This window comes from Lotus japonicus, chromosome 1, assembly GCF_012489685.1.
Source record: "Lotus japonicus ecotype B-129 chromosome 1, LjGifu_v1.2".
Classification (NCBI taxonomy): domain Eukaryota; kingdom Viridiplantae; phylum Streptophyta; class Magnoliopsida; order Fabales; family Fabaceae; genus Lotus; species Lotus japonicus.
In genome coordinates, this window is record NC_080041.1 from 127,703,604 (window position 1) to 127,757,903 (window position 54,300).

Sequence of the window (54,300 nt, forward strand, 5' to 3'; positions counted from 1 at the left end):
CATCGAACCAACACACCCCGTCACCAGCTTCGAAGCAAGATTTGAATAAATCTTTCCACCAAATAGAATTACGAGGCCGATAATCAAACCTCCACATCCTTTCCCTATTACCATATCTTGCCCAAATGACTTTAATTTGTTGCACAAATCATTGCTACCTGATAGCAATTTCCACCGCCACTTGCCTAATAGAGCCAAATTAAATAACTCCCAATCCTTCACGCCAAGACTTCCCGCTTCCTTAGGTTTGCAAACAAGTTCCCACTTTACCCAGGAAACCTCGTTCACCCCTTCTGATCCACCCCAAAGAAAGGTGCGAAATATCTTCCTAGTCTCCCTAACAACACCCTTAGGAATTCGGAAGAATGAGAGGAAGAACAAAGGTAGTGCACTGAGAACGTTATTGATCAGACATAACCGCCCTCCAAATGAAAGAGTTTTCTGCTTCCAACCCGTGAGTTTCCTCCTCATCTTGCGAAGCACTCGTTGCCATAAATTAGCGCGCCTCGGATTACCGCCAATTAGTATACCAAGATAAATTAGAGGAAGAGAGGAATTTCTACAGTTAAGAATAGAGGCAAACATCCTGGTATCATGAATCGGCACACATAATCCCACACATCCACTATTTGAGAAGTTCAACTTTAGACCAGACGCCAATTCAAAACATCTTAGAATGCATTTCAAGGTCAGAACTGTCTGCATATTGGCCTCCCCCATAAGAATTGTATCATCGGCAAATTGGAGCACCGCCACCTCCACCTCCACCTCCACCTCCACTCATTTGATGCTCCTAATTTGCAACCAACAAGTTTTCCCAACTCCAAAGCTCTGCGTACAAGCCCCGTAAGCCCTTCTGCCACAATCAAGAAAAGGAAAGGTGCAAGTGGATCACCTGGCCTGATACCGCGCTCCATGTTGAATTCCTCACTAGGGCTTCCATTCACCAACACAGATACAGAAGTGAAAGAAAGACAACAAGAGATCCAACTAATCCATTTACCACAGAAGTTCATCCTCCTCATCATATACATCAGGAAACCCCAATCCACATTGTCATATGCCTTCTCAAAATCAAGTTTTAATAAGAAAGATGGCTTCTTCTCTAATAATGCTGCATGGATAATCTTATTTGCCACTACCACTCCATCCAGCATGCTCCGACCCCCCTAAGAAAGCTGACTGTTTCTCATCAATAAGCCTAGGCGAGATAATATTTTGGAAACAATCTTGTAAAGGCACCCAACAAGATAGATAAGCCGAAACTCATTGAGCCCTTGAGGAGAGTCCACCTTGGGGATTAGAACAATGAAAAATGCTTTGCTTCCTCTCGGCCAAAAACCATTGGCCCAAAAGTCTTCCACAACTTTGTGAATATCCGCCTTCAAGGTTTCCCTTAAAGCTTTGATAAATTTAAAGTTGAAATCGTCTGGGCCAGGGCTTTTGTTGCTTTCACAATCCCACACTGCCGCTCGAATCTCATCCATATCAATCCGCTCGCAGAGGGCAAGATTATCATCCTCTGAAAGCATACTGAAAGACACTCCGTCGAGCAACGGTCGCCTCCCACCATGTTGAATCCGAAACTTCTCCTCAAAGAAATTCTTTACTTGAGATTTAACACAATTCACATCCTCCACCCAACTTCCATCCATAAGCAAGCCCACAAGAGAATCAGATTTCCTCTTCCAATTAATTAAGGAGTGGAAGTATTTAGAGTTCATGTCCCCTTCTTTGACTCATCATACTCGTGATTTTTGATAAAGGATAGATTCATTCAGCTTGGATACCCGCCAGAATTCCACCATAGCATTATGTCTTTCTGATCGCTCCTCATTATTTAGCCCCTCAATTTCAGCTTTCACATCTAGCTCATTCAACTTCAGAATAATCCTTTTTCTCGAAGCGTTCACATCACCAAACACATTTGAATTCCATCTTCTTAGTGCTGCTTTTAACAATTTGAGCTTCTCTTTAAGAATAAAAGCTCCCCATCCACTCACCCGTTGTTGTGCCCAGAACTCCTCCACAAACGTCCCGAAAGAAGGACATTAAAACCAACAATTTAGCACCCGGACTGGTTTAGGCCCCCATTTCTGGGTCACATTCCTAAGGAGGAGGGGACAATGATCAGATACATCCCTTAGCAATACAGATTGAGTACAATTTTGCCAATTCACAGCCCAATCATGAGATATCAAGAACCTATCAAGCCTACTCATCGAAAGATCATTTGGTCTAAACTAGGTGAATTTCCTCCCCATAAGAGGTATATCTAGCAGCTCCATATTGAATTTGGTTAAACTCTCCAATCTCTACATTCCCTTGGCCACTCAACTCCGCCACACATCTCCTTTCCTCCACCGCTCGTACCACATTGAAATCACCAGCTAGGCACCAGAGAGTTACTGTCGAATTAGCCCTCCACTCCAAGCTTTCAGTCCACATCCTACGTTTCCCTAACATATTACAGGGAGAATAAATATTAATAATAATGCAGGGTCTTATTTCATCCCCCAAAACCCACATAACCCAATGAAGCTCCTATCCACAATGCATTCTTGGAGTCTAAAGACCCCTTTGCGCCATGTACATAGCAGTCCACCCGCTCTATTGATGGATGGAGATGCCTTCCACTCAAAATTCCTGTCACCCAAAAGAGCGCCACAAATTATTTTATCAATAGATAGTAATTTTGTCTCTTGCAACAGTAGCATTTCCACTGCTCCTTTACTGCGATTTCTCTCACCGCTCTCCATTTGACCCTACCGGCCAACCCCCTCACATTGAAACTGAGAATCTTAATGGATCGCCTTCCCCAATCCCATTGTGGTCCCTCTTCTCCATTTCTATCAGTTTTTCCACCATTTCATCATGGTTACCCATAAAGTCAACACCAATTTCTTTCCCCAAAGACCAAAATTTTCTGGCTTCCAATTCCACATTTTGTAACCAGAATCGTCTATTGCAATTTGCTATACCAGTATCAGAGAGGGAATCACTCATGGTGAGCAAGAAGTGACGTACCTCTCGCCCGGAAGCAACAATGGACCTTGCCACAGAGGAGCTTGGCGAGTTCGTCTTCTCCATCCAGTTCTGCGGACGCAACATCACGTTTCTGCCTTCTGGAATATCAGTAGAAACTCACTGGTCCTCTTGGTGCATCATTCATTCTGAAATCTCATCTAAATGCTCCTCAATTTCGTTCAAATCCATTGGAATATGTGTTGTCCTCTCTTTGTTTTTGAAGTTAGCAACGTGGGTATTAGAGTTCTTGCAAGAGATAAGGATTTGCCCATTGTCTGAAGCACATGGGTGAGCATGAATTCAGTTTTATTTGGCTGCTCATGAATCTTAAGTTGATGATACTTTTACATGTTCTTTAATTGTGGGCATGTGCATGCCACTCTTTACTTGAGTTCTTGAAAAAGAGTGTTCCGCTATAACACCCTAACATATTTCTTGAGTGCTGAGTGTCTCAAAGTTTATTTCTAACATGCTTGCACACACTTAGCTCTGTTTTGAAATGCATATTGGTTGTTGCTTAATGCTTGAGTTCTTGGTAGGAAATTCTTTGAAGCCTAAGATTTTTGGTAAATTACACTTTTTCCCCTAGTTGCCCAAGTTGAGCATTTAAATTGAATAAATTTTCTTGGTCCTCAAACTATGGTGAATTGTGTAGATGGTGAGTGACCCATGGTTTTGTTTGAGCAGGTAAAATTATAAAAGGACTTCCTTCCTAACAAAGAAAAAAAAAGAAAAAAAAAAGCTAGCTGAATTGTCAAAAGAAAGGCAAGTTCCTTGACAATTAAAAAAAGAAAAAGAAAAGAAAGTTGAAAAGAAGGAAGGAGTCTCAAAGTCTTAACATTCTGCTAAGGTTTTATTGAATAAAGAAAAGTCACTCACCCAAAAATGATTTTGAGAGCCCTTGTGCTACCTTTTTCTTAGCTTCCCCACCTTTACCCTAGCCAAAGTTACAACCTTTTTGAAGTCTCTCAGATTCTTGCTACTTTGCAACTAACTTTGAATTGATTGATTACCATGGCTGAAGTTTTGTACTTGTATGTTAAAGCACCCAAAAGGTGAGATGAGTGCTTAATATGTGAGGAATTTGGTGAACTCTTGTTTAGTGATTTCTTCTCACTTGTGCTAACCTTTCACTTTGTGTTTTGTACATTGACCTTGTTTCTTTCTAAGTGAAGTATCTATGTGGTTAGAAGCTTGAGCAGCTGAAGAAAAGGTGATTAGTTTTGTGCTTTAGGACAAGCTCCCTTAAGTTTTATGCTTGAGGACAAGCTGTCGTTGAGTGTAGTGGTATGATGATATAAATTTATATGATACTTCTACCTTTATTTTCTTATCTTTTTCTTAGTTTTTATTAACTTTTAGTTAATTAATTAGAGTCTTTAGTTGCATTTAGGACTTTTATTATTTTAGAGTCATCATTTGCATATTAGTCCTTTTTGAGTGTTTTATTGCATTTTAATCCATAGTAATTGAGTCTTTTTGCATTTAAGTCATTGGTCTAGATTTTTAGAGGAATTAGGGGCATTGTTGGTAAGAATCTTGTAACTTATAATATGAACTTTCATGGCATTATATGCATTAGTTTAAGAGGTTTTAGGTTACAAAGAATGGCTTCATATGCGTTCAATGTGCAGCCCTAAGTTAAGGTACTTTAAGGGTGATTATCTTGTCAAGGGAATCCTATTTATGAAGAATAACAAAGGATTGATGAAGTATAAAGGCTAGGAGATTTCAGAAGTGAGCAATGAAGACCAAAAAAGAGCTATTGGAGAGGAGTTACAAAGCTCATGAAGGCCCTTAAGTGCATTAATGACTAGAACTTGAGCTGATGGAAGTTGAGAGTTGTGTATTGCGTGGCATGTGTCTCATAGCACATATATTTTCTTGAAGATCCGACTGGTCAGATTGGAGATCTATGTGTTGTGAATAATATATCACAATTTTAGCTCAATCTGACGGTTAACGAAGCCACACATGTCATTTTACGAAAAGAGGTCGGAGCTGTCAGTGTATGCACGCATGTGCGGCATCAGGCTGCACGAATATGCGTGCAAGGTCAGAAACGTGGCATTTTGAGGAGAAGGCACACATATTTCTCTTCCGTTTTGATAAGTTCTTCAACCTTCTCCATATTCCCCCCTTTTCTCTATACATAGTTGCATGTGAGGGCATAGAAAAAATTAAGAACTTTGCATCATTTTCTGGTAGGGTGATCCGCTATTAGGCTAGTGACAGACGATGGTCATCTTCCTTACCATTGTTTCATAGCTTGGATGGTTTGAGACATTTAACTTTGAGCCATCATTGTGATGATTGTGATAAGGCGTTGAGAGCCACTTTTTAAATTGGTGTAGAGGTCCTTTTGTTGCTAACAATGGTTTATAATTACTTTTCTCTCATTTAGGGAGAGCTTGTCTATGAGTCCCAAGTGCTCTTTTGCAGCATCACCGAATAATTCCTATGCAGTAGAAGAAGACCCTATTTATTGTGTTTTTATTTAATTAAGTATAAAATTTGGAAACTAAAAATTAAGGGATTGGTTTAAATTGACTTTTGACTTGGACAAGTTCTTCATCATCGTTTATGAGATTAGACAATATTTTTAGGTTAATCCTCAAATTAGCCCATGTCTTTTTCTCGCTGTCTGAACTAAGTCTCTCCCCATAATTTTTTAGCAAAAGCCCATCTTCTTTGTAAATCGCGGGAGCTCGGGCTCCGGCGAGTAATGAAATGGCACGGTGACTGGGTCAAGTATGCTGACATGGATTTTTTGAAATATAAATAAATAACACATCAGAAATTTAAATTAAATTAACAAAATTAAATTAAAGGGTGAGAGATGAGTTTTGGCGAGGACTTGCTCCAAACGATTTACAAAGAAGATGAGTTTTTGCTAAAACTTTTTCGAGAGAGACTTAGTTCAGACAGCAAAATAAAGACAGAGACGAATTTGAGAATTAACTCATATTTTTAACAGAACAACCGGACACTTAACTAATTTTCATCCAACCTATTGAACCAACTATAATAATCTGGTTTTCAAAACAATACTATCTTCTCACTCTCTCCAACCAAATAGATTAGAATTATTTACAGCGAGAGAAAAATGACGTGAAAATTAAATAAAATAATTCATTACTAACATTAATCCCACCCACTAATATTTGTTTTAAACACTAAAAAGCAGTGGCGAACCCATTGCAAACCATAACCTAGTAATCCTATCTATAAGAATGAATGAATTGTGAAATAGGTTTTTGAAAATGTTAGGCCTGTTTAGTTTGAGAAAATATTTTCTATTTTCATTCTTAGTTTTCATTTTCTAAAAACAAATTTTATTTTTAAGGGCCTGTTTAGTTTGAGAAAATATTTTCTATTTTCATTCTTAGTTTTCATTTTCTGAAAACAAATTTTATTTTTAAATTTTCAAAATATAGAAAATGTGTTTGTTTTGAATTTCTATTTTCAAAAACTAAAAATGTAAATACATGTTTATTCTGACAATTCTAAAAAAGAATACATAATCTATATATCTGTTATTTTTTTGAAAGGAATCTAATTATTGACATCATTGGTATAATGTATATTATTTAAACAAATTATTAGATTCATTTTAATTTTTTTTTTTACATACGACGGTAATTTTAACATTTTTTATTGTTATAATCATGTGAATTATATTCAAATGATAACTGGTGCAATTCTTTTTGAAAGGATAATTGGTTTTTTTTTTTTGAAAGGTTGAAAGGATAATTGGTGGAGTTTGAGAAGTTGAATTATATGGATCTGGGTTGAAAACAAAATGGAAGATCTATTTGTCTAATGTAATTTTACAGTAACGGATGGACACAAAAGGTATCAATAATAGGACCCAGACAATAAAAAGTGATGAACTTGACTGTTGAACCTATGACCTCGTGGTAGTTACTGATAATTATAAACGGTTTTAGCATAAAACTTTATTATTGACAATACTACCACCGCGCGTTTTCAATTGAAAACGAAATTTTATCATTTCCAATTTCAAGCTTATAGGAAATATTTTCAATGAAAACATTTTCAAAGTGTCTAGGAAACACATTTTCTACTCAATTTTCTATTTTCTTTAAAAATGAAAACAGAAAACGGGTAAACCAAACAGGCCCAAGATACTGATAAGTTCATATACTTAATCGCTTGGATAAAAGGTCGGTCAACTTAGTCACTATGGTCATCTACAACATCGGTCAAGTCCAATATTTAACACAACATCAAAAGTGTGTATTTCTTTCTATAGAGACAAACTTCTTAGTATTCAATATCAACACTTTTCGAGACCAATTTAACCATTCACTACGTCCGCGATAATCCATCACCACCACAAGGCTCCAATCAAGCCACGTAATCATCATTCATCATCAAACACTCACAAATCCCTCTCTTTCATATTCAGTTGAATCTTCTAAAGTTGAACTTTCCACTCTCTTCATTCTACAGTTACAACCTTCATCTAATCTAGGGTTCATCAATTTCAGGAAAAACTGTTTTGTCTGAACAGAAATGGACAAGCTGAACCTAGCTCAACTCGGCGAGAGGTTGAAGACGGGTGGGGCCCAGATGGGTCGGATCGTGTCCGGCAAGGTGAAGGATCTCCTCGCCGCGCCGACGCCGGAATCCAAGATGGTCGACGAAGCCACGCTGGAGACGCTGGAGGAGCCGAATTGGGGCATGAATCTGAGGATATGCGGGATGATCAACAGCGACGAGTTCAACGGTTCGGAGGTGGTGAAGGCAATCAAGAGGAAGATCAATCACAAGAGCCCTGTTGTTCAGAGACTCAGTCTTGATTTGCTGGAAACGTGTGCTATGAACTGTGAGAAGGTGTTCTCTGAAGTGGCTTCTGAGAAGCTTCTTGAGGACATGGTTCGGTTGATTGATAACGTGGAAGCGTATCATGAGAATCGGAGAAGGGCTTTTCAGTTGGTTAAGGCTTGGGGTGAGTCTGAGGATCTTGCTTATCTTCCTGTGTTTCGTCAAACTTATATGGTAAGGTTTTCTTATTTGTTTCTCTTGTGATCTTGTCTTTTTGTTTTGTTCTGTTTTTTGTTTTTTTGCTATAAAAGCATAACTCCATCCATGTTATTGCAATCATTGTTTATCTGATTTTGGAAACAACTGAATCACTGACTTTTTTTAACCTTTTTTCAATCATGGCACAGGGCAATGAGGTGTTACAATATGTTAGCTATAGTAGTATGTTTACCGTGTGTGTTACACAGAGAGAGTTTATATGTATGTGCATTGTGATCAAACCAGCAGGGCATGATCAATATGCTGATCTATGTATGTGTATCATGATTATACGATGATCATGATCAATATAAAATCTGTATCTATGTATGTTCATTGTGATCAAACCAACAGGGCAAAATGAAAATCTGCAGAATTCACCTTATAGTTACTAGTTAGAACTATTATGAGAGGATATTAAAATTAATTCACTTAAGTGAAATTGAAAAACTACAAAACCTTTCTCTGTTAAACATGGTCCGCTTAATTATCAGTCTATCCTTCATTAACCAACTTTCTTACCCGGATTTCCATTAGTCTTGTTCTCATATGGAAAATCTATTGAATGCAATTCTACCCATTTTCTCTTAGCTGGAACTGAGATCAATAAGAATATTGGATCAAACCATGCCTTTGTCGAAAATAAGTATTTAGTTTTTTTTAGATCTGAGTGTTTTTTTTATGGCATCTCTAATTATTAGGGTATCCTCCATTTAATAAAGTTTCTTACTAGGATTTCTACTGCATGTCCACTCATCCATCTTAACATTAGCGCTGATTCCGGACATTCAGTACTATAAAGCATCATTGGTTTTATGACATGGTGGTAAATTTTCCTTTGATCTTGAAAGGCACTTTTGATCGCAAATATGTCCAGAACATTTTCATTTCATTCACTAAGGTTGGATACTATGATTACAGCTTTCCCTATCTCTCCATTTCTTTTATGATAGAATCTAGATATCTGCTAGCTATGCAGTGTATGGTTTTTGGTATACTGTGATTTCTGATTCTGACATCAAAGCCAATGTTGAATTTGCATACCCGCACCCAAGGCATCTTGTTAAATTTGCATTCTATGTTCTCCAGTTTGTACTCACTTGTTTTTTATGTTATGTTTAGCTTTTCGATATTGTCTGCAAAAGTGTACTATGTGAAAATAGCCTTTCTCATGCTTATCTTTTACAGAATATTGATTTTCATGCACATAACTATCTGGTGCTTCACATTCTACTTTTATGATGTGATGCCTTCTATTTTTAAATTATACTGTGACGGAGTCTTCTGCATCCTTCTCTGTCAAATTCATTTGATCTTATATCCTCCCTGGTTGATGGCAGAGTTTGAACGGAAGAGGTGAACCACTTGACATGGGAGGAGGAAATTCAGCAGCTGTTCCGTATTCCTTGGAGTCATATACACATCAAGACCCTTTAGATCCCCCTGAAAGATACCCGATTCCTGAAGCAGGACTGCATGCTCTGGATGGCTCTGCAGCATTCTCTTCTAACCACCTACCCGTATCAGTTGAAGAGAAGAAAGAGCATCTCGTGGTTGCTCGAAACAGTCTTGAGTTGCTCTCTAGCATATTAAATTCTGAGGCAGAGCCAAAACCTTTGAAGGTAAATTTTTTCGAATTTGAAGAAAGCAGCTTTACGCCTTTACCTTAATGAATTGGTGTTTTCTTTGCTACTTCATGATGTTTACCTGAACTCTTGAATAAGTTGCTTGCTTTTCAATGCTATTCTTATGCAGATAGGGTGTAGATAGAAAAACAAATTGCCCTCACCCTCCTTTTCCCCATGTTATCCAATTAGTAAATGTTAGAGAATTATTATATCACTATATCGATAAGAATTATATTTGCTGATAGAAATTTCAATATTTGTGTTTGGTTGCAGGAAGATTTAGCTTTGAGCTTGTTGGATAAGTGCAAGCAATCACTCTCTGTCATCAAGGAGATTGTGGAAAGCACTACAAATGATGAAGTGACACTTTTTGAGGCTTTGTATCTTAATGATGAACTGCAACAGGTAGTTTCCAATTATGAGGAGTTGGAAGCTGCTCAAGGATCTGGGGCACAACAACCTCCAAATGCTGACCCTGCCAAGCATGATGCGGAAGCTGTTCAAAACCCTAATGAGAGACCTGAAAGATTTGAAGGTGGTGAATCTGAAGCTCAGAATCCAAAGCTGCCACTGAAGTCTGACACTCCTGAAGTCAATGCAACCGATGGGGATGGTCATGATGAAGCCAAAATAGTGGATAGCACAAAAGAGAAGAATGAAGAATCTAGCCTAAAGAGAAATACCGAATAAGGAAAGCACGGGTGGCATGTTTCTTCTAGCTAGCATTATGTTTTGTCCTTGTCCATATCTTGTAATAACTAATGTAGTTCCTTCTGCGAGGGTGATTACATTCTCCGAATGTGTAGTTTGCAGGAGTTTTATCCTGAGGATTATGATATTCAATCCTTCTATGATTTCATGCTAGTTCCTTATGTTGTTAATGCGGTTCTTCCCTATACTTCCCTCATTTTGATCCACTTTGTTAGTTAAGTTACAAGTAAAGAGTATAGTTAGTACATGCGTATGGAGAGACAACGATCATGTATGCAAACATGGGTAGTGATTTTAGGAGAACGATTCTTCTTACTATACATTTCTGCCAAGAAGATATATATATATATATATATATATATATATATATATATATATATATATATATATATATAGGATTTGTCGGCTTAACTATAGAATTTATGTGGCTCTTTTGCTTTAGTTGTATTGAACTTTTATTCAATTGAACAAAGAGATTCAACAATATCAAAATACTCAATAACCAGTAGAGTTAGATTCACAAGGAAGTAGAGAATTTCAATATAAGACCCATCATGAAACATTATGTTAGTCAAGTTAGGTTATGAAAGATAAAAAAAAATTCATTTGCACTAAGAATCGATATGATGAAATGTTATAATTCCCATGAATGAAATAAATATATTTAATTTATTACTGTGTAAACTAAACACTCAACTAATGTTTCGAAAAAAAAAAACTAAACACTCAACTATAAATGATTGATTCAGATTCTTCCGATACCCTTAAGTACTGTAAGTGAAGTGTTTCCCTGTCAATCTGAACATGCAAAATGAGTATCAAGTTAGTGTAGTTCAATTTCAGGTATGTTCCAACCATGTTTATACAACCTGAATTAATTAACCATCTATTGGGCTTGTTCAATTGTGTTTATTATAAGTTATTTTTACACTTAAAAAATGGGAAATTTTACGTAATAATATAATAATCGAAAAATAAATCACTATTAGAAAAACAAGGGTTCGTGCAATCAAAAAGGATTTCCTAAAATGTTTAAGAGAGAAGCATCAAGTTAACTTTATAAAAACAAATATCATCATGAAACACGTTTAACGAAGAAAATGCAATGAAATTGTTTTGGCAAGCATCAACAAAAAATTGCCATCTACAAAAAAAAAGATTGTATCAGCTAAGCTAAGAGGAGTAATGATATATACACACCTCATCTTTTAAACACTTCATTTCCGGCCACCTATTTTTGTTTCTACCTCTCTCCTCTTATCATCTATCACATCTCATATTTTCTCTCTTATACTTTTTCTTTTCTTCCTATCTCTCTCCTCCTCCACCTCCTTCCACCACCTCAAAATGAGGTGTGAAGAAATCATAATTCAAGCTAAGAGTGTTCATCTCGGTCAAAAGTGGTTAATCATTTTATCTGGGCCACAATATTTTAGCTTCATTTTGGTCAGTCAAACTAACAATCCAAATGGTAATAAATTTCAAATATTAAGCATTTAACCTCTAAATACAAGTTTGATCATTCGTAAACATAAGTTGACTCATTTCCTAACTTTGAGTTCTTCTTTAAATTTAAGATTTTTTCTCTAATCTAAAAACTAACTTGAGCGTCAGATGTTAGATTATCTTTTACAGGTACACGTCTCATCATTCTTCACCTACAGTGGACACCACTGCATCTAGAGTATTCAACTTATAACCACCTGAAAATCAAAGATGCTAAGATTTCAATTTCTCTAGAAGAACAAGAATTGTAACAAGGACATACAAGTGTAAGTTTATGAATCAATCCTTAGATTGGATAAAAGAAACCCTAAAAAACTGGTTGATAAAAAAATCTCTAATATTTCTCATTTTTTCTACTTAAATCTCTATGCTGTTAAAGTATAATATAAAATCATTTATGGAATCCTTACCCAACAAATTAAGCTTTTGGGATAAGTGGTTACTTGTCATATGCGGTGTGGATGGAATTGAGGTGTAGATAAATAAGATAAAACATAGCACATTAATGATACGTTAACCACTCAAAAGTGTTAAAATGATATGTTCACATTCTTTATTCTCGCTCACATCTCATTTTAACTTATTTTTCTTCTTGTTTTTCTTTTATTTATATCACATAACTTATTATATCTCTCAATTTTCTCTCTTTTCTTTATATCTCTCACTAGGTAGAGGTGGAGAGGTGTGAATTATTCATTTTCCACTAGAAACAAAACATTATTGCAAAACAAGCAAGCAAGTTTTATGAGTAATGATATATATACACCTCATTTTTAAAAACTTCATTTCCACCTCTTTTTGTTTCTATCTCTCTCCTCTTACCATCTATCACATCTCATACTTTCTCTCCCTTACTTTTTCTTTTCTTCCTATCTCTCTCATCATTTCACCTCTCTTACACCTCAAAAGAGAGGTGTGTGAGTAACATTACTCTTTCTCGAAGGGTGAGGTGTGAGAATGAAGAAGTAGCTAGTGCACACGGGTGGATCAGAGTTAGAAGAGAAAACAAATACGTGTTTGATGAAAATCAGGGTTTCAGCTAATGAAAGCATGGTCCCCCACCACTGTTTTCAGGTAATTTCAATTGCAACACAGAACAGAACAAAAATTAAACAAGCTTGGTCTGTTTCATTACGAAGATGCTGCCAGCATGTTGAAGCCACATGCCCTGTCACACAAGATGAGGTGTAACACACAAAGCTTCCATAGCCATGCAAGCTGAAGAGTGTCTAACGTTCAGCATCTCACACTCTATGACGTGTCCCTCCTCAACCCTCCTCTCTCCCCTATAAATCACCAACCCTTCAGGTTCTCCGCTTCACACCAAACAAGCAAACATTCTCAGCTTCATTAATAATGGCTAAGCTTCTTGTGCTTTCACTCTCCTTCTGTTTTCTTCTCTTCGGTGGCTGCTTCGCTATCCGACAGCAGTCACAACAACAAAACGAGTGCCAGCTTGAACGCCTTAATGCACTTAAACCAGATAACCGCATAGAGTCTGAAGCTGGCTTCATTGAGACATGGAACCCCACCAACAACCAGTTCCGGTGTGCTGGCGTCGCCTTCTCCCGCTGCACCCTCCGCCGCAATGGCCTTGAAAGACCCTCCTACTCCAATGCCCCCCAGGAAATTTTCATCCAACAAGGTTCATTCATTCATCCACTTCAAATTTTCTATTTTTCACATATTGAAAAATGATTTCTCTGTAAATTAATTTTAACACATTAGGAGCGTATTATACTTAACATGTTATGTTTCTAACTGATATTGTGTTTTTTTGTTGTGGAACAGGTAGTGGAATATTTGGCATGATATTTCCAGGTTGTCCTGAGACTGTTGAAGAGCCATTTGAATCTGATCAACAGGGGCGCCGAGACAGGCACCAGAAGGTGAACCGGTTCAGGGAGGGTGATGTGATCGCAGTGCCTCCAGGTGTTGTTTTCTGGATGTACAATGAGGAAGAAACTCCTGTTATTGCTGTTTCTCTTATGGACACCAGCAGCTACCTCAACCAGCTTGATCAGATGCCTAGGGTGAGCTACCTACTTAGTACTTACCATGCATGCATTACTGCATTAATAACTCCAAGCCTGATTCATTTTTGGCTTATTCACCATGCAAGTTCACCATTATATCATGATAACTCTATAAGTGATGACCATAGATTATAGTAACTGTGAACACTTTTGATTCATTTACACTCTTTTTTATATCTTATTTTCATTCACATTTTTTTCTATTATTGAACACTATAGTCTAAACATGGTCATAAAACTGTATAAACAATCATAATTTTTAAACTCCACAGCATCACATGCAGTGAGTTACATATATCTCATTTTCCTCTATATTTTATGACATTATATACATATTATGGACAATTTTATGGTGCACGATCTACTATGAGTCATATTTTACTACTAAAGTTATTTAATCTGCTAAAAATGACTTGGAGAAAAAATCTTTTAACAAGCTAGATAGAAACAAAGATATTCTATTGTTCTTGGATAGACATTTAGGATTTATCTCTTTTCTCCTTCTTTTTCCAAAACATTTTCACCAACAATATAACAGTAACATTTTTTTTTGGCAATTATCTGTTTTTGACAGAGATTCTATCTATCTGGCAATCAAGAGAACGAGTTCCTCCAATACCAGCGACAGGAGATGAGAGGAAAGGAAGAAGAGAACCAAGGCGGAAACATTTTCAGTGGCTTCGGCGGAGAATTCTTGGAGCATGCCTTGAACATCGACAGGGACATAGTTCACAAGCTCCAAGGAAAGGACGAAGAGCAGGACAAGGGAGCCATTGTTAGAGTCAAAGGAGGCCTCAGCGTCATAACCCCACCAGAGAGGCAATCACATCGCCGAGGCAGCGAAGAAGAGGAAGATGAGGAGGAGGACCGCCCAAGCCGCCACCAAAGCAGAGGAGGAAGCAGGCGAAATGGCCTTGAGGAAACCATCTGCACCATGAGAATCCGCATGAACATTGGCAAATCCTCATCACCTGACTTCTACAACCCTCAAGCTGGTCGCATCAAAACCATCTCCAGCATGGATTTCCCAGCTCTCAGGTGGATCAAACTCAGCGCTGAGCATGGTTCTATCAACAGGGTATTCAAACATATAGTCACTGCTCTGTTTTCAATTACTCTGTTTTTCAATTGCTCTGTTTTCAATTGTTCTGTTTTTGGTGCAGAATGCTATGGTGGTGCCTCACTACAATATAAACGCAAACAGCATTATCTACGCATTGAGGGGAAAAGCGTGGATTCAAGTTGTGAATTGCAAAGGTAACAGAATCTTCGATGGAGAGCTTGAAGAGGGTCAGGTGCTGATTGTGCCACAAAACTTTGCTATTGCTGCAAGATCCACGAGCGACAAGTTCAATTACATCTCGTTCAAGACCCATGAAATGCCCTGGATGGCGAAACTTGCAGGTGCTGCGTCCGCGTTTGAGGCAATGCCGTTGGAAGTGATCCAGAATTCATTCAACTTGGAGAGGGATCAGGCGAAGCAGATTAAGAACAACAACAGGTTCAACTTTCTGGTTCCACCCCGTGAGCAGTCTCAGAGGAGAGCCTCTGCTTAGAATCTAAGAGAGGGGAACTTTTTGTATGCAAGACATGTGTGCTGATATGTGCACTTTTGTCTTTCCGGCACTTGTGAAGTAATAAATAATGATGATAAATAAAAGAGCAAAGGCTTTGATGTCTTTGTTACATGTAAAATTGAATATGTGATGTGTTCTATGAGTACCTTTGTTATCTTGAGTCATCTTAACTTTATGCGGGAAGAGAATGAAATTAAAAGGGGAACTTGCAATTGCAATACCTTATGATTTTCTGTTCTATTCACATATTAAATACATCTCCACCTAGCGCGGAGAAGAATAAATGAGATATAATAAAGACTTAAATGCTTAATTGGCCATGAAATTATAAAGGAAATTAAACTCGATGCTTCTAAAATTTTCGCATTAAATTAGGTTTCTAAAAAATATTTTTTAATCCAATTAAGGACAAAGTGTGTCAGATGGTTATGTGGCTCGAATTTTAACTCACTCAGTATTAAATTAGGTTTCTAAAAAATATTTTTTAATCCAATTAAGGACAAAGTGTGTCAGATGGTTATGTGGCTCGAATTTTAACTCACTCAGCATTTTCACGTGGCTTTTTCGTTTTTTTAATTCAATTATTTCCAAATCTTTTTGTTTTATTAAAACTCATTACTTAAAAAAAAACTTAATCTAACCTAATAACTTAAAAAAACACCTAATCTAAATCAATTGTAATCCATAATCTAATTTGACAATTCCCAATTAAGCCCTGACTATTCATCCTGAACTTCAATTTCAACCTTAGAGTGGAAGAACATAGAACACAGACGGTGAGAGCGAGAACGACGAAGAAGGCGATGAGGGTGAGCAACGAAGGTTCCTCAATCCTTCTCTCTCTCTCTCTCTCTCTCTCTCTCTCTCTCTCTCTCTCTCTCTCTCTCTCTCTGCGACGTTCCACATCTCCGCCTCGCCGTCACGCAACCGCTCGATTTCTGCCTCCATGGTCGTGAGTTGGAATTAAAAAAAATGAGTTGGAATTATTTTATTAAAAAAATTAAAATGCCACGTGGAAAAGCTGACTAGGCTAAAAATCAAGCCACATCACCGTCTGGAACACTTTATCTTTAATTGGATTAAAAAAAAATTTAGGGACCAAATTTGATGCAAAAAATTTACAGGGACCAGGTTTGATTCCTTTTACAATTTCAGGGTCCAATTGACCATTTAAGCCTATAATAAATGATGTGATGAGAATAAAATAGTAAGATTGGAAAAGATGGATGGAAATTAAAAGGATCTAATGGGAAACATCAACTACATGCTGGTAATTTATAAGGATAGCCTAGATCAAGATGTAGATATGAAATTATAGCATGTTCAATAATATATACACATATAATCAAATTATAATATTTGCGTACCAAGAGTCCATGTTCTTGAACGAATCCTAATACGTGTGAGAAAATTGTTCTCTATTTTGATAAGTCTGTAGGGTAGGTTAGGTTAACTGTCTAATGGGGATACAAGTTTATAACATATCAAATGAGAGCAGAGACTTCTAACTGGGCTTAAATAAGTAACTCAACCCATCACGAGTTACTCATCAGAAAAGCCCAATAGTCATATCCATCAAGTGGTTAAGTGCTATAATTAATATTAGTTTCCAATAATTGATAGTATATTAATAATTCAAGGATTACACAATCTAACTAAATGATTAAAGCTAATCCATAAAATATCCAACACTGCATTGTCGGGTGGTTGCACCGGGTCAGACTACAAGTTCGACTTCAAAGAGCCAGTCGGTCAACATCCTATGAACACAAGGACGGATGCAAGTATTAAAGTGTAAGGGCAGATGCCCTTACTTGATTTTGAAAAAAGAAAATCATTAGTAAAAAATTTAAGTAGTAAAAGTATGTGGTTTTTTTTATAATTTTTTGGTAAAAGATCTCTTTACTTGTGTCACACATTGCTAAATGCTGTCATTTGAGTAGTAAAAATGTGGTATTTTATGACCCTTTTGGTAAAAAAAATGACATCACTTGTGTCCCTTTGGTAAAAAGTGCTCTCACTTCTAATAGTCTATATATTGCCCCCACGACAATAACTTTTTGGATTCGTCCCTAATAAACATATGAAAAGATGGTTCGAAATAACTTTCAAGCTTTCGGATTTTGAAGGAATAAATCCCCAACAGGACGAACCCAAGGTAAACATTGCATGAATTGGGGATTATGATGTTCAAAGGGTCCTAATAGATCAAGGGAGCTCACCCGACACACATTAGAGATTAGGTTTATGGTTTAATAAAATACCGACGATTGAGACCGTTTGGGGGAACCCTCGTAGGATTCGTAAATGAAGAAGTTCAAGTTGGAGGGTACATTCGATTGAAAGTAGGGTTCGCAAATAAAGAAGTTCAAGTTGGAGGGTACATTTGATTGAAAGTAGGGTTCGCAAATGAAGAAGTTCAAGTTGGAGGAGGATACATTCAATTGAAAGTGGAAAAATCGGAAGCTACCGTAAATATTTAGTGATTAATTGTGCAACTTCCTATAACTGTACAAGCAATATTATCCGTCATTCTTCTTTGAACATATTAGGTGCAATCATGTCAACAAATTAAAACACCTGAAAATGAAGTACCCAATATCACGATCGTGTTCAACTAGGAAATGTTACATGGGTTGTATTTACAATAACTATGGACCTCGATCGTGAGGCAAAGAAGCACATAGGGTATTCCTCATCGAACTAGACCCTCGAGATAGCTTCGTGGACCCAAAGATGACAAAGTTAAAAGGAATTCTCTACATGGAGAAGACTTAACGACATTAATTGTGGACAATTAGGTTATGAGGCGATTACAAATTGTTTGAGTGAATTTTTCCTATATATCTTCGAGTGAAATGAGAGGTGTGTGATCATGAAGATGAATATCTTTTTGGAGGTATTTTACATGATTTGTTATGCTTTGATAGGGGGAGATGTTGAGTGTAATTGTGTGTTTGATTTTTCTAAACGTTCCTTCATAGAATAATTATTCTTTCACACCTAAAAAATGAGGTGGAAATAGGTGGAGGAAGAGAGAAATAGGAAAAAAAGAAAAAGTACGAAAGAGAATGTATAAGAAGTGATAGATGATAAGATGAGAGATAAAAATAAAAGTAGGTAAAAATAAAGTGAAGGAAAAATGAGGTGTAAGTATATCATTATTGTTCCTTCGTATGGTAGACTCTATTCATTGGGTCTTAATTAAGTGGGAGAATTTTTTTTGCTTGGTATTTGACCATCTGCTTAAGGATTAGTCAGATTCTAGTGTGTCGAGATTGATAAACCTCTTAATTATATAGTATTTTACATGCATTTTCCGACCATTACTTGAGCCTAATTGTTGAAACTCTTACAGAACTCACAATTTTTATGATTATTTCAGGTAAAATTCGTCGCTAAATACAAACGAGTAGTTTGTGATAGAATAATTTATCTGGTAGATTTAGCAACGAAAAATAGTCGTTCCCTAAACGGATGGAAATTTCTTATATTAAACGTGAATCCATTTATTAAGTATTTTGTTCATGTAGTTGTAATGAATTATGCACGCAGCTCCATCACGGGGAGGATCAAATGAGCAATACTTATTACAATAATCAGCAATTTTACCCCAATATGCCTCACTTTTTTTGTTTCTCCCAACAACACTGTCTGTTCCATATTTAATCCACCCACTAGTTATAACCAAATTTTGCTCAGTGGTCCAATTGGCGTTTTTCCGGCGAGTAGGAGCTGAATCCTTTGCATTTGGAGTGACTTCATGACGAGCGCTCGGAACATTTGGAGTGGCTTCACCAAGACCCATTTATGTAGAAAATTCAGGAAATTCATCAAGTCCAACATTTGAAACATTTTCATTTTCTATTGGAGTAGAAGAATGACAAGGGGGTGTTTGAGATGAATAAGACATCATTGATCCATAATGTTGATTTTAATTTGGATTAGATGACGGCATGATGAAATTTGGAGAAAATCCATAACTTGGTATATTTTGGGGACCTCGTTGGTTGGAAGATTCATTTTGAATTGTGTAGTTGTTGAGATTTTGGTAGTTGAAAGAGTAATTGACAGAATTTTGGGTGTTAAAAGGGTTATTGTTGGGATTCATTTCACTAAAAATATGTTTAGAGTTACAAACAAACTAGAGGAGAAAAATGCCGTTTTTTTTGTGCCCAAATCAAATGAACCAAGTCTCTATTTATAAGCAGAAAAAAATGATGAATTTTGGTGAAAAAAAATTCATTTACTACGAAATAATTGACCCTAAATAATTATGATTAGATAAAAATCTGGAAATTACAATAACGAATGAGATTTTGTCATGTGTGTTAAGTGAGACCGGTTACTGTTCATTCAACTATGTTGAATACATTCAACATGTTGAATATTCAACACCCAATTCAACTACTTCATTGGACTCCTTCAACTGTTGAAACAGGTCTTATCCATTGTATCTTTATATAAAATTATTTAATCAGATGGTTTACTCAACTTGCTATTTAAAAGTTCCTTTTTTAATTTTATAAAATTATTTTTTTGTATATTTTTTATTATTTATTTTAAGAGTTTAATTTCTATGCACTGACGGTGTAAAGTTTTTTTACACGGTTAACCAATCAGATTTCAAGATGTGAGAAAATCTCTCTTTTTATTTAATTTCATTAATTGACGTGACACATTCTTGAAATCTGATTGACTGACAGTGTAAAAACTTTACACCATCGGTGCATCATCTTTTTCTCTTATTTTTAAAATGTGTTTTCTTACTTAGATAGATAGTTTCTTGCTAAAAAAAGAATTTACATTGATTTATCCAAACATATGAACATATTTTTCATAGTTGTTGAGGTGGACAAAATCTGATTTCAAATTTTAATTTATTTTCTGTTTAAAAAGATAATATTTTGTTGAGTTTAAGAAATTATTTTGAACGTGAAATTATTTGTTATTATATTATTAATTAAACCATTTTACATAATGGATGCATATGATATGAAGTAAAAAAAGGATTTTAATTTGAAATAGAAAGAAGAGACAAGTCTCACGCGTTTATTCTAACGCGTGACAGACACGCTTATGTTATTTTGTGCTTAATCTTTACGCAAAGTAACGTTATATATACATAAACACTTGTCTTGTGGAGTTGAGTTTGAAGAAAGAAAATATAGCGGTTGGAAGCACAACATTGAAAGCGTTGTTGTTGCTTTTGTCCCTGAACGGTTGAAGATGGCGCGAAGAAGAATCCCAGAGAGAGAGAGAGAGAGGGAAAGCGTTATTGTTCATGGCTTCTCAACAGAGAGGGTTAACCTTCGTGCTCTTCCTCTTTCTTTCTTTCTTTCTTTCTTTCTGAGATTAACGTGTTTGGCTTTCCACAGAGGGGTTTGGTTTCTCTTTCCCTCTCTTTCTTTCTTTCTTCTTGGTGCCCGATGACGACGGATTCTTCTTCGCTTTTCTGATTTAGGGTTTCCTTTTCCCGGTTGGCGTTGGATATAATGTGGCGTGAACAAGAATCACAGAGGGAAAGAAAGAGAGGTAACCCTTCTTCAATTTCTGATTTAGGGTTTTGTCTCTGCGAGAATTCTAATTACCTTATGGACCCTGTTGCCTCTGTCCCTGCTTTTTACATTTGAGGCTGACCCTTCTTGGAATCCCTATAAACGAGATGGCTAAGATGACCCTAAAGTCGCCAGAATTCTAATTTCCATTACAGACCCTTGATGGTAGTTTGAAGGCTGGGCCTTCTTGGGGTGCCTAAAGGCTTCCCCTTTCTCAGTATGGAAGTCCCTATAATGATATGATGAATATGCATGTCCCTTAAGTCCCGAGAATGGTAATTTCGATTGCCGACCCATGTTGCCTTTGTCGCGGTCCCTTTTCGGATGATGAATATGTCCCTTAAGTCCCGATAATGGTAATTTCGATTGCCGACCCATGTTGCCTTTGTCGCCGTCCCTTTTCGGATGATGAATATGTCCCTTAAGTCCCGATAATGGAAATGTCGATTGCCGACCCATGTTGCCTTTGTCGCTGTCCCTTCTCGGATGATGAATATGTCCTTAAGTCCCGATCATGATAATAATTTTGATTGACGCTGTCCCTTTTTGGATGATGAATATGTCCCTTAAGTCCCGATAATGGAAATGTCGATTGCCGACCCATGTTGCCTTTGTCGCTGTCCCTTCTCGGATGATGAATATGTCCCTTAAGTCCCGATCATGATAATAATTTTGATTGACGCTGTCCCTTTTTGGATGATGAATATGTCCCTTAAGTCCCGATAATGGTAATTTCGATTGCAGACCCTTGTTGCCTTTGTCGCTGTCCCTTTCCGGATGATGAATATGTCCCTTAAGTCCCGATATTGGTAATTTCGAGTGCCGACCCATGTTGCCTTTGTCGCTGTCCCTTTTCGGATGATGGTAATTTGAGGGCTAAGCCTTCTTGGGGTGCCTAAAGGCTTCCCCTTTCCGAGTTTTCAAGTCCCTAAAATGAGATGGTTAATTCTGGTTAATTCTGTAAACGATGTCCCTAAAGTCCTGAAAATGCTAATTTCGATTGTGGACCCTTGTTGCCTTTGTCTCTAAAACGAGACGCTTTTTAAATCTGGATAATCAATTGTACTTAACCATTCGTGCTTTACGGTGGTGATCGCAATGATCTTGTTGTGGGTGATATTGATTCTTGAAATTTTGACTCATGAGGGGAAATAGACTGATGGACTTGCTGCTTATATTGTGGACCTTCTGTTTATTGAATTTTTGTTCTGCTGCGCCATAAGGTCTTGGTTATCATTTTTGCAGTTTCCCTTATTTGTTATAATTTTTGCAGCAAATGAGCAGAGCTTTCTGCTTTGAAATTAAGTAACTTTGTCTCTCTTATTAATAGGTGTACTCAAACTAAGGCTTTTTTTTGTTTCCTGCTCATTTCATATACTTTACTGTTATTCCATCATCATTGTAATTGTTATTTTGAATTTTCACACTTATTTTCTCTTTTTGGTGTAGTAATGGCATTGTGACTTCATATTGGTGCTGAAAGTTTACATTTTGAATTTGTAACTTGGGGATTAGTGACTTATTTTGTGACCCATCATGGAGATACAGACTTCTGGCAGGCCAATTGAGTCCTTGCTTAAGAAAGTCCTTTGTATGAATATTCTGTCATCCGATTACTTCAAGGAGCTCTATCGCTTAAAAAACATACCATGAAGTTATTGATGAGATCTACAATCAAGTTGATCTCGTGGAACCATTGATGACGGGAATTGTCGTGGTCCTTCAACTTCTTGCTCTCTTCTTTACAAGTTCTTTACAATGAAGCTCACTGTCAAACAAATGCATGGGCTATTGAAACACCCTGATTCTCCTTACATAGGAGCGGTATGTAAAGGTTCTTGAAAATGTATAGGGGACTTTTCTGGTTTAAGTGGTGAGAAGTGAAATAACTGTGTGTTCATTGTGGTGCATTTGTGTCTGTGCATGCAGTTTTTATTTGCTTTATGCATGAAGATCTTTTTCACAATTTTATATTTGTAGGATCTGATGAATTAATACTTACCTTCATAATTGACCATCTTGTGTGTCAAGACAAGAGAAGATTAATCCTCATGACTCATGATACAATTTGATTTGTTTGTATATGATTTCACTTGTTTGTTGTATAATATATCTTAAATTATCATAATTGAGTCTGAGTTGAGTGTGTTAGTGGGTTTGTTGAATTTCCAATGTAAGATAGTTAAGACCAGGAGATAGTAGATAGATCATAGGATCATATGCTTCAATGATTTTTTCAATGAACCAATAACATCTCTGCCTTTTTACTTCTAATTTTCACAATGTTAGGAAGGCACCAACTTGCACCTTGTATTTCCTTCTCTAGATCTCGAGTTTTGTTTAATGAGACAATGGATGGTTTGGTTGTATTCTACCTGGCATCATCATAAGAGGTTTTCTTCAGCTGCTTTTCTACATTTTTTAATTTTTTTTAGGTCTATGTCAAGTTTCTTGGTTGTTGGATTTCTCTATCTGAGATACGTTGCTGATCCAAAGACTCTATGGAGCTGGTTTGAACCATATATAAAGGATGATGAGGTATGAGGATATGGTTATTATCTTTATAGCCCCAGAAGTCTATCGTCCAATGACATTTATTAGGTTTTTGATCTATTGTCTCTTTCTTCTTACTGTGCTCTAATAATTATATTTGTTTTTTTCTTCATTATTTGACTTAAAATAAATCGACTGTTGACTTTCTTGGATTAACATGTACTTCCCCATGACTCAAATTGGATTTTATCTACAAGGATTTTGATCAAGGTGCTGGAACTTTGATGTCACACACCTTTAATTTTTTGTAATATTCTATTTTCTACTTGGCTAACCACTATTTATAGTTGCTTCATATGGAACTATGCAAATAGCATGCCTTGTCAATATTTTTTGTGTGCCAGATGAAGTTTTAAACAAATCTATCAAGATTTTATTATTTATTTTATATTTTGTGCGTAAATGGTCCTTTTTCTAAGAATAATAGTTTACGTGTTGGGTTTCAGCTTTCTTGAATTATCATCTATTCTTGTGATACCATCTGAAAGTGCTATGCAAGTTATTATTCATATTAAAATTATGATCCTTTACTACAGGAATTTTCTCCTGAATCTAATGGACTAATGACTACAATGGGTGTATATATCCGTGATTTGCTCCGTGGACAGGTTCATTGTTATTATAATATATCTGTCTAAAGTTTACTTGAGAGCATAGTTCCTAGTTTTACCTCTTTGGACTCATGCTTTGATTTTGCTTGTAGACAATTAATTGCATTTACAGGATAAGAGCAAATAAACCCTGACCCCTTGATATAGAGGTTTTAGATGTAATGTCATACAAGGGCAATGGGAAAAAAACATTTGACTCAATTGCTGACTAGTTAAACTGAGAGTACTGTGTTCAGAGCTCTGCAACCAGAACCCAGATGCATCACAAGATTGCCAATGCAGACACGTTCGTCCTCATCCCATATTTGGAGTAACAGTATGTGGTGCTTTCAGTATCTTTGGACATGAACATTTTACACCTACAAGTAATTTCTGATAAGTACTAGTTGAAAAGTATCTTCTTTTTTCTTTCACAGATTTTTATTGTCTTTTTCTAAGAACACCACACTCTAGTTTTCAGTTAGAAAGTGAGGTTTTTTTTTTCATCTAGTTGTTTTAGAGTAGAACTTACTTTGGTCGCTGAAAGTCAGAAGTTATCAATTAATTCTGTTAAGATTAGGTTGATCCCTCATAATACGAATCCCCAGTACTTTATATTCTCCGTCGAGTCTGCACATTAGTATATTTTTTACATATACTTTTATACGCGATTAGTTGACATGTTCCTTGTTACGAGGTCTATATACTTTTAGGCTTGTTGGTGCCTAATTGTAAGAAGGCTTTGGAATACTGATTGCTGACTTTCTGAATTGATACACAGTATGCTGAGAGCTGTGAAGCAGTACCAAAGATTTATATGATATTTTGTGCAATGGCAACCCTTTCTTTTTCCATAATGAATATTTTTCTGGGATAGGGGTACCTGTTTCTCCTACTAGAAAGCGCTGGGGGGGGGGGGGGGGGGGGGGGTTTATGTTCCTAAATGATGTTTTAAAATTGAATGATTCAAACATATTCATATTCTTGGTTTAAATATAGAAGTAGCAAGTTCAAGAACTTTAAAATATGAAATTCTGCATATCTGTATCATGAATAGGTTGTGTACAGAGGTGATGTTTGCCTCATTATTCAAGCTCTGAAATAAGGGATATTGTTAATGGTTTAGAACAATTCAAGCAATGCAAAAGAGTTATTTTGTCTGGTGCTAAACTTCTCAACTGATTTCAACATGTCTCTCATGGGCTAAAGTCTTGTGTTCCACTTTTTGCTTGACATTTGCTGAAAACTTGGTTGTATTTGTTTTTTCTAAATTTTTTCACCACATCACCATTTTGCGGATACTGAAAAATGTGTAAATGGCCAGAGAAGTTTCCCTTCAAGGAGGAGGATTTCCAGCGATATGATGAGTGGGTTGATTGATTGAAGAACTATGATCACATTTTTCCACTCAAACAATTAATTTGCTTTCCTCACTTTGTATCCTATTTTTGTGTTAAATATGAATCTGGGGTTGAGTTTGAAGCTGAAGGCTTATGAGGAGCTTGGTGTTGCAGCTTCCACTTTGGTGGATGCTGTTGCTGCTAGCCCTAGCCTTTTGGTTGGGGATGTTGACCTTGATTTTGTCAAGGTTGTGGAGAAGCTGAAGGAGCATTTTGTTGCAAAGGGTGGTGGTTGGGTTGAGGAGCACTTTTTGGATGGTGGAGTTTATTGTAATTGGGGCATGGTGCTTAGGCTCTTGTGCTTGCTTTCAGAGGTTGGTTTCAGGGAGGGACATATAGACGATGAGTTGATTCGAGACCGCCCGTGTGTTGTTTTTCATGAATCAGGAGGTAGGGCACCTCTCCCTGATTGCATTCTTGAGCAAATTTGGATTGTCCGTGGACCGGATTGGAAATAGTAGTTGGTATCAAAATAGTCGTTCCCTACCATATAGATTTTTCACTTATTATAATTGTAAGCAAACGTTTTTAAGAACAATAACAAAAATTAGCATTTCAATTCTCTTTACAGAACACATCACATTTTCAATTTTACATTTAACAAAGACATCTAAGCCTTTGCTTCTTTATTCATGATCATCATTATTCTTATTACTCAGAAAAGACAAAAGTGCACATAGCCATAGGAGCACATATGTCTCGCATTCAAAAAGTTTCCCTCTCTTAGATTCTAAGCAGAGGCTCTCCTCTGAGACTGCTCACGGGGTGGAACAAGAAAGTTGAACCTGTTGTTGAACTTCACCTGCTTCGCCTGCTCCCTCTCCAGGTTGAATGCATTCTGGATCACCTCCAATGGCATCGCCTGAATCTCAGAGGTTGCACCTGCAAGCTTGGCCATCGTGGGCATGTCATTGGTCTTGAACGCCACGTAATTGAACTTGTCACTCATGGATCTTGCAGCCACAACAAAGTTTTGTGGCACAATCAGCACCTGACCCTCTTCAAGCTCCCCATCGAAGATTCTGTTTCCTTTGCAATTCACCACTTGTATCCACGCCCTTCCCCTCAATGCGTAGATTATGCTGTTTGCGTTCAGATTGTAGTGAGGCACCACCATAGCATTCTGCATTACACATGAAAAAACAGAGCAATTGAAAAACAGAGGAATTGAAAAAAAACAGAGTAAATGAAAAACAGAGCAATTGAAAAACAGAGCAATAGCCATCTTTTTGAAAAACGAGGGAAAATTAAAGTACCCTGTTGAGAGAACCATGCTCAGCGCTGAGTTTGAGGAACCTAAGAGCTGGGAAGTCAAAGCCGGTGGCTGTTTTGATGCGACCAGCTTGAGGGTTAAAGATGTCAGGGGAGGAGGATTTGCCAATGTTCATGCGGAGTCTCACGGTGCAGATGGTTTCCTCAAGGCCATTTCTCCTGCTTCCACCTCTGCTTTGGTGGCGGCTTGGGCGGTCCTCCTCCTCATCTTCCTCTTCTTCGCTGCCTCGGCGATGTGATTGCCTCTCTGGTGGGGTTATGACGCTGAGGCCTCCTTTGACTCTAACAATGGCTCCCTTGTCCTGCTCTTCGTCCCTTCCTTGGAGCTTGTGAACTATGTTCCTGTCGATGTTCAAGGCATCTTCCAAGAATTCTCCACCGAAGCCGCTGAAAATGTTTCCACCTTGGTTCTCTTCTTCCCTTCCTCTCACCTCCTGTCGCTGGTATTGTAGGAACTCTTGCTCTTGATTCCCAGAAAGATAGAATCTCTGTCACAAGCAAATAATTGCCAAAATCTATTAGAGCGTGTTTGTTTCACCATTTATAGAAATGCGTAAGTAACTCCATTCAGATAAATGACATTGAAGTTAGCATGGTATTCCAAGAAACAAAATGTGATTGAATGTACTAATACATGAAAAACCAAATATACTCTTAATGCCTGTTTGGTAATAGAATTATTGGATAAGCATCTACTAAAAAATTAAATTAGGTAAATGAAAATGATCTTTCCTTTGTAAAAGGAAGGAGTACTTAGTGTTAGAACTTACTCTTACCAATTGGTTAAGAAAATGTTTTGGCACCACCCAAGATTAAGAAAGAAAGAATAAATCATTGATTTATATGACAGTGATAAAATATGAGGGTAAATGAAATGTATGTCAAGTGTTTGTCTCTATATAATGAGGTATTTAGAAGTCAAAAATAATTTGTTCAGTAATATACTTAAATATCCGTACAAATATTTATCTCTCTTCTTATAAAATCATATTACTTAGACATATAAATCGCAGAGCAAACATCTCTTTTTTTTCTTATAAAATCACATCATATATCACAATAATTATTATTATTATTATTTTACGTGTCTATTGGATGTATTTATTGTACAATTATGTACTAATATTCCTTGTTTATATAGTGTCATGACAATCTTTAGACTATATAGCGTTACTATAGTCAAATCATGGACATCACTTATCAAATTATCATGTTTTAGTGGTGAACATGCAGGGTGAGTACGCCAAAAATGAATCAGGCTTGGAGTTATTTGGTAACTAATGCATGCATGGTTGGTAGGTAGCTCACCCTAGGCATCTGATCAAGCTGGTTGAGGTAGCTGCCTGTGTCAATAAGAGAAACAGCAATAACAGGAGTTTCTTCCTCATTGTACATCCAGAAAACAACACCTGGAGGCACTGCGATCACATCACCTTCCCTGAACCGGTTCACCTTCTGGTGCCTGTCTCGGCGCCCCTGTTGATCAGATTCAAATGGCTCTTCAACAGTCTCAGGACAACCTGGAAATATCATGCCAAATATTCCACTACCTGTTCCACAACAAAAAAAAAACCACAATATCAGTTAGAAACATAACATGTTAAGTATAATATGCTCCTAATGTGTTAAAATTAATTTACAGATAAATCATTTCAATATGTGAAAAATAGAAAATTTGAAGTGGATGAATGAATGAACCTTGTTGGATGAAAATTTCCTGGGGAGCATTGGAGTAAGAGGGTCTTTTAAGGCCATTGCGGCGGAGGGTGCAGCGAGATAAGGCCACACCGGCACACCGGAATTGGTTGTTGGTGGGGTTCCATGTCTCAATGTAGCCAGCTTCAGACTCTATGCGGTTATCTGGTTTAAGTGCATTAAGGCGTTCAAGCTGGCACTCGTTTTGTTGCTGCGACTGCTGTCGGATAGCAAAGCAGCCACCAAAGAGAAGAAAACAGAAGGAGAGGGAAAGCGCAAAAAGCTTATAAGCCATTATTAATGGTGAAGGAGAGAATGTTTGCTTGTTTGGTGTGAAGCGGAGAACCTGAGGGGCTGGTGATTTATAGGGTGGAGAGGAGGGTGGAGGAAGGACACGTCATAGAATGTGGGGTGGTGAGCATTAGACACTCTTCAGCTTGCATGGCTATGGAAGCTTTGTGTGTTACACCTCATCTTGTGTGACAGGGCAGGTGGCCTCAACACGCTGGCAACATCGATCCATAACGAAACAGAGACCAAGCTTGTTTTAATTTGTTCTGTTCTGTGTTGCAGTTGTTGGCTATGTGTTCACAATTATGAATGGGAGGACTGAGTTTGCAGGTGCAAGGTTAAATCCAGCAATGGTGCCTTGGAGGCTTGGACCAACACCGTTTCATGTGTAATCACAGTGGACTGGGCTGTTTTTGGCAAGCATAATTACTGCTTCAGTAGTGATTTGATTGGGTGGATATATAGAGAAAATGAGACCGTCCTCTGGTTGTTATAAATCTAGTAATGGTTCTTGGGGGACCGTCAACAAAATTGTTGTCTTGCAATGTTTAAGGATCCAAGACCAAGTTTATTACAAATGATGTGTCTCATTTTTTTTTTTGGTCGAATATGATGGCATCAGTAGATAGCATCTTTGTACTTCCTCCTTGTTCTCAGCCGGCACAAGAAGTTACCGGCCCAATGTACAGTTTAATGGATCCACAGCTAAGTGAACTACATAATGATCAGCCGAAAAAGGCTAAAAGTGAGTTTCATTTCATTTAATTTATAGCTAAGCAGACTCAAACCGACACATTCATAACGTCACGACAAGATTACTTGCAAGCAACTATTATCTCGAAAGGCTTATATGGATGACATTATTAAGGTACAACTCCTCGTGTACAAGTCTAGGATTTCATGGAGAACCAGAGGAATTTATAAGTTATAAACTTATAATTATTAGACCAACAACGCTCACCACTTTTCACACAAACTGGTATTCAGGTGCAGTCCAATTGATAATAAACTTCATGCTTCAGTAATGTTTTAACGGTTGGAAATTATAATATTCAATAGTATTGAATAATTAAACTGGACCCCCTAGACAATAAGCAAGTGAAAATAAATGATTAATGGCAACTAATAAACTGGTCTAATTCACCAACATGATAGTGAATTAAACTATTGAAATGACATAATTTTAGCATAATAATAAGAATACAAATTAAGAAAAGGAAGAACACATACTCGCACTAGGATGAGACTGTTCTTTGCTGCAAACTCCCACATATTATCCTTCAAGACAAAGATACATAAACTTGTTTAAAGTTGTGTTGTATCCACATTTACCACCAGATTTTATGCAACCATCATATTTGTCCTTGTCCACGATACCCCACTCAACCTCGCCCTCAAATTCGACCGCTAAAACAGATTCCACATAGGAGTTATTTTGGAAAGCATCTTTTAAGACGCGAACTGTAATGTTATTTTTACAACCCACATGAGCAAAACTGACCACATTACTAATTAACAAATTTATTACTACTTAGGATTGATTACTAATTGTATGGCCAGTCTGAGAGGACCACCCATAAGAAGTAGGGTGCTATCAAATTCGTGCTTCAATTTCTTTCCAATTTGGTCAACTAATTCAGCATCATCCTGTGAAAACACAAGAAGTAGAAGGTTCAATAGAAAGGAAGGACATTAAATCAATAAGAACGAGGGTAGTACTGAATATACCTAGGGCACATTCATCAGACTTTCCAAGGGGCCTTGCCTCAGAAACTTCAGAGTATGTACAACAGATTTTATCCTCTCTCAAATGAGAGCAAACATTCCTCCAGCAGCTTGCTTTCCTTCTGAAAAAATAACACAAGTTTGTGCATCCAGACTAGCCGTTCAAAGATTAAAATGAACTCAAAATTACAAGTTATAATAGAATAATACCTCTAGGACATGAATCTGGTAAGCTGAAATTGGTATTGGTGAGTTGTGTGGATAGAGCTAGTCGTAAAACTTGAGGTTTTTTCACATACAGCCTTGTCAAAGACATCAAGAAGCTTATTCAAGAATCCATATAGAGTCAGATGAGTGACCGCGCAAGTGACCATCAACATCTTGACTGAGAATCTCAGTAGAATTGAGCTCAAGATCATTTCTGGATTCTTGAATAAGCTTCATGATATCTTTGACAAATTATTTCTTGTTGTTTTAGTCAAAGATATTACTTCGTAAAATGATTCGTCTTAGTATTTTTATGAAGCTCACATATAATTTAGGAAATTGATTTCATGTTTTCTTTATAAAGAGACTAACTTATATTGACTTTTAGAATGTCAATATATCTATTTATCTATCTATCTACATGCATGCACGCAACACACACATAGCACGCACAAACACATTTATGTATATAAGCGGTGTCCAAGTGTCCTACTATTTGAAGATTAACTGTGTTAGGGTGTTGTTGTCGTGTCGTGTCGTGTCGAAGTATCGTGTTATAGTCGGAGCTTCATAGGTAAGGACTTATCCTAGTAGAACTAGTGAAATTCAGTAATGTTTTAACTGTTAGAAATTATAATATTCAATGGTATTGACTAATTAAAATGGACCACCCTAGACAATAAGCTAGTGAAATTAAATAATTAATAACAGCTAATGAACTAGTCTAATTCACCGACATGCTAGTGAATTAAGCTATTGAAATGACATAATTTTAGCATAATAATAAGAATACAAATTAAGAAAAGGAAGATCACATACTCGCAGTAGGATAAGACTGTTCTTAGCTGCAAACTCCCACATATTGTCCTTCAAGACAAAGACACATAGACTTGTTTATAGTTATGTTTTATCCACATCTTCTACCATATTTTATGCAATCATCACATCTTTCCCCGTCCATGACACCCCACTCAACCTCACCCTCTAATCCGACCGCTAAAACAGATTCCACATATGAGTTATTTTTGAAAGCATCTTTTAAGACGGGAGCTGTAATGTTATTTCTACACCCACATAAGCAAAACTGACCACATTACTAATTAACAAATTTATTACTACTTGGGATTGATTACTACGTGTATGGCCAGTCTGAGAGGACCACCCATAAAAAACAGGGTGCTATCAAATTCGTGCTTCAATTTTTATCCAATTTGGTCAGTTAATTCAGCATCATACTGTGAAAACACAAGAAGTAGAAGATTCAATAGGAAGGAAGGGCATTAAATCAATAAAAACGAGGGTAGTACTGAATATACTTAGAGCACATTCAACAAACTTTCCAAGGGACCCTGCCTCAGAAACTTCAGAGTATGGACAACAGATTTGTATCCTCTCTCAAATGAGAGCGAACCTTCCTCAAACAACTTGTTTTCCTTCTGAGGAAGTAGCACACGTTTGTGCATTCAGACTAACCATTCAAAGATTAAAATGAACTCAAAATTACAAGTTATAATAAATAATACATCTAGGACACGAATCTGGGCAAGTTGAAATTGGTATTGGTGAGTTGTGTGGATAGAGATATTCGTGCACTTTGAATTTTTTTCCACATTCGGCCCTGTCAAAGACACCATGAAGCTTATTCAAGAATCCAGAAAGAGGAAGACGAGTGACCGCACTAGTGACCATCAACATCTTGATTGAGAATCTCAGCAAAATTGAGCTCAAGCTCCTTTATGGATTTTTGAATAAGCTTCATGATGTCTTTGATAGATTAGCCCTTTTTTTATTATAGTCAAAGAGATTACTTTGTAAAAAAAATTCTCTTAGTATTTTTATGAAGCTCACATACTGTTTAGGAAATTGATTTCATGTTTTCTATCTACACGCGTCACGCAGCACGCACACACACATTTATGTATATAAGTGGTGTCCAACTGTACCTACTTTTTGAAGATTAGCCGTGTTAGGGTCTCGATGTCGTGTTGGAGTCGGTGCTTCATAGTGTACGACCCTTACCACGCCTATAAATATATGTTTGATTGTCAAATTACGTAAGTATTACTTATTTGTTATTTATTGTTCATCTATAACATTGAGACTCCCTCTAAATATTATCATACTAACTTGAGCGTCTGAGTGTCTTTGCAAGTTTATCCCCTACCGTGTCAACTTCGCATCTCCTTGCCGGAAGATTTTCTAGAATCATGCATCACCACAAATGATCAACAACCTCATCTTGCTCATATTTTGGAAGAGCAAGATGATGTACGGTGTGTTAGATACTATTACTACGATTGATCAGTCAATCTTCTTTATGGCTCAAAGTCACTTGCCCTAAGAAACTAAAGGAAATGGATGTCATGTGGGTTCCCTAAATTAAAGTAATAAATCTAAGTAGTTTCATCCTAATCATACGGTTCAAGTTTCTTGAATACGTGAATACAGGTTATCTTTGGCTACAGGATAATTAGTGTTATCTCTTAGTTAATTTGTAATTTTACCAAACAGGCAAGCTCAAACGAAATCTTGCGTGAAGGAATGTGTTAAAATAATAATATAAAATCACTCATGTGTCATTGACTCTACAACGTAAGCTTTTGGGATTATTATTGTTTGACATAATAACGAAGTCTCTATGATCAAGCGATCTAGAGTTCTATAACTACAACCCATAATTCTTCTATTAAAAGGTTGAATTTCAGCACATGATATATAAGCATGTGCATTTTTCACGCTTCAAACCCCAAACAGACAAGTCCAAATAAAACGGGTTCTTACGTGAAGATGCGTGTTAGTATAACAAATTAATTAAGGGCTCGTTTGGTGCGACGTATAGTATTAGGCCTGATAGTATAAGCCCTGATAACTTTCTTATACTATCCAGCGTTTGGCCATACTCTGTATAATTTACCATATCGTTTAAATTAATGCAATTTTATGTTTCGTGAAGTATTGAATAATGATATATAATAAAAATCAGATATGAATGTGATTATAACAGTGGTGGCGGTGGTGATGGAAGTGGTGGTAGGTTGGTGGTGGTGGTGGCAATGGTGATAGGTTGGTGTTGTTGGTGGTGGTGGTGACAGTGGAGATAGGTTGGTGGTGGTGGCAGCAGCGATGGTGGTTGTGTTGGTGGCGATGATAGGGTGGTGGTGGTGGTGGGAAGGCGGCTGCGGTAGGGTAGCGGTTACGGTGGAGGGTGGAGGCAATGGTGGTGGTGGTGGTGGTGGTGGCGATAGGGTGGTGGTTGTGGTGTTGGTGGTGGCAATAGAGTGGTGGCGACAATTATGGTGGTGGTGGTGATAGGGTGGTGGTTGTGGTGTCGGTGGTGGCGTTGGTTGCGGCGGCGGTGGTGGTGGTTGTGGTGTTGGCGACGATAGGGTGGTCGTGGTGGTGGTAAGGCGGTGGCGGTGGTGACTGCAGTAGGGTGGCGGCGACGGTGGAGGGTGGAGGCAATGGTGGTGGTTGTGGTGTCGGTGGTGACAATAGAGTGGTGGCGGCAATTATGGTGGTGGTGGTGGTGTCGATAGGGTGGTGGTTGTGGTGTCGGTGGTGGCAATAGAGTGGTGGCGGCAATTATGGTGGTGGTGAGATAGGGTGGTGGTTGTGGTGTCGGTGGTGTCGATAGGCGGTAGTTGGCGGCAACACCAGTGGTGACGGTAGGGCGGCGACGGCGGTGGTGATCGGGTGGTGGCGGCAACACCGGTAGCGGTGGTGGTGCCAATGGTGGTGTAAGTTGGCAGCAATGGAGGGTGGTGGTGATGGTGACTTATACGTCACAACCTTATCATGCCTTATCCATCACTCACATGATGGATTAAATAATACGTCATTTTAACGTATAAGGGGACTTTGATGGATAAGCTTATACAATACAATGCCATCACCAAACAATAGATAAACTCATAATGTATTGTATAAGCTTATACTATCATGCCTAATACGGCGTGCCAAACAAGCCCTAAGCGATCATGGAACCCGAAACCCAAATTGAGGTGTCAAAAATTTGAATCTAAAATCATATGCACTCTAGATAAGAGCATCTCCTTTATGTGTCTTAGGGATAAGAACCATTTGCTTAAATTTGCAACCTATTAGGGGAACTTGATGTGGAGGTTCAGTTTATTAACCAATATTTTAAAGATTTGCGGCTTATAAAAACAACTGGTTTTTAAAATTAAATCCACTCTTTCTCTCTCATTTTATAAACAAAAACAAAAAATTTACAGAATATTATGAGACTCAACTACAATTAAAATAAAGAAAATATTAAAAAAATATGTATTAGTAAGGACACAAGCTTAACACATAAAAAGTTGTATAAATAATTAAATTCGGTATATATATTAAAAATTCCAGATACATCACTAGCTATATATATTTACATTTACATGTGAAACAAGAACGATGTACACAATATAATACACATGGCCAAATCACCAAATGCATAGGACTGGAATCGAAAGCGACACTAATTAACACTTTGTTTAGTAAAGAATAGAGGAATTAGAGAAGAGACCAAATGAGTAGAGAGAACAAGATTAGAGCATCACAAAACATATAGCAGCTGACACATGAATATTTAATATCACTCGGTGCGTTTTTTTCTGATTTGTTTTATATCGATCGATCGGTGAATTTTGTTTCCCTAACAAAACAAATTGATAAGACGAATTGAAGGAAGGAAGCGTAGGGTGCCACTACTGTAAACTCTAAATATTGCTGCTTATTAGGCATGATGATCAGAAGCGGAGAATCAGAAGTGATAGAGGGTCCCATAGCACCGCAAGCAAGGGCAATAAACTTCGATGAGGTGTAAGAAATCAGAGTTGGATATGCATGCATGGTGAAAAATGTCTCCATCTCAGCAACTCACATTCGTAACGTGTCACTCCTTCAAGCTTCTCTCTAGTCTATAAAATAAACCACCACTTAGTAGCATCGATCCCTCATCAGTTAAGTGTGTCTATCAGTATCATGATCCATTGTCTATTATGATACTAATGGCCAAGCCTCATTCTGTTTGCTTTCTTTTCTTTCTGCTTTTCTTCACCTGTTGCTTAGCACGCCACGTGCCAACTCAGTCTCAGCAGCAGAGCCAGAGCCAGAGCCAGTTCAAAGAATGCCAGCTCGATAGCATCGATGCGTTGGAACCTGATAACAGCATAGAATCAGAAGCAGGTCTCACTGAGACATGGAACGCTGCCAACCACCCTGAGCTCCGCTGCGCCGGTGTCGCTATCCTCCGCCGCACCATCAACCCTAGTGGCCTCCACTTACCATCCTACACTACCTATCCCGAACTACATTTCGTTGACCAAGGTCAGTCAAACTTCTCCCACACTCCATCCCCATTTTTAAATTAACAATTAATCTCTCTAAATGCAATTAATTAATCCAATATTTAATATATTTCAGGAAAGGGAGTGATTGGAATGGTGATCCCGGGTTGTGCGGAGACGTATGAAGAGCCACAAGTGCAGCGGCCGCAGCAGCAGCACGAACGCGACCGCCACCAGAAAGTTCGTTACCTCCGCCATGGTGACGTTATCGCCGTTCCTCCTGGCGTTCCTTACTGGACCTACAACTACGGCAAAAACCCTCTCGTCATCATCACTCTCCAAGATACCACCAACAACCTCAACCAACTAGATCCAACTCCTACAGTAATTAATCAAAATTAACTAATTCATTACACACATAATTTTTGTTGATAATCATAATTAATTAACTTGTCAATTTTGCAGAGATTCTACATTGCTGGAAAACCAGAAAAAGAACACTCTGAGTCAGAATCAGAATCAGAATCAGAGAGTGGGAAACGCAAGGAGAAGAAGAAGGAAGGAGGAGTTAACAACATGTTCGGTGGATTCGATTCAGCGTTCTTATCACGAGTGTTGAAAGTGAAGGAAGATCTCATCAGTAAGCTCCAGTCTCCGAAAGATGATCGCAAGAAACAAATCATACATGTCAAAGGTGGACTCAGCATCATCAGACCACCATTAGAGCAAGAAATCAGAGAAACAGAACAAAGAGAAGAAGAAGAAGATGAACCTAGAGAAGGTGAACACCGTGAATGGCGTAGAGAAAGAACACGCAGAAAAGAACGTGAAGGAGAAGAAGGAGAAGAGGAAGTGGTAGAAGAGAAAGAAACCGAAACCAAAACCAAAACGAAAACGCGGGAGAAACATGAAAGAAGAGGTGAAGGTGAAGAAGGAGAAGAGGAAGAGGAACGAACCAGGACTAGAACACGAGAAAGGCGTGAGCGGCGTGAAGGGCAAAAGGGTCAAAGCAATGCTCTAGAGGAAACGGTTTGCACGATGAAGCTACACGAGAATCTCGCGGATCCTTCACGCGCGGATATATTCAACCCACGCGCAGGGCGCGTGAGCACGGTCAACAGTTTGACCTTACCCGTTCTGAAGAAGCTGAACCTAGGTGCGGAGTGGGTGAACCTGTATAAGAACGGTGTGTACGTGCCACACTGGAACATAAACGCGAACAGTGTGATGTACGTGACGAGGGGGAAGGGGAGGGTGCAGGTGGTGAATTGCGAGGGGGAGTCGGTGTTTGACGGGGAGGTGAAGAGGGGACAGGTGGTGGTTGTGCCGCAGGGGTTTGGGGTGGCGAAGCAGGCGGGGAGTGAGGGGTTGGAGTATATAGCTTTTAAGACGAATGATATGGCGATGATTAGTCCGTTGGTGGGGATGAACTCGGCGATTAGTGGGACTCCGGCGGAGGTGCTTGGCCATGCTTTTGGGCTGAGTCCGGAGGAGGTGAGGGAACTGAAGAATAATAGGAAGGAGAGTATTTTGGCTAGTCCTCATGACTCTCGTGAGGATGCCTACATTTCCATGGTGTAACTGTAACATACTGTGTTATATAATAAGAATAATAAAATAATATGGTGTACCCCATCTGGATGCAGACTTTATGGTGGTTGTATAATAGTCGTCATTAATAAAATTGCAATCCCATTCTTGAGAATAAAGTGTTAACTATTTTCATAGTTTTCTACTATGAGATTTGTCTAAATAAACCTAAAGTTTCACTTAAATCAGAAGCTAGTCCTAGGTGGAATAACATCAAAGATAAGTTTTAACTTTATATGATTGGTCGAATGATGTAACTTACATTTAACTTAGTCTCACAAGTCAAACTCCTCTTTCTATATATTCATCGGTCGTCATCAGTAAATTAAAAGAAAAAAATCAAAATATAGAACTGGAGGGAGTATATGTTTATTGTTCAATCACAAATTCAATAAATTGTGTAACATAAGTAAAACTAGTTTACACTTCTACTTCATCAAAACTAAAATTAGAAAAGTTACATGACTCCATGTCTAGCTCCATCTAAATTTGTAAACTAATTTCGATTATATTAATGATGAGTAATAATGCTATAAGCACTTTATTTTTGTCAATGGTGAAACTTCCATTGAAAACTAACTGGCTAAAACCCAATACAATATAGGGTACAAGGCCCAAAGCACCGGCGTACCTGAGAGCCCAAAATAAGGCAACAAACACCGGCCAAACAATACCAAGTGATACCCTGGCCTAAAAGTTACCCCATGTGCCACATGCACTAGATAATTGAGATAAGTACAAGAAGATGGGGAGCACAATAGAAGTTAGTGCAGTGTTATATAATTTTTAATCTGAACATTTGTTAAAGAAGTAGAAGCCCAAAACAATTTCAAATGGGTTATAAACTGTAGTGAAAAAATAGCCAGAAGTTACACGGAGTGGGCTACTTCTTTGGGTCACCAATATAATTTACTTTTTCTCTCAATCTGATGATAATCTATGCTATTGACAAAAATAATACCTGGTAGTCTGGTACTTCTTTGAATCTATCTATTACTTACTAAAGCTCAAGCAAAGAGAAAGTTCAATTTCACTATTCATTTGGGAGAGTGGATCTCAACCATCCGTTTTTTCAATCCTATGGTTGATGGAGACTCTCTGAGTCACTATTCAGAAGAGATCTCAAATCTTGACCATTAGTTTCAACTTCAATCCAACGACCACTTCTGTTCCCCACCTACCCACACATCAACTACATACTACAGTACCTATCTCCTGCATACACTGTTCATACGCCATCACCAACTGGCAACTACACTCCCATACGCCATCACCAACTGGCAACTACACTCCATCATTCAGTACACTACCACTAACTCCATTCTCATCATTCACTTTCTCCCTGTTTCGAAAGAGGGTACAACAATGCAAGATTGGCGTTGGATGGTATTAATTTTGCAAAGTCAAACACTTTCGTGTGACAGATCAACTGCAGTTCTTTTAACGTCCTCAAGCTAATACGTTCTAACTTCTAAGTTGTAGTTATTTGAAACTAAGATAATTGGTTTAGTTGCTGTGTTGAAGTGTAATTTGGGTGCTTTTTAAATGGGTTGTGGTTACCTATCACCCAATATCACTAAGATCATGTGGATTGTTTTGTGATTTGAATCAATTGAACTGGTTGTCCACAACTATCACATCCCTTATGTTTTGGCATCTAATTCCATATGTTGCGTATTTTAATATCATTTTTGACATTATTCATATAATTTTATCTCTCTTAAATTTAGCCATTCAACAATGTATTAGTTAGTTGTTCATATAAAATTTAAGTAGTTACAAAACCAGATAAAATTACGTATTAAGGATCTGTGCATCGCAAAAATTTTAATCAGAGTGTAGTCACATTTCACAACGAAGGGCTAGTATATTTAGTGGTGGGACTGGTTCCTTGGGTTTTGATTTGGTCAAACTGTCAAAGTAGTGGCTGAGGGACGAGGGAAATATGGTTTAATGCCTTTCAATGAGATGAAATGCATAGAAAAAGAAAGTCCCGGACTTATACTCTTCTTATACACTTAAATTAAAATAGTACATGTGACACCCCCTTCCTGAATGACGTCAACTCAGAGAGTGGAAAGAAGACGACACAGTTTTTTTTTTGTTTGACTATTAACTCTTTTTGACTAACTTTCCTTAAGTACAACAAACTTTCAAATCTCAACTCAACTTCTTATCGGGATTAAGGCGGAATATCATAATCTCTTCTCAAACTCAAAATAAAAGTAGACAACGCCTATCCCTATACAATCTGAAACCTAATTCTACATCCTTACGTATAACTCTGCTTGAGTCCTATTCTCCGAACCACCGACAGCTACCATGGTTTAATAGCTTCGGCAAACAGCAATCAACTCGATCTAAGCTCATCTCAATCTTTCACCTGAAAATGTTAACCACTGGAGGGAGTGAGCTACCAACAATATAAGAACATGAATGTGTCAGTAGCACCGACTCGAGTCACATGTCGGTCGGCCAAGCACAATCCATATTCAAGATATATCAATATTATTATATCATAATATAATCATAGCATATCAACAAACACGTAAAATATGATGCAGCGTGAGTATTCACCACCTTATCACTCATTTCCTTCAGTCCGACTTCGCCCCCATTGCGTCATGGGTTAAGAGGGTCCCTTGCCTGACCTTTTTAATTTATTTAGGTTGCATTAGGGCCTGAAGCTTTTAGCTTCACACTCTTCGGAAGGTCGTCTCGGGAATATGGACACTCCTTACAGTCCACTCTTTACCGGACAATATCGCTCAGTAGCGTTTCCGACAGAAATACACGACACAACTCTTTGCCTTAAGCTTCTTTCCAGCCCGACCTCAGGAATCCATGTCGTAACCGACAACAGAGGTGTACCGCCGTGTAAGTCTCGAGCCTATTCATCTCTGAACAAGGCCACCATTGGCGTCTCTGTATTCCCACTCTCTCTAGTGGTAGTGACAGCACCTTCCTACTCCTTATTGCTTCTTGTGTTTTCATATGCAATACATATACCTCCTTATTTCTCCGCTATCATTTAAGGATATTCATAGCTAAGATGAACTCCATACCCCTCAGACTCAGTCGTCACACCGGAGGGTTAGTACCTCAAAACCTGTAGAGGTACAAGGTACACCTTTTGGTGCTAGTCCCCAACTTTATTGTGGCTCATGATGCGTCCCATTTCACATCATGTCCCACTCATGCCGACAACTAGTCCCAGGTACGTGGTAACTTGAGCACTATCCTCGGGGGTCCATCTATGCATTCATTTTACTTTTATTGAAATCTTTTTGAAACCAAATAATAACCAAAAGGAGTAAACCTATTCTTCAGGGTTTTATTAAATCCACCTAATTTTTCAAATGAGAATCTTCTGAAGACTACAACTACTATTTCAAAAGAAACCTCTTTGGATTGTATAGGCGTCCATTCTTGCGCGCTCAAACTAATATAATTCCCTCGGCTCAGGTTATCACTATGCCACACTTTCACAATCTCTTCCAAGGTCAAAGCCAAAGGCTTTACCACCTAAAGTACCACTATGTCTCATAGTGTACTTATAATCGCCTTCTAAACATTGCAACATTACAATCATGCACATCCAATCCAAACAAGTCAGACATTTCTTCTTCACAATCAGCATTATCATATGGCATATTGGGCATACGTTCAATAAGCATGTTATTCAAACAAGCATAGCAATCATTCATTCAAGTCATGCATATATCAGACAATCAATTCAATCAGCATATAATCCACCCAAACACATAACCAAAGCGAGTACTAAAGTTACACTCAAGCCCTTATAAATAATGAAGGTAAACTCAGTCCTCCGCTGACCTAGATATCCAATGCAATTAAACATAAGTTCGGAGATTCCTCGTTTTGGCGTCATTTCCTTCATGATGCCTAGTGACGATCTTTTTGATTAAGTTCTCGTACAACCATTCATTCTGCAACGATTTATGTTGTTATAGCACTATTCCTAAAATGTCATATATGTTACTTGAGTTATGTCTTGCTCCTACTTTTCTATATGCATATGCACTTATTAAGTGACTTCTCATCAATGATCTAATTTAGGTTATTACTCTAAGGTTCTTTTAACTACTTCACATAAACACCTTATTATGTCCACTTATTATTCTTAGTCATCTAGGTTGAATTAAGTTCTTAAAGACTTTAGTAACCTTCTGATTAGCATAGTTATCTACATTTAGGTTACATTAGCTATTTACACCAACTAGTTGTTATATCCTAATTCATTTGACTTGTACTAAACCATTCTATTTCCATTACTAATTATGATTTACTTAAGTTACCGTTTCCTAAATTACTTTCTTACTTACTTTCTTATCTAACCACAACGTCATTAACACTTAGCTTAACCAATTAATCTCACATTAACATTAGTCATTCACCTTATTTAATCACCTTATCTAATTCTTTACTTAATTCTTTTTCTACTATCATCTAATTATTTCATACTAATCTGATATAACCTTACCTAATCATGGTCATCCACTAATTATCATCATTAACTTAATTAAATCTAATCAACCACTAATTAGCTACATTAGTCCTAATTAATCAAGATTAGCTACACTTAACATTAGTCATTTTCCTTAATTAATCCTCTAATGATCCTAATTAAGCATATTATTAATCTCCACTTAATTATTTTCTACCAAATGCTATCATCATCTAATGACCTCACATTAATCTAATTTAGCCTCACTTAATCATGTTCTATCACTAATTACTACCATTACCTTATTTAAGTCTAATTAGTCACTAATTAGCCACCCTAACAAGTTATGATCAGCAACAATTAACACTTTTCTTTTTCCATTTTAAATCTGATTATGGCCTTAGCAACATTAAAATTACTTTGACTCACTAACTACCCTATTTTCTTCATGAATTTGCCATAATTAGTGTTTCTTATGACTTAAGAATGCAAATTACATGACAAAAGCTTATGCCTAATTTATTCTTTCCTACTTTCAGGTTCAGAATTACTCCAAAGCTACATGCAGAAGGTTCCTAGTGAGTTTAGCCCTACTGCCCTTGGTGTTCATCATCTTCCCAATCATCACCATGAAGGTGAGGAAGAGGAAAAACTGAGTTTTCTATTCCAGTGATCTTTTCCTTCATTTATGTGCCCAGAAAGCTTCAAATGTTTCCCAGGGAGGATTCTAACAATTCAGAACTAAGCTTATGCCGTCCTAATGCCTCTGATTTGTCAAAATTTGCAGATTTGAATTTTACTTAATCTGATTCGAAATTGGCTTATCCAGTGCCTAAAACTATGTCTATCATGTCCTAAATGCTAAAACAGAGCTTAAAAATACGTTGGGAAAGGCTAAAACGAACCAGAATTAAGTTCTACGATTTTTCCGGCGATAGAGCTCGCCGGAGAAGATGATCGGAGCTGGAGCATTCACGTCGGTTGAAGAGTCAGAGACCAGGGACAGGTGTTTCGTGCTTCCAGGAAGATAATGGAGGTGGTTTTATTGTGTGGGTCGATCGGAGAAGGAAGAAAACGCGAGTTGCAGGTCGCTCATCCTCGCCGGAATCTGGGCAGACTCGCCGGAGATGTTCAGACGTCTTCTCCTCCGCGATTTATTGCCCAGAACTTCTCAAATTCTGCCCATAATTAACCTAGGGACTTCCAGAAACAGAATGGAACAGATTTGAAGTGATTTGGATGAGAGGAAAGGGAGAATCGAAGAGATAAACCTTGAGGGCTTCAATCTCGGATTAGAGAGGGGAATAAATGCTTGGTCAGATTTTTATGGTGGAGGGGCTGAACGTGTATAAGGAATTTGGAGAAGGCTTGAATGAGTATTTTGGGGTATTAAAGTACACACATGTGATACTAAGTTCTAAGAGTGTACAAATGAGGTTGGATGGTGATGTCATGGTCTTTTGGCCTTGTTTGTATGTCAAAATGGTAATTAAATAGCTGGTCACATGCATTGAGGAAGTTTGAATAAATATACTATTGAAAAATGGTGAAAGTGATGGGTTATCACTAAAGTAGTAACATTTTTGATCATATGTGTTCTCCATTGGGTTATAAGGTAGAATGAGTCTATAATAGTGAATTTGGAAGAGAGAATTTCGTGCACGGGCTGCACTAAGTGAGAAGTCAAGGTAAAAGTCTATATGGACGGTAGTTTCGACGATATAGAATTTCGCTCGCTCGATCGACACCAAAATTGCTATGAGGATACCATATCGTAGTAGGGATTATTTTAAGGTCGGTGAGATAGTTGGAGAGCATATTGAATCACTTAAGATCAATTTAAGCGATCAAAGAACAATGTACTTCATTGATATCGAGTCCTATAACTATCAGTTTGGCTTGTCCGCTCGTCGATTACCTAAGTACGCACTTGTCGTGCATATTCTCTAAGTAGGTTAAAGTGAGGGATGTTACAGTACCCGCTGAAAAAAATGTATAGATTTTGGTCCTTGAAAAAGGAATTGATCTAAAATGATCTTTATGAATGTTTATTGGCTTAAATATGTTGTTGGCCCCTCTAAAATTAGGGCATTTTGGTTAAGGCCCCTCTAAATATTTTCTTTTGATATACACTCTTATTTTAAAAATAATATGGAGGGATAAGCCTCTATCGTTACCTTTACGTAGCGGATGCTGACGTGACATATTTTAGAGGGACCTAAACCATAGAATCATAATTTTAGAGGGACCTAAACCAAAGATCTATAATTTTAGAAGGACCAAAAACTCAATTTTTATCATGTATTAGGTCCCTCTAAACCACGTAAAGTGACGGCAAGGACTAGAGGCGGAACTAGGAGTGGATAGAGAGGAGTCATGGCTCCGTCAAGCTTTTAAAAAAATCTTAAATCTTGTATTCAAAAATATACATTATATATATAATGGTTATTTCATACAGGATAACTATCCCCGTCCTCGTGGTTGGTACGTCATTATTTCTTTTAGAGGTCCGAGATCGAACCCTTTTTGCAGCTCTTTTTAAAAGTATTATTTTTCAGTTTTTCGCACTGTTTCATTTTTTACCATTTGAGACTTTATCTATAAGACTATAAGTTTATAACTGTTAACATCATTAATCTTGACAGTAAGTTTTATACTATCAATTACACAACTTCTACTCTAATATTTCTTTCAAGTTCCGCCACTACCAGGGACTGAAACCTTAGTATTATTTTAGGTGTATGCCAAAAGAAAATATTTAAAGGGTCCTAAACCAAAAGACCCTAATTTTAGAGGGCCCAAAAACATATTTAAGCCATGTTTATTTGACATTTTATTTATCTTTTATTTATTTATTGTGATTGACATTTTATTTATCAATAATCAAGTCACACAGATGAGCACGTGTACATTTTACATCCGTTTTCCGTTTTGATGATAAGAAAATTCTTGAATCAAATTTAATCATTTTCTCCCCCTAATATAAAATTATGAATAAAATAAAAATAAAAAACTCTTAATCCTAATTACCTAAACTAAATTAAACCATCTTCTAGCTCTTTTGTTCTCTTTTCCAAAAACATTCATCTTCACACCTTCTTCATCTTCATCTTTCATATTCACCTTCATCCTCTCTTCTTGTGATTTCTTTCTTACTTTTCTTCTCTCTTCCTCTTTTCACCTTCAAATAATTACTCCCTTAGGCATTTTCTCAAAATCGTGATTATTGAGAAACTAAATGCCCAAGATTTTATTCACTCATTTGTCACAGATCTTCTGAATGTTTTGAAATTGAATATGCAATCTCACTCATTGAACAAAAGGGTTTCTCCATTTATTTTCTTTTAAAATTATCTTTGTAAAGATTTCATATTTGGTTAATGGAGGACAAGTGTAAAATTTAATCTGTTATAAATTTTATGTACTTTACTAGAACGACGCACTGGTCACAAAACCGTGATACGTCAAAACGACATTAGAAAAATAGCCCAAGAGTGTCTACCTCTTATTGGTCCACCTAAGTCTCACAATATTATTAGAAAATTAAGACCACACATTAAGCATATTAGAAGGACGAAATATGTTATTAAACCGCATTCAGATCGATTTTGCACGGAACAAGAGAATTTAAGAGTTTCAAGTTTCAACAAACAGTAAAAAAATATGAGAAATCGGGTGGCACACAATATAATATCATTGGAAAATAAAAATCAAACACTAACCAAACCACCTAAGAAGTACTACGAAAATGACAATAAACCTGAATAAAAAGCATTAATATTCATTCACATAAACCCAAAATTAAAACTAGAGAGAGTAAAATATAAAAATCACATCCAGCCTTACCCTTCCCATTAATCGGTCTCACACTTGGGGTTGACTGTCCGGTGAAGTTTGACTAGTGCATGTATCGCCCCTGCCATTGAAGTTCCCGGCCCCGCAACACTTGAACCATCGCCTCCCCTCTCCAGCTCCTGCGCCACAGCAATTAGGGTAGGAAATCTCGAAGACTCCAACTTCATCAGTTTCTCATCAGAAGCCATGAGCATGAAAAACTCAGGGTTACTATGAGATGCAACAGCTTCACATGCCTCAATCAAATTCTCCACTTCTGAAGAAACAAGAGGGTCATTGACTTTGAGGATAGGGGATTGAGGCTTAACCAAAATCTCCTGCATAACGTTAAATTCATCCATCCCTGACCAAGATAACATGTTGTACATATATTGACACAGAGTGTCAATTCCTGATTCCGCCGAAGAAATTTTCTTTACATTAATGATATATTTCATTGCAGCTTTCCTTAAACCTGGAGTGACACCAAGCATGACCCTAATTGCTTTGGCTCTCTCGAAATCAAACGGAACATTCAGGTCAGCATTCACAGGGTCATATCCAATTCTCTTCTGCATTTCGCGAATATAGTTGCACATGTAGGCCTTGTAACTTGTTTCGTCCTCGTAATCTTTCAAAAGGACGAGGATGCAAAAGCCAAAAATGATAAGTATGGATGGCCAGTCCATCTCAGGAATCTCACTGAGATTGATGTTGTGTTCTTCAGCCTGCCGTGGTAACCACACAGGACGAAGACTGGCGCCTATTCTATTCAATGCATTCTCCATTTTGCGTCTAAGTCCTGGGAACAATGCACAGATCATAGATCCCACACAAGCACATAACTCCTTGTTATTCTTAGTCTGAGTGGCCACTTTGTACGCCGTACGAAAACCCATACCACTTTTGTTTCCTGATAAGTAAAAAAAACAATCTTTCATTCCTATTGACATGTTGAGCGGTGTTCAGGAATGAAATCAATGAAGTTGGTCAGTACTGGAAAACACTCCCACCTTAAAAATAAGGATTAGGGTTTTGATAGGGTGTATATCTCGTATATATAGTCTGAGAAGTGAATGAACCATGAAAAGATCAGATGTAATCAAATAACAGATTTATCACATAATTTAAATATTAACATGTTTAGTCATCTCAATTATAGTGCAGGTTGTTGCGAATTTGAAATGAATCGATAAGATATAATCAAATAACAGATTGCAATAAAAAATAAAAGATAAAAAAAAACAGATTTATCAAATATTTTGAATTTAAATACTAACATATTTAGTTACCGTACTGTAATTCTCTCGAAGGGGTGATGTGATGGCATTGCAAAGCTTTGGAACTCTAGCAGAAGAGCAAAATAAAAGACAATTTTTTTTGTCAAAGAGATTTCATTAAAGAAAACAAGGGTTAATTGATTCAAAAAAAAGAACAAAACAAGGGTTGAAACAAAAGGAGCTATCCACATAGACCTTGATAGTGTGAGTCTGGGCCTTAGGGTCATAACTGCTGTGCTACCACGGGCACGTGACTTCTCATATGGTGAATAGGAAAAAAAATTACTTCATAATTATCAATTTAAGATAAATTATAATACCCTTTTTAAGAAGTATTCTTAATCTTACATTTTTTTTATTGGAATAATCTCTAACACTTAATTTTTTTTCGAGAACAAAAAGATTGTATGGATAAGTAGGACAAAACCTTATAACAATCCTCTCATGTAGATTGGGGACAACTTGCCACATTAAAACCTCCTAGAAAAAACTTAATGAAAAAAAATTTCAAGCAAGAAAAAGAGTTCTCAATCACAAACCTACACCAAAAAATAGACACTAAACAGGAGTGGGAATTAACACCACACAATGGACAGCCATGACAAAGAGAAGCAAATGTGAGATACAAGATATAAAATAATCCAAACTCCAGTAGTACTTTGATTCTAAACATCTATGAAGTTCAAGCAAATATCAGGTGGAGCAGATAAATTATGGCTTGCTTGGACAACCAGCACCTCTTCACGACTTCCTTGATAGACCAGACGTGATTCATGACCCACAGCAAAAGAATAACTCCATGGAAGTGTGTTTAGAGATTCCTTCTACACTAATACTACTTTCAAAATCCTCAAGATTCAATTGTAGTATAGCATAGGGTTTTGTCGTATGCGCAGGGAATTGCTAACACAAATGCCATTCTCTAGTGAAATTACTCAAGCAATGGATTTCCAAAAGGGTTGATGATTTTAGTGATCAAATGCTAATGTAAATTAAACAAAGCAATAATAAGAAGGATAAATATCAAGAGAGAAAACTGTTGGACTTGGAGTTCACCGTTTACCTACTAATATTCTATGATTCTATATGCAAATTCATTTATATCCATGATTCATCTACACCATTTCTACCCTACTTCATTGATTCCTCACATGAGTGGATATCTATACCTTACTTTCCTAAACATTGGTTCCTCACATGCTTAGAAAATTTAAGTTATCTCTAAGCTTAGGTGTTTCAGTGACTAGCAACGCCTAATTCCATTCCTGGACATTAGGGTTTCTAGATGATTAACTCTAGGTCGGACTCTAGACGTCGTAGTTTCTGCTCTTACGCCGAATCAAGCGATATGTTCTAGGTGCACAAACTAAAACATAGCATTAAGAATGAGAGAAAATCATTGAATCATGTAATAGAAACGATATTTTCATATAGAAATCAAGAGAAACACGTCATAGTTAAAGGCTACATCCTAATCCAACAAAAAGGGTTTAGCAATCCATTTCCATGGATGCTTTAAAGCTTACAAAGAGAAACAAGAAGAAGATGGCGATCTGTGACGTCCGCCGAGCGTTCCCACCTCGATGGATGATCAAAGAGGTCCAAAACTATCTTCTTCTCCTCAATTCTACGAGTTCTCTATTCTGTTTCCCTAATTTTTCCGTTCTCTGTAAAATACGCTGGTTTATTCCTTTTATAACTGTTTTGTTTGCTCAAGCGATCCATAGTTCGCTCGAGCGAACTCTTTCTTCAACGTGAAGGAATTGGGAACCGCCTTTCAACCGCTCAAGCGACCAAATGTTCGCTTGAGCCAACCTTTGAGCCAATAAATGAAAACCTTCTGTTGCAAGATGGCTTGAACCCATGTGAGTCACGAGCCTCAGCTTGTCTCTTCCTACCCTTAGTTGAGGCACCACTAAGGGAGGAATCATGTATATGGGGAATGACAGTAGGTACAGGTGCAGTGCTCACCTCACCATCAAGCCCCGGAGCATTACCACCACTCCTCCCTTCCTCCTTGGTCTGAGAAGCCACTGAGTTCTGGGACGCCACCAGAGAGGTCGGGCCCTTGCCATTAGAGGATTATGTGTCCTGATCAGTCTTCTCGTTTCTATTTTGCTACTTGCTCAACCACCAAAAGCATGCTTCCCTGTGTCAGCTTTGATCCACGACCCATAGGGAAGAGGATTCTGGTTAGTTGTCACCGAGCAGTCCTTGGACTGGTGCTCAAGCATGCCACAACGATAGCAAATGTTACCGAGACGCTCGTACTTAAACCGTACCCTAAGAGGCTCCTTATCACCTCTTGCCAGCCTTGACCCGCGCTTGAGAGGCTTTGTAACATCTAGGAGAACACGAACACGAAGGCACTGTCCATCTCGTCTTTTATCTGCGGGGTCCCACTCTATAAATTCTCCCAGCACCGCACCCATGGCCTTCGCCATGGCCTCCGATCACAACCGTGGCGGGAAATCATGAACCTGCACAAAAAAATGTGCCTTCGTCAGTTGCACCTGTGAGGGGACTTCATCAACATCAAGCACCTTCATAACCACTAGGAACTTATCAAAGCTCTAGGGACCAGCCCTCAGAATTCTATCTCTGTCTTGAGTATCATGGAACCTAATGGTAAACAAGTTGACACCCATCTCTCGAACATCAAACCGGTGTTGAGTTCGCCATAGCCCTAGGATTGTGCTTTTGAAAGCCCTAGCGTTAATCTCCTTGTTAAACAAGACCTTGCCAACCACCCAAGCCTCGCTTGAAGCAGCAGCCACAACAATAGCATGAGAGACATAAACCAAGACATCATCATCCGCAGAAAAGACGAATGCACGATCATCATCACCCGTGGGGTGTATATGGACCGGGATAGCCAAGTCCAAAAATAGCAAGTACCAGAATTGAGAAGCACTAAGCACGACGGATCACCAGCGCGACAGGATTAGATCACGCACATAAACCATCACGCTGCCGCTCTCCAACCAAGGTAAAACCCTAGCGCAACCATTGAAATAAAAAATTGATGATGCACAATAAATGTTTTTATCTATTTATTAAATAATTTTTTATTCTCGTTATTGGGTTAAAATTCAAATCTAATTCCGTAAATATTGACATTTGATTTTGAAAAATATACTTAGGACTATTCATTAATTTTGGGTATTAATTTTAGTCATTAATGCGAAACTATTTTTTCTTTTTTTAATTTTGGGTATCTAAAAACTGTTTAAACAGGAAATAGCTCATTTAACCGATACAGTAAACACCTTGAAAGTTGAAACACCGTTTATTATTCTTCTCTCGCGAACCTTCGAACGTTCAATTCACCGGTTCCAATTCCTTCACTTCTCCGACGAACCCTTCGCTTCTCAATCCGACCCGTACTCGTCTTGAGTATTAGCTAGGATTTCTGGTGAGTTAATTTTTTTGTTTTCGTTTTTGGTTCATCCATGAATTTATGTTAGGTTTTTTTTGTTTATGCTTTCGGTATTCTTGAATTTTTCGGATGATTTAGGGTTTTTTGGTTTATCCAATTGAAACTTTCTGATTTGTATTAGGGTATTTTTGATGGGTCTTTTTTCGTTCATGCAATTGTATTCTTCTGATGATTTCTACTAGGATTTTTGGTTTATCTGGCTTTGGCATTTTCCCGTATTCTTGTACCAATTTAGCATCGTTTTCGTTTTTGGTTCATCCATGAATTTGTGTTAGGTTTTTTTTTTGTTTATGCTTTCGGTATTCTTGAATTTTTCGGATGATTTAGGGTTTTTTGGTTTATCCAATTGAAATTTTCTGATTTGTATGATGGTATTTTTTATGGGTCTTTTTTCGTTCCTGCAATTGTATTCTTCTGATGATTTCTACTAGGGTTTTTGGTTTATCCAGCTTTGACATTTTCCCGTATTCTTGTACCAATTCAGCTTCGTTTTCGTTTTTGGTTCATCCATGAATTTGTGTTAGGTTTTTTTTGGTTTATGCTTTCGGTATTCTTGAATTTTTCGGATGATTTAGGGTTTTTTGGTTTATCCAATTGAAATTTTCTGATTTGTATGATGGTATATTTGATTGGTCTTTTTTCGTTCATGCAATTGTATTCTTCTGATGATTTCTACTAAGGTTTTTGGTTTATCTGGCTTTGGCATTTTCCCGTATTCTTGTACCAATTCAGCTTCGTTTTCGTTTTTGGTTCATCCATAAATTTGTGTTAGGTTTTTTGTGGTTTATGCTTTCGGTATTCTTGAATTTTTTGGATGATTTAGGGTTTTTAGGTTTATCCACTTGAAATTTTCTGAATTGTATGATGGTATTTTTGATGGGTCTTTTTTCGTTCATGCAATTGTATTCTTCTGATGATTTCTACTAGGGTTTTTGGTTTATCTGGCTTTGGCATTTTCCCGTATTCTTGTAATAATTCAGCTTCGTTTTCGTTTTTGGTTCATCCATGAATTTGTGTTAGGTTTTTTTTTTATGCTTTCGGTATTCTTGAATTTTTCGGATGATTTAGGGTTTTTTGGTTTATCCAATTGAAATTTTCTGATTTGTATGATGGTATTTTTTATGGGTCTTTTTTCGTTCATGCAATTGTATTCTTCTGATGATTCCTACTAGGGTTTTTGGTTTATCTGGCTTTGGTATTTTCCCGTATTCTTGTACCAATGCAGCTTCGTTTTCGTTTTTGGTTCATCCATGAATTTGTGTTAGGTTTTTTTTGGTTTATGCTTTTGTATTCTTCAATTTTTCGGATGATTTAGGGTTTTTTGGTTTATCCAATTAAAATTTCTGATTTGTATGATGGTATTTTTGATGGGTCTTTTTTCGTTCATGCAATTGTATTCTTCTCATGATTTCTACTAGGGTTTTTGGTTTATCTGGCTTTATCATTTTCCCGTATTCTTGTACCAATTCAGCTTCGTTTTTGTTTTTGGTCCATCCATGAATTTGTGTTAGGTTTTTTTTGGTTTATGCTTTTGTATTCTTCAATTTTTCGGATGATTTAGGCTTTTTTGGTTTATCCAATTGAAATTTTCTGATTTGTATGATGGTATTTTTGATGGGTCTTTTTTCGTTCATGCAATTGTATTCTTCTGATGATTTCTACTAGCAGAAGAGCAAAATAAAGACGCTTTTTTTTGTCAAAGAGATTTCATTAAAGAAAACAAGGGTTAATTGATTCAAAAAAAAGAACAAAACAAGGGTTGAAACAAAAGGAGCTATCCACATAGGCCTTGATATTGTGAGTCTGGGCCTTAGGGTCATATCTGCTGTGCTACCACGGGCACGTGACTTCTGATATGGTGAATAGGAAAAAATATTACTTCATAATTATCAATTTAAGATAAATTATAATACCATTTTTAAGAAGTATTCTTAATCTTATATTTTTTTTATTGGAATAATCTCTAACACTTAATTTTTTTTCGAGAACAAAAAGATTGTATGGATAAGTAGGACAAAACCTTAGAACAATCCTCTCATGTAGATTGGGGACAACTTGCCTCATTAAAACCTCCTAAAAAAAACTTAATGAAAAAAATTTCAAGCAAGAAAAAGAGTTATCAATCACAAACCTACACCAAAAAAATAGACACTAAACAGTAGTGGGAATTAACACCACACAATGGACAGCAATGACAAAGAGAAGCAAATGTGAGATACAAGATATAAAATAATCCAAACTCCAGTAGTACTTTGATTCTAAACATCTATGAAGTTCAAGCAAATATCAGGTGGAGCAGATAAATTATGGCTTGCTTGGACAACCAGCACCTCTTCACGACTTCCTTGACAGACCAGACGTGATTCATGACCCACAGCAAAAGAATAACTCCATGGAAGTGTGTTGAGAGATTCCTTCTACACTAATACTACTTTCAATATCCTCAAGATTCAATTGTAGTATAGCATAGAGTTTTGTCGTATCCGCAGGAAATTGCTAACACAAATGCCGTTCTCTAGTGAAATTACTCAAGCAATGGATTTCCAAAAGGGTTGATGATTTTAGTGGTCAAATGCTAATGTAAATTGGTTCCTCACATGCTTAGCAAAATTAAGTTATCTTTAAGCTTAGGTGTTTCAGTGACTAGCAACGCCTAATTCCATTCCTAGACATTAGGGTTTCTAGATGATTAACTCTAGGTCGGACTCTAGACGTCGTAGTTTCCGCTCTTACGCCGAATCAAGCGATATGTTCTAGGTGCACAAACTAAAACATAGCATTAAGAACGAGAGAAAATCATTGAATCATGTAATAGAAACGATATTTTCATATAGAAATCAAGAGAAACACATCATAGTTAAAGGGATCCCAATCCAACAAAAAGGGTTTAGCAATCCATTTCCATGGATGCTTTAAATCTTACAAAGAGAACAAGAAGAAGATGGCGATCCGTGACGTCCGCCGAGCGTTCCCACCTCGATGGATGATCAAAGAGGTCCAAAACTATCTTCTTCTCCTCAGTTCTACGAGTTCTCTGTTCTGTTTCCCTAATTTTTCCGCTCTCTGTAAAATACGCTGGTTTATTCCTTTTATAACAGTTTTGTTTGCTCAAGCGGTCCATAGTTCGCTCGAGCGAACTCTTTCTTCAACGTGAAGGAATTGGGAACCGCCTTTCAACCGCTCAAGCGACCAAATGTTCGCTTGAGCCAAGAAATTAAAACCTTCTGTTGCAAGATGGCTTGAGCAAACTTCTGAGCCAAACATTCAAAACCTTCTGTTGCAAGATGACTTGAGCAAACTTCTGAGCCAAGCACTATTCTTTGATGCTTTCTTACGATTCAAGCCTCTTTGAAGCAAATCTTCATTCCCAATTCATTCCTACATCAAAATTTGATAATTAACACTTAAATTCTACAAGAACCACTAGTAAACCATATATCCACAATTGAGGGTAAATTTGATAGTTATTTCACATTACTAACCAAAATAAGTGCCCAAGAGTGATAGGAAAATTAAGTAAATTTTGCACTTATCAACTCCCCCCAACTTGAAACTTTGTTTGTCCTCAAACAAATG

The 54,300-nt window shown here is 37.4% G+C and overlaps 4 protein-coding genes and 1 pseudogene across 5 annotated transcripts; 4 read left to right on the forward strand and 1 right to left on the reverse strand.

Moving 5' to 3' along the window:
- The first annotated feature begins 7,281 nt into the window (after nucleotides 1–7,281).
- On the forward strand, nucleotides 7,282–10,585 carry LOC130730530 (TOM1-like protein 2). 2 transcript variants are annotated; one of them, XM_057582564.1, is made up of 4 exons: nucleotides 7,282–7,407; nucleotides 7,542–8,052; nucleotides 9,417–9,698; nucleotides 9,978–10,585. In XM_057582564.1, exons 2-4 carry the CDS (start codon nucleotides 7,567–7,569, stop codon nucleotides 10,392–10,394), a joined length of 1,185 nt encoding a protein of 394 aa, XP_057438547.1. In that variant the 5' UTR covers nucleotides 7,282–7,407; nucleotides 7,542–7,566; the 3' UTR covers nucleotides 10,395–10,585. The 2 variants fall into 2 exon arrangements, with proteins under 2 accessions (XP_057438547.1, XP_057438546.1); XM_057582563.1 differs by lacking the exon at nucleotides 7,282–7,407 and having other exon boundaries at nucleotides 7,427–8,052.
- A 2,692-nt stretch (nucleotides 10,586–13,277) lies between these two features.
- Nucleotides 13,278–15,513, forward strand: LOC130732646 (legumin A-like). The gene is made up of 4 exons (XM_057584656.1): nucleotides 13,278–13,566; nucleotides 13,713–13,954; nucleotides 14,532–15,035; nucleotides 15,121–15,513. Exons 1-4 carry the CDS (start codon nucleotides 13,278–13,280, stop codon nucleotides 15,511–15,513), a joined length of 1,428 nt encoding a protein of 475 aa, XP_057440639.1.
- Nucleotides 15,514–20,680: 5,167 nt separating this feature from the next.
- LOC130730531 (pre-mRNA splicing factor SR-like 1) lies at nucleotides 20,681–25,139 on the forward strand (annotated as a pseudogene).
- A 1,219-nt stretch (nucleotides 25,140–26,358) lies between these two features.
- LOC130730532 (legumin A-like) lies at nucleotides 26,359–28,910 on the reverse strand. Its single transcript, XM_057582565.1, has 4 exons — nucleotides 28,606–28,910; nucleotides 28,216–28,457; nucleotides 26,892–27,395; nucleotides 26,359–26,758 (listed from the first exon to the last, which is right to left on the reverse strand). Exons 1-4 carry the CDS (start codon nucleotides 28,895–28,897, stop codon nucleotides 26,366–26,368), a joined length of 1,431 nt encoding a protein of 476 aa, XP_057438548.1. The 5' UTR covers nucleotides 28,898–28,910; the 3' UTR covers nucleotides 26,359–26,365.
- Nucleotides 28,911–35,674: 6,764 nt separating this feature from the next.
- On the forward strand, nucleotides 35,675–37,840 carry LOC130730533 (conglutin alpha 2-like). Its single transcript, XM_057582566.1, has 3 exons — nucleotides 35,675–36,153; nucleotides 36,250–36,497; nucleotides 36,579–37,840. The coding sequence occupies exons 1-3, from the start codon at nucleotides 35,826–35,828 to the stop codon at nucleotides 37,692–37,694; spliced, it is 1,692 nt and encodes a 563-aa protein (XP_057438549.1). The 5' UTR covers nucleotides 35,675–35,825; the 3' UTR covers nucleotides 37,695–37,840.
- The last annotated feature ends 16,460 nt before the right edge of the window (nucleotides 37,841–54,300 follow it).

Excerpts from the sequence above, each read along its gene's own strand:
- LOC130730530 (XM_057582564.1), top strand. The coding sequence starts at position 7,567 with ATGGACAAGCTGAACCTAGCTCAACTCGGCGAGAGGTTGAAGACGGGT. Across the intron at positions 8,053-9,416 it reads TGTTTCGTCAAACTTATATG|AGTTTGAACGGAAGAGGTGA; the intron begins GTAAGGTTTTCT and ends GGTTGATGGCAG. Across the intron at positions 9,699-9,977 it reads CAGAGCCAAAACCTTTGAAG|GAAGATTTAGCTTTGAGCTT; the intron begins GTAAATTTTTTC and ends GTTTGGTTGCAG.
- LOC130732646 (XM_057584656.1), top strand. The coding sequence starts at position 13,278 with ATGGCTAAGCTTCTTGTGCTTTCACTCTCCTTCTGTTTTCTTCTCTTC. Across the intron at positions 13,955-14,531 it reads AGCTTGATCAGATGCCTAGG|AGATTCTATCTATCTGGCAA; the intron begins GTGAGCTACCTA and ends TGTTTTTGACAG. Across the intron at positions 15,036-15,120 it reads AGCATGGTTCTATCAACAGG|AATGCTATGGTGGTGCCTCA; the intron begins GTATTCAAACAT and ends TTTTTGGTGCAG.
- LOC130730532 (XM_057582565.1), bottom strand. The coding sequence starts at position 28,897 with ATGGCTTATAAGCTTTTTGCGCTTTCCCTCTCCTTCTGTTTTCTTCTC. Across the intron at positions 27,396-28,215 it reads AGCTTGATCAGATGCCTAGG|AGATTCTATCTTTCTGGGAA; the intron begins GTGAGCTACCTA and ends TGCTTGTGACAG. Across the intron at positions 26,759-26,891 it reads AGCATGGTTCTCTCAACAGG|AATGCTATGGTGGTGCCTCA; the intron begins GTACTTTAATTT and ends TGTGTAATGCAG.
- LOC130730533 (XM_057582566.1), top strand. The coding sequence starts at position 35,826 with ATGATACTAATGGCCAAGCCTCATTCTGTTTGCTTTCTTTTCTTTCTG. Across the intron at positions 36,154-36,249 it reads ACTACATTTCGTTGACCAAG|GAAAGGGAGTGATTGGAATG; the intron begins GTCAGTCAAACT and ends AATATATTTCAG. Across the intron at positions 36,498-36,578 it reads AACTAGATCCAACTCCTACA|AGATTCTACATTGCTGGAAA; the intron begins GTAATTAATCAA and ends TCAATTTTGCAG.